At 43.3% G+C, this 72,089-nt stretch overlaps 2 protein-coding genes across 2 annotated transcripts; one reads left to right on the top strand and one right to left on the bottom strand.

Moving 5' to 3' along the window:
* The first annotated feature begins 6,801 nt into the window (after window positions 1-6,801).
* Window positions 6,802-11,613, top strand: MNX1 (motor neuron and pancreas homeobox 1). Its single transcript, XM_074943427.1, has 3 exons — window positions 6,802-7,399; window positions 10,455-10,615; window positions 11,203-11,613. The coding sequence occupies exons 1-3, from the start codon at window positions 6,802-6,804 to the stop codon at window positions 11,521-11,523; spliced, it is 1,080 nt and encodes a 359-aa protein (XP_074799528.1). The 3' UTR covers window positions 11,524-11,613.
* A 20,803-nt stretch (window positions 11,614-32,416) lies between these two features.
* On the bottom strand, window positions 32,417-59,309 carry NOM1 (nucleolar protein with MIF4G domain 1). Its single transcript, XM_074946276.1, has 11 exons — window positions 58,398-59,309; window positions 57,492-57,616; window positions 56,294-56,489; window positions 53,666-53,989; window positions 52,944-53,054; window positions 51,579-51,746; window positions 50,877-50,998; window positions 46,623-46,755; window positions 36,832-36,963; window positions 34,694-34,803; window positions 32,417-33,341 (listed from the first exon to the last, which is right to left on the bottom strand). The coding sequence occupies exons 1-11, from the start codon at window positions 59,307-59,309 to the stop codon at window positions 33,164-33,166; spliced, it is 2,511 nt and encodes an 836-aa protein (XP_074802377.1). The 3' UTR covers window positions 32,417-33,163.
* Window positions 59,310-72,089: the final 12,780 nt, after the last annotated feature.

The following is a 72,089-nucleotide window of genomic DNA, read 5'->3' on the forward strand; positions in this document are numbered from 1 at the left end:
GAACTGTTTTAATTGCTTGGCATTCGGTCACATAAATTAAAGCCATCAAAATGTTCGATGCTTTTCTGTCGCACCTGATTGATGGTGTTTTGCAGAGATCTTGTAATTTACTGCGGTTTCTGTAAAACCTATTCTGTCTGACGGATCTGGGCTAGGCATTGGTGCCATTCGTTTTGAAGCCCTCCAGACAATAACCTGAGTGTGGCTGTAAAATCATATTTTCAATTTTTACGCTAAGTGAACTCGCCCGCAGCTTTCCACCTTTTTCAAATCAGGAAAAAGGCCATAAAGTGTCACCGCAACATGATGTCCATATCTACAAAACAAACCATGTTGTGAATTAATTTTCATTTTACAACACCCAGCTGGAGACGACTACCATGCCTGGTGCAAGCCCTAACTCTGCGCTGAGAAAAGATTTCACTGCAGGTGATTTCACATAGCGAAATCTCCAGATTCCTCATTTCAAATATTAGGTGCCAGAGCAATACTCTGTCCTTCAACAGCCTCCGTAATAATATTAGGGACTGCTTAGCGAGTTAAATTAGAGTCGTGTCAGCCCTGCAGAAATTGGAAACAAGAGAACTTATCCGTTTCACATAGTAAGTAGATCCGATCAAAAAGAAATGCAAAACTGAACAATGAGGTGGAAAAGTGGTGTTAAATATGAATACATCTTACCCCAAAAGGCTAAAATATTTCTGGGGTGCGTTTATACTGTGTTAATTTCCAGTGGAAAATCGGCTGGGTCTACCACTCCTCTCAAAGCGACCCTTTCAATACTCCGTTAGTCGTATCTAGTTATACAGCCCCTTTAGTATTCGGTGGAACAATGTCTGACACTGGAAACAGTCTGTCAATATGTAGGGCAACGGATGTCTTGATATTTTCCCCAATCGACAACGTTTCACGTTAAAAGTGATTGCTAATGACGTGAAGAGAAAGAAACAATGCAGTTTTTATTGCCTCCGTGGAATCTAATACCCCACTCTGAACGTTACCATTCGGGTACCCCTGGTTCACTCCCGTCCTCGTCTTGTTCTCTTCTGAGCTTGATGACAGGTTTCAGAGTAGCAGCCGTGTTAGTCTGTATTCGCAAAAAGAAAAGGAGGACTTGTGGCACCTTAGAGACTAACCAATTTATTTGAGCATAAGCTTTCGTGAGCTACGGCTCACTTCATCGATGAAGTTCACGAAAGCTTATGCTCAAATAAATTGGTTAGTCTCTAAGGTGCCACAAGTCCTCCTTTTCTTTCTTCTGAGCTTGTACCTCTTCCCGAGACAGACTAAACCGTTCACTTGCTATGCCATCCTGCGCCTTGCATGGACACTGGGTAGGGAATATATCAGTGAAAGCGCAACTGCCATTTATTCTGATTTGAACCGTTCCACCAACTAGACCAGGCTGACATTTAACATTTTAGAAACCCCGTGCCTAAGTGAACCGGCAAATGCAGCCATCTCGAGGTTGTGCAGTCCTTAGTGAAGGAAAGCTCTAGTAGAAGTCGAGGGTAGATTGGCCTGAGTCAGGGCTGCAAGAGGCGTTGGAAGAGTCTGTTCTGCCGAGCTCGTGTGCTGCTGATACTTTGCGGATTTCCGTGCCTCGTGCCAGGTTTGTGTCCGAGCTCTGGCAGCTCACATGGCTAGGTGTGCATGGGGCACACCCAGATTCTAGTGTGTGTGTGTGGGGGGGGTCCGGAACATTTGGGGCATGGCTCGGCTCTGGGAATTCTGCCCCTTCTTGGGATGAAGAATTTGCCCCTCAGACGTTGGGGGTCCGGCCCGATCCTGTGGTAGTGATGAAGCTGGCCCGGCAGAACCACCCGGACTACGTGAGACTTGTCGTAAAGGGGGAGCGATAAGGTTCCTTAAAATGACAGTTGACAAGCCTGTCTCTGCAGCCCACTGAGCCACAAGACTCATGCATGCAGAGGCTTGAACGAGGCGTCCCCCGTGCTTCGGGCAAAACCTTACAAAGGCTTTCCCAATTCCCTGTCCTGAATGCCCTAGCTCCTAGCTGTGTGGCAAAAGAGGCTTCATTGGGGGGGGGGGGGAAGGGGCCCTGGGTGCTGTTTTGCAAACGGTGGCTTTTAGCTGTTCGCCCACCCCCATTTGTCTCAGATTTAGGCAACAATCTCTGTTTATGTTTCTAAGCAACCGCTACAAGCCTCCCTATGTCAGGCACAGATGGGCCAAAGTAACAGCCATGGAGGACCCAGCGAGGATAGCCCACCAGGCAGGGGACTGATCCCAGCTCTGTCAGGAGGACGAAGGGCAACTGGGGCGTTCACGCTGCTGCTGGTGCGTTTGCTGCAGGGGAGGCCCGGATCCCAAGCCCTTTGAAGCTCATGGAAAGACCCCCACTGGCTTCAATGGGCTTTGCTTCAAAAATAAAGCACCAGAAAGTAGCAGGTCGGAAGCAGGCAGTAAAGACGCAGAGAAAAACTCTCAAACAAACTGCTCCGTCTTGGGAAAAAGGAAATGGACTCTCAGGGATGCCCGGCCTCTGAGTTTGGGAACGGAGAGGAGATTCTGGTGTTTAGCTTGGAAACATTCCCCTCTCCGCCCCCCAACACGTGTATCCTCCACATTAATGCAAATACAACAACCTGATAAATCTGGGGGGCGAGATGCAGCTTTTATGCAAGAGAGGAGGCCCATTACAGGATCGGGACCTCCTCTCCCCTCCCGGTAATTCCTCCCCTGCCCCACCCCTCCCCTTGGGGGGCTATCTGGCCTGTGGGCTTCCCTTAAATGTATTTACCCTGCCTGGGCATCACAGTGGCCTTTAATACTTGACTGATCCCCATATGGGCAGTAATAGTTGGTGATTTGTACTAGTTTGCATGTGTCTCTGGCTTCATCCAATCCATGTTATTTCCATATTCAAAATGCTCTGAACCGCACATCCACAAGCAACATATCCCCCAAATAAAATATGGCCCGTAAGAAAGGGAGTACATTATACAAATGAACCAGTATGTTTTACAGACCAATAATTTACATGCCTGTGTCAAAGATACCCATAATCCAATCCTTCACATGCAGGCCGGCCTGGGAGGCATGAGAAGAATTCTGATGCCGCTGCACTCCTGAGCATTAAGGTGTTATTCACAAACCTTGCAATCCAGACACCGAACCAACACGCTTCCTGTACCCAGCTAGCCATTTCACACAGGGCATTGCCAGGTAATAGGTACATGGACCACAACAGGCTGGATTTTCTCGTTTAGGAGGTCTTTGGCTCACACAGGGTCACATGAATGCAGGAATGATTTAAAGGGTTTTAATTTTCTGAGCTCCCTGGTACAGTGTGTGCGAGGGGGCGTGCGGGGGGCAAGTGGAAATCACAAGACGGCAGAGTGAAACCTGCCTCAAAATACTACTCCCAGAAGCCACAAAGCTCAGTTGCTAAGTGGTGTGCAGCATAGTCCGCCATAGTTACTAGGGGATGTGAAGGGAAGGGATAGCCCAATAGGGCGCTGCCTTGTACTGTACAGGTGTAACTGTAACTTGAGTTATCGACGTGCCATTTCTTAAATCGACTTGCAGGGTTTCCACCCACAGCTCCGCAGAAATAAACCCAGTGCATGGGGAATCTCCACGGACATCAACAAATCCTTGAACACAGGAGATCTACCCAAACTGGCTCTCAGGGGCTGGTAATTTCCAATAGCTACGTACACTACCACCATTAATGGGATGGATACAATTAATTAGCTTGGCGGGGTGGGGGGACTTTGGGATTGGGGTGGTTATACTGACATTTTCCATCAGTCGCCGGCCAAAACACGCTGTTCCCAGTACTCTGCACACACACATTGATCTGCACGTCTGGTTACTAGATTGTGTTCAGACTGCATCACACCCAGGGAAAAGAGAGAGAGAAGTCAGCTCTATAACAATTGCTTATACAATTTTATTTTACTTTTAAAGTAGCTACTTTATTTGCCCAGTACCCTGCTCCCTGGGAAGTGCATGGGGATGGGAAAAACATCTCTCTCAGGACAAAAATCTGAATTTCCTGGTAAAGGACGTTGCCCTTGTTAGAAGTATTAAACGGAGGAGGAGCTAAAGCTAGAGACACGGGCAGGATCTGTTAGGTCATGTAGACCATCTCCCTGCCAGTGCAAAACTGTTCCCTGTGGACACTTGTTAGTGTTTTGATTTAAATAAGCGATGATGACACTTCCCTGGAGAGGTCATTCTGAAGCAGCCTGTGGGGAGAGTTCGATGTATGATAACGTGAATACAACCTGATGTATTTTTAAAATGCTTCATACCTGCATGGGTTGACATTACGTGGCTTTGGGGCTATCCTGGCCTTCCTACGATCTCTGGTGTTAGGCGCTTTCGGACCTGAAAAAAAAAAACCTAACAGGTGAAGCAAATATTTAATAAATACCTGTCCCTTGGAAACAGAGTAATTTCACAATCCCGAGCTGCAATTATATGGAAATTAAGTCCTGTGCAGGTACAAAGTCAGACACATTATCACCAGCTCTTGCAAAAGCTTTTGAAGGGAGAATGTGTTTACTTTGTGACTCTTTCTTGTAACGGCCTGACCTTCTGTTCACATTCCCATTTGCGTTCTGCCTCTTTTCTCTCCTAACCCCCTTCTAGAGCGTCAGGAAATTCTTACTTTGCAAAAGACTGGAAACCTGCCTCCCTCTTGCTTTTCCTTTTATATTTCGGTGTATTTGTGTAAGATAAGTAGGTCTAATAACACTATTGACAAAACCGAATTTTGGTGGCAGGCTTGACTTCCTGACTTACAGATGTTTATTCTTTCCAACTCGTTAAAAATCTGTTGGCAGCGCATATACTGTAAATATTTGAAGTGTCCAGGAATGATAGAAAACTGGAGTTTAATACACTGCATACCACAGCTTGGACTTTCGATAGAGGCAACCATATGTGTAGGGCGTTAAGGTGGAGAACTGAGTCCCCATTGCTGGGGATAAGCCGAGCTGCAATAATTAACACTGTGTTTTTTTTGGTCTATGTGAAACAATATTTTTCATTCCGATTAAAAAAAACAGTGCTGACGTGTCTCACCCAGGCACAAAGAATTGGAGAGTTCCCCCTTCCCCCCTTTTGTATTTTTATTTTACATGGTCTTTTATTGTAAAAGGCAAGTTGCCAAATGAATAGTGTGGAAGGCAAAAGCTGTGGTCTGTGTAGGCATACGGGGTGTATAAAACATTGTTGCCTTCTCATTGGCACATTGTGTGACCGCTGATTTGTCACTTAATAATAGAAAATCACTATAAAATATTGTGCTTTTATTTAAGCAGCAGCTGATGCCTTCTTCTCTGAAAGTACGTAGCAATTGCTATTAATTTTGCAAATGTGATCGCCAAAGCGATGCCATTTAACAAGGCTTAGAAAAAGCCTTGCCTGTTATATTATCACTGGCTAGTCGTGTTGTAATTATACATATACACAGTGTTGTAAGCATACCGGGAATAGAGTAAGGCTCTTGGCGGAGCTGAATTTTTGTGGCATAACTGTGAAAATAAAAATGCACTGTTCACCGGTGAGCTGATGATACAGGTCAGACATCTGCGTGAAAAGCCTGGGGTCAGGAGCAAACGCAGGTTTATTATGTTTGTTGTTATTTAAAGACTTGAAATAAATTTCATCCAGGTCCTGTTTTGTGGTCACCAAATTGATACATTAGGTTAGAAACTGAGTATAGATGTGGATCACATCTGGAAAGACATATCAGATCAATCCATATCCAGCTAGAGATGGATATTATCCAACCTGTCATTCCAGATGTGTTCTGTAGACTATGGATACACCGTAGTAAGTGTCTGAGAACATATTTCATCTTATTTTTCCGTGCCCGGGCCTTTCATCACAACAAAAAGACTACAGGCCGCTTCGTGGGGGATAGATTCCTTAAACCACCCAAACGAACCGTACGAACATCTCACTTAAATCTTACACATTTTACACTTCAATCTTACACCGATTAAGGTAACATCACGTTCACTGCAGAATGGGCTAAACAGACACAAGTGGAGAGAATCCTTCCAGCTGTACATTGTGCCGCTGTCCAGATGCTCGCTCGCACACACAAACACGCACACATACACACGCACAGACATATTTGCTGTGGCCCAAGACTCTTCATACCAGGGTATGAATGTGGAACGACTAACGCATCATTGCTGATGATGTTCAAGCAGAATATGTTTGCCTTGCGATTATTGCACATTCTTCCTGGCTGAATTTTATCTTCAGTCTATCAAAACCTGGCACAACGGAGACATTTATTTTTGGTTTTGTTTTTTTTGTGGGTCAGGGGGAGGTAAATACAGAAGCTTCTCAAGTCACTTTCCTTCCTCTGTGTTGGTCATCACACACACACACACACACACACACACACACACACCCCCTCTTTCCCTTCAACCTGCTCCAGAGGGCAAAGAAATGAAGTGGGCAGGCCCCATTCCCGACGCGTTGACAGGTGTGCTGCAGGGCCAATCGCGGCTGCCAAACCCTAGTGCCGGCCACCAATAGTATTTCCTCCAGCCTCGGGGCCAATGGGAGCCGGATCTGAGCCTTCAAGTGAGTAGAGTTTGGAGCTGAGGTGCTTACTATCTGCCGAGAGACATTTTGCTGTGCTTGGCCTGGGGGGCTGGTCCTCCGGTCTCGGCAGAGCCCCAGCGCTGGGAGTGGGAGTGGGAGGGGGGCGCAGACGCTCCGCGGGGCGCTGTGGGGTCGGCGGGGGCTGTTTGTTAGGGTTATTTTATAGACGAAGGGAGGTTGTTTTTTTTTAGAAACAATCCGATGGAAAAATCCAAAAATTTCCGGATCGATGCTCTCCTAGCAGTCGACCCTCCCAAAGCCGCCGCCGCCGCCTCCGCGCAGACCTCACCGCTGGCCTTGGTCACCTCCCTCGCCAACACATCTGGCCACAGCAGCAGCAGCAGTAACAGCAGCAGCTGCAGCCCCCCGTCCTCCTCCGAGCGCCACAGCGGCGGCTCCTCGGACTGCCTGCGGACCGAGAGCCCTTCGCCGCCGCGGATCCTCGCCGCGCATTGCGGGCTGGTGCCCAAGCCCGGCTTCCTGACCAGCACCAGCAGCGCCAGCAGCCATCACCACCACCACCACTCCGCCGGGGGCATGGCCCTGGGACTGCACCAGGGGGGAGCAGGCATCCCCACCCAGGCCGCCCTCTACGGGCACCCCATGTACAGCTATTCGGCAGCCGCTCTGGCCGGGCAGCACCCCGCTTTGTCTTACTCCTACTCCCAGGTGCAAGGGGCTCACCCTTCTCACCCTGCCGCAGACCCCATCAAACTCAGTGCCGGGACTTTTCAGCTGGATCAGTGGTTACGAGCATCCACAGCGGGCATGATCCTCCCGAAAATGCCAGACTTTAACTGTGAGTATCTCCTGGCCAAGCCCCGGTCTTGGGGGCGCTGGGTTTGTTACGATCTGACATTTTCCTTTGCGCGTATCCTCGCCGCTTCCCCACCTGCCCCTCGGCATTGCCCGAGCCAGGCTGTAGCGGTCCAGGGGCCTACGGCAAGGATACGCTGATTCTCCCAGGCTTTCCTCGTAGTTAATGTCCCACGCCATTCAGCTAGCGCCTGACAGGATTCGGTCAAGACTTCAGCCGGCGGCTTGTGTAATAATATATACATTTTATTTGGTAATATTAGCACGAGGGCGGAAATCGCGATTAACAATGGGAAGCTGGAATGTGTTGCAGCTCATTGTGGCCAGCACTTTAGCAGTAAGTAATAGACTGATCTTTCTTGGGAAGTGAAATGTAAAGGTGACAAATCATTCATTGCGTTCTAAGTTCTAATTCACACTGTTCCGTGGGGGGAGTTGTGCTAAATAATGAATGAGAACCAAATATCGGTGTATATGAAAATCTATAAAAACTGACGGTAATTTTTTTGTTTGTTTATTTTTCTTCTGGATGGCAGAGCGATCCTGCTCATATTTGTTAATATTACGGTATAAAGAGTATGAGGTACAACTTTACAGGGCTCTGTCAATTTCACGCAGAATGATGCTTAGTCAGATCCTGTCATCCAGGCAAATTTCACAGACCTCTTCCTCAGGAAAGAGGTGATGGTAATCAGAGCACACTCCTCCCTTGGATGGTTCCAGTGAACATTCTTTGCTATAATTAATTGTTTATTTGGTGTCATTGAAATAAGGCAGCTAAATAATTGCAATCACCTATATTTGAGCATTTTAAAAAACCGCTTTAAATAACAGAAACACTGACCTGTCCTAACAGCAGCTGGGCAGCTAGGCCTCAATGGAGATGGGGACATTTCTTGCATCTTTGTATTAGGCAAAGATCATTTTCTTAGGTGTTAGCTCTCTGTGGGAATTACTGGCTTAACAATACGTTAGGTGTAGTTTTACTTAAATCATGCCAGGAAAGAATTACGGGTTTGGGGGTTTTTTTTCATACACTCCACACACATACAGACAAAAAAGTCCATTGTTTTCTCTTAAATAGGTTTGTTTAGACTAGGACATTCAAGAAGAAAAATAATTAGAAAAGCTGTCCGAATTCTTGCCCTTTCAAACAAAACGCACTAGTGAATAAATAGCCAAGAGAAAAGATAATAGAGGCCTGGAAAATCACACAGCAGTGAGAAAATCTCATCTGTGTTACTGTTTGTATGCCGGACACTGTCTTTTTTATTCAGGTCATTTTAGCAGGTTTGCTCCAAATGAGGTAGTAAAGGCAGGCTCCTCCTCCCCTCTCTTTTACAGGCTTTTTAGTTTCTAAAGCAAACAACAAGAACAACAACAAAGATGAGAGAATGTCCAAGAAATCACAAATCATATGTTATAATCACATTCAAAATGATTGTGTTGCCTCTTAGAAGGAGCATATATATCATCTGCAGCTACGGAGACTGAATTGGTTGTTTAAGAAGGATTTCAGCTCGCATGCTTCCAAATTGATGTTCTCATTTATGTGTCCATTAAATATGACGGCAATATTTTAGGAGAACAATCTCCCCATCAGTTCTCTTTACTTGCAACTCTCAACCGAGTAATTTTTGACGCAGTCCTGATCTTTGAATCCAGAAAACGTGCGGAGATTATAACATCGAATTTTATAGTTCGAAAACATTGTTGAAAATGGATATTTCCTATATATAGTTACCTCGCGCGAATACGGAACAGTATTTCACGTCATGTTTCATGTCACATTTGTCTCCTATTGTCTGCAAACATAATAGACTTGCCAGCTGAGATAATGAAATAAAATAAATACAAACAAATGGAACTGATTGGAGAGAAACCTTTTTCTCTAATCTGCCGGGGGGCGGGGGAGGGGGCATTGCTTTGGCCAAGCTTCCCACTGCACATTTCCCCAAAGTCACTTTGGAGTCTGTTTTAATTAAAGTTCTAATGTATGGTCAAGCTGGGAATTCGGGAGACTTGTTTAACTAAAGCAGGGGGCGTTAAAGTGAAATGAAGCAAATTGCTGGTCCCCTGAGAGACTGATATCATTTCACCGTGGTCCCGGGTTCCTTTTATTGTCTAGCACTTGTCAGGCTCTTGGGAAATCAAGAAGTCCCTCTTTGGCCATAAATTTCCCTGCGGTGAATCTATGTGAAATTATGTAAATAGAGACGTCCATCTCCTATTGCCATCAGGCGAGTCTTGAGGTGTCTAATTTAGGGAACGAGAATGTTTACTTTAAAGTGCCTTTAATGCTGCAATAGTAACAATGTGAGGACGGGAGGGTTTCCTTAAACCGGGTGAGCGGTCCGAGGGGCCGATCCAGCAGCTCTTTCCAAACAGCGGCCCAAGGACTGCGCTATTATCCGATCACTCTACTCCACTGCAAAGAAAATTCCCCAGGACGTTACTCCGAGGTGCCAGTACATTTGCCTTCGTTGCGAGGGCGGGCCCGAAGGAGACTTGTCCCCCAGCACGGCCGGCTCAGGGCTGTGTGTGTGATAGATACCGGTCTGAAGCCAGGAGTGCGGAGATGCGGTACTAATTGGAAGTGGTCACCGTTTGGGTAGTTTTTCATTGTGGCATGTAGAAAGGTCACCACTGGGGTTAGCTATCGGAAGAATGCATGCGGCGGGGAGCTTTTAATCACTTGTTCCTCTTCCCTTTTCTCCATTTTTTTAAATAGGAATTTCGCACTGATGTATCTTTTCTAACCCCTCGCCCCCATGCTGCCTCCCCTCTTCTCTCCCTCGCAGGGGACCAGCAGTTCTCTTCCTTTCCCAGTCCTTTCCCACTGGATCTAACTTGCCCCCCATGGGGGCAGGTGGACGCAGCCAGGGACACTAGAACGATCCTCTTTAATGCTGACGGGAGCTGGGCCCCGGCAGTCTCAGCTCCGGCCCGTGAGAGCCGGCTGCCTTGGGAGGGTGGCGGGGCTCAGGCTGCTCCCCTCCGGCTGCCCGCGTTGTGCTGATGCGCCGTTTTGTCTCCAGCCCAGGCGCAGTCCAACCTGCTGGGGAAGTGCCGGCGGCCCCGCACCGCCTTCACCAGCCAGCAGCTGCTGGAGCTGGAGCATCAGTTCAAACTGAACAAATACCTCTCCAGGCCCAAACGCTTCGAGGTGGCCACGTCCCTCATGCTCACGGAGACCCAGGTGGGTGGCGGCTGCAGCGGCCCCTCCGGGCTCCGGGGAAGGGGCCCGGCGCTTAGAACCAGCGGCCCGGGGCTCTGCGGGCTCAGGAAAGCAGGCTCGCTCCGCGCAGCCCCAGCCCGCCCCGGGCCACCAGGGTGGGCTTCCCAGCTCCCTCCCGGCGGCCGCAAAGCCTGCCCCCTCCCGGGCTCTCCCCATAGCCGCAAAGCCTGCCCCTCCGTGGCTGCTGGGCTCTGCCTGCTCCCTCCCGGACTCCCCCCGCTGCCCCCATGGCCCCTTGGCGACCCTCGGCGCGAGGAGGCTGCGGACCGCTCCGCGTGTTTCCAGCCAGGGCCAGCTGCACCGGGGGTTCGCAGCCCCGTGTTACCCCGGAGCGGTGGGATCCCTTCTAACCAGGCCAGTGGGGGGTGGAGGCTGGCTGGGGGCAGCGGGAGCTGCAGGCAGGAGGGGTGGCCTCGGTACGGCAGAGGTGTTGGGCAGCAGGTCCGGGGGCAGAGACTTGTGTGTGTGCAGGGTGAGACTGGGTGTGTGTGTGTATGTGTGTGTTCCGGGGCCTGCGATCCCCCCTCAGCCCCTCTCTCGCTCCGCAGGTGAAAATCTGGTTCCAGAACCGGCGCATGAAGTGGAAGCGGAGTAAAAAGGCCAAGGAGCAGGCGGCGCAGGAGGCCGAGAAGCAGAAGAGCGGGCTGGGCGGGGAGGACAAGGCGGACGAGGAGCTGCTGCTGCCGGCCCCGGAGAAGAGCAGCGGCCGCCGGCTGCGGGAGCTCAGGGACAGCGACCCCGAGGAGGAGGAAGCCGGACACTGCTGCCCCTACAACTCCTCCGACTGCTCCGAGGGTGACGAGGAGGAGACACAGCCCCGCAGCAGGCACGCCTCCCCGCTGCAGCCGCCCCCCGGCCAGCCCCAGTGAGCCAGCAGGCGGGCTCCCCTTATTCCTGCTGCTGCTATCCGGTCCCAAACCTTTTAGCCCTACACCAGCCTGCCCACCCCCACCCCAGCCACCCCAGACAGATCCCTCTGCCCACCCCAGCCACCAGACTCCTCTGCCCACCCCTACCCCAGCCACCTCCAGATAGACCCCTCTGCCCACCCCAACCACCTCCAGACAAAGCCCTCTGATCACCACTATCCCAGCCACATCCAGACAGAGCCCTCTGCCCACCCCTATCCCAGCCACCTCCAGACAAACCCTTCTGTCCACCCCCACCCCAACACCTCCAGACAGACCCCTCTGCCCATCCCTACCCCAGCCACCTTCCAGACAGACCTCTCTGCTCACCCCCACCCCAGCCACCTCCAGACAGACCCCTCTACCTCAGACACCTCCTGACAGCCCCCTCTGCCCACCCCTGCCCCAGCCACCTCCAGACACACACTCCTCTGCCCACCCCCCCAAACACCTCACACACCTCTACCCACCCCATCCTACCCTTCCCCAGACTGCTCACCTTTCCTCTCGACTCCTCCTCCCCACTTTTCTCCACCATCCCCTACTCCCCTCCTAGTGACATACATCTGCCCACTGCCCCATGCCACCATCAACAACACGTACTCCTCTGCCCCGACCCTACACATCTGCTTTTCCTCCATCTCTGCAGCCTTTGGTGTCAGTGAAATGAGTCCCAAATGCAGCCATCTTCCTGCACTGGAGGAGGAACAGCTAATCTTATACCAGTACCTTTTATTTCTACATGGGAAGTATTCGGTCTTCAGCTGCGCACAAGCCCAGATCCATCATTGCTCTTTGGTGTCAGCATTTCAGCTGTCATGTAACAAACAAACAAACAGAGAAACCAAGCAGGTAATATTAGAGGTGAGCAGCTTTTGGTAAGGTTTGGATTTTTTTTTTTTGAGGTACATTGACAAAAGGATTCTTCTTCCTACACATGGTAGAGAAGATTTACAGTTCACCACAGTGTTAAGAGACATTTTAAAAACTTGAACCTTACCCATGGAAACCTTATTCTTTTGCTGAGTATTGGAAATGTTTTGTGCTTATTATATATCTGGAAACCTGTTTGCCATGAACGTTAAAACTGCTGGAAATCTCAAGACTGGACTGTCTTTATTTTTGTATATTGTATTTATAAAAAGGGGCACCACTACTTATGCATGCTAAATTATTATTCAGCTTCTCCATCGGCCATGATGGTATGTAAAATAAACATTTTGTACTTGAGCCTTATGTACAATTTTTTTTTTGTAAAGGAATAGGACTGGCTCCCAAGGTCTGGAGTTTATAACGCGCCCGGAATCATATCATCTGTCACTTTATTATACACGTTAATATGCATATTTCATGGAAAAAACTGGAACGAAAGGATGTCTCTGAATCCATACACTACCTGATAGGGGCTGGAGGAAGGACCCCAGATGTATAGTTAAATAAATCGACTAGACGTTGTACAATTTCCCATGAAAGAGGCTTTTGCCAGGTTGTTTTCCGAACTAAATTTAATTCGATCTAAATACTCTAACATTCTACTAAATCAACAGTTCTCAGAACATCGAGTGGTTTCCTCATACTTACACCTAACAATACACTTAGGAGGACAACTTTTACTGAAAAAAAATCTATTTTCTTCCTCGTTTTTGCCTGTTGGGCCAGATTCAGCTCTCAGTGTAAATCTGGAATAACTCCATTAAAGTCTGGAGCGGGATACTGGATTTACCTGCAATCAGAAACCGCTCCAGTTTGTTTTTTTTATTAAGCAGACAATAAGAGGAGAGGGATTCATGCAAGGCGACTGCTGCTGTGTTTTAAATAGAGTGGCTTTCTGATCTCTCCCTAGCTGCATTGTGAATCCAACTCTGTTTCTGATTGCTTGTTGCTAAATACTCTTCCCTTTTGACTTTGATTCCTCCCTGCCATGCAATTCAGCCGACTTGGCCCGGCCCTACGGCCAGCTGGTAATGGCTCTCTCGGATCTGTGCAAATGTACAGCCGAGCAAACATTAGAAGAGAGTCAAACTGCGGAAACATTTCACAGGAGAGCTGCAGTGGCTGTGGATTAATAAACCTCTGCAATGTGGCTCATCAATCAGCAAGCTGCAGAAGCTGCGAGCATGTGCCCTACACATGGAGGAAGGAATCCTAAGGGCTGGGGACAGAGAGGACCGAGCAACCATCTGCATATGCGGGGTAGCTTTTCACCCAAGCGTGCTTAGCAGGAGACATGCACCCTCCGGAGCAAATCTGCCGCGCAGGATCCTTGCTAGCCTAAACTGGGGGATTTATGCACCTACTGCTCAACGCAGCTATTGCATATTTTAAAAACGGGCACACAGGCAGGGCTGACAAACGTGCTGAACGAAACCTGCTGTTTTCATGGTCGCGTTTAAAACTTATTCTCTCTGCGACATGCATCATTTATGTGAATGGACGAAAGAGGCGAAATCTTCATTCCTTCAATGGAAACACTATTTATACTGGATAGTTAACTTTATTATATACCCTGCATTATAAGCACCGTTTATATTGAGGAAATAAGGATGTTTACATAGACTTTAAAATGATAAATATTGACTATCGGGTGAGATGGAGAACAACAGTCCTTCTATCAACAGCTGACTATAATTTTGCTATGAAGCCATTTTGCTTTATCTTACCCTTCCCTCCCTTCACTATTTTAAATGCACACATCTAACCCAAATCCGGGCTCATATCTTATTTGCTCCATCCCATACCCAGCACATATAAATCAGCGCCGAATGACTCTCCTTCCCGGTATATTGCCACGTACAGTACAACACCAAGGCGTGGGAACGATAGCGAAAAGACGGAGATGCGGCCCTGCAGCGAGCCGGATTGAAGTACCAATTCCATTGTGAACTGCCCCCAGTTAAAAGGAAGCAATTGGGTTATTAGTGTTCAAGTGGGAAAAATTAAAACCCAACCGGCTGAAAGCCCCGGCGCAGGAAATTAGAAAGCGGTGCTAATTTACAGGCATTGTCTTAATTCAAGGGCTAACAATGTGGAAAGTTGTTGTTAGCCCCGGCAAGCAAAGTGGAAAGGAATAAAATGACCGACCGAAACGGCCCTTTCAAGAGATTTCATTATGAAACTCATTCCCACTAAATTGTCTTTAACTATTGAATAATGAAAAAGGTAGAACGTTATTTGCTATTTAAGCTTCCCACTTAGAGCCCGCCTGTTAGAATAGTGCTGCGTTTGGGAGCCTCCCGGCAGATTTCTGGTGGAGTCAGCATAACTGTCCTCATTCACACTCCTTAATAGCGGCGGAATTTATCTCTCTCATAAATTTAATGATCAATTCGTTCTTGTCACCGCAGCTCTTCCCCAAATCAATTATAGCAAATTTAAATATAATCACTGGCTCATCCTAACTAACTCGGGGCCACATCTAACAATTCATTCCCACTAATGAATTACTGTGAGTCTCTTCCCTCTTTTTAGTCTGATACCATCCTCCACGGGCAGTTTAGAGACGCAAAAAGAATATTAGCACCTGAGCACGAGGGGTAGCGACCAGCGGATTACAGGAAGGTAACTAACTACCCTAGACTAGATTCTACATTTCCCATTAGGCCGAATCCTGCTCTCCGTCACCCTGCTTTACATCTGGAGTAACTCTGCCGAATTCAGTAGAGTAACTCCGAATTTTTACATTAGGGTACCGAAGAAGAGAATATGTCTAGGGGAGTTTGTTTACCCAGGATCAGAGTAGAGTAAAAGTAGTTTTATGGATCCTGCTTGCTTTTCTCCCCATAGGACCCCGATTGTGGTCTCGTTTACACTGGTGTAACTCCACTGATTTTAATGTAGTTACTCCCGGTTTACACAGCTCAGAGTCAAGCCCCGTAATTTCAGTAAGGCAAGGAGGATTGGCTCACCAGGTCTTTGTTCTTTCTGTTCAACACTCCCCCTACCCCCCTACACCTTTCCCCAGGAATGGGAAAGACAAAACAGGTCGTCTGAGCAGCATTCATCCTATCATCTGGTGCCAGCAAACCCTGCTCAGGTGCACAGCCCCTCCATCCTGAGGTTGCAGACAGAACTGCTCAGCAAACATGACATCTTGGCGATCTTGCTATTTTTTGCTTCTTACCCAGAGACTCGCACCATCGTAGAGTTTTTAACTGTATCTGAATATGTAAATTCGGTCACAAAATTATTACTCTCAAGTATATCCCAGGTTGCACGGAAGAATAATAGCCTATAAAATACGGAGTGTCCCCACTCCCGTACACCTTTTTAAAAGTGATTTTTTTACAAACCTGTGTTAACCTTTCAAATGAAAACAATATGGCCCATATAAATTACTTCTATAAAGATTTGGCCATACAAGGCGTGTGAAATACAGTCTGATGCATGGATGAGGTTGTTACTAATGATAATAAGAAAAACAGTTTTAGGTCACCGAGCTCTTCAGGTGTTGCTAAGTCGAAATATAATCTATAAAGCATATCGTTTATGTATTAGCTGGGCACTCCAGCACCTCGCTGCATTGGAGGGATATTAAATAAGTATTACACTCTGCCATATACATAGCTCAATAAAATAGAAATCTGTTCAATGCACAACCTCCTTACATACAAATATGGAAGTATTTTAATGGGTTCCAGAATATAGAATATGACTCCAGTTTGCACACGTATTTTATAGCATTCTCTATGCTCCAGGCAGTGGGATTTACAGAATTTATAGACACACTGGATTTAGGAATATATTTCTTAATTTTATATACTCACCATATCAATATTTGTGTGTGCATATGTATATGTGTGTGTGTTTGTGTGTGTGTCTGATTTTTACACTCCAGGAAGTCTATGCGGGTAGTCAAGACATAAATTAGCAGTAGAATTTGTCTTTTTGTTTATAGATAAAAACCCAAACAAATACAAACTTTTCCAAAACACACATAACAGAATAATTCCAAAGAACGAACAACCGATGAGATGCGAGTTTAGCATATGAAAGTTTCCATCCCCATGACATTAATTTATAGTTAAATACGTGATAATTAAACAGGAAAATAAAACTGATTGAGGCAGAAATTTACTGTTTGCCTAAGAGGTGTGTGTCCAAATGTGTTTCAAGAGTATAAAAAATAGCCTAGCACGCTACAGGCAGCTATTCATGGACTATGTATCAAAGTCCTACTGGTGTATTGTGTCTTTCTCAATAAAACTAATCTCTTTAGTCTCTAAGGTGCCACAAGTACTCCTTTTCTTTGTAAAGCTCCAGCCTCTCACAAGAATACCTTCAGTGTTCCAGACTACAAGGGCAAATATGTTTTTCAGATTCTGTTTTTATGGACGGATTAAAGTTTATTTTCCATAATAGGGCACCTAATAAAACCCATAAAGCTCTGTCAGACTTACAGCTGGTGGCCTCATTTAACACTTTCACTTCGTAAATCATTTTACAGCTTTCCAGGTGTTTCCAAAACTGGACGGGGGGTGGAGGGGGGGAGCAGTTAAACCTACGTAAAATACGTATCGAAGGGTTTCGGTGGGTGTGTGAATTTGCACTGTCATTGGGAAGGGGTTCAGTGAACGTGTTGCTCCCAACAGGAGAGAAATGGCTTTTATTAAAAATTTCCCCGGCCTGGCTTCAGAGTAACAATCCTTATCCCCATGTGCGGTGTGATGAAAGCCTCCGAGCGATTAACAGTGAATCCATTAACAAATGCGCCACGCTCCGTATCCTGGCCTTAAACGGTCCCGCTGGACCGAGCAGCCGCACGACAGGAGCCACCGGTGCCTAGGAAAGCAGCGGCGGCCCCAAATCGGGAAAGCGATCGGCAGCCTGGCCCGATGCTCATCCCCGCGAGCCCGGGGCGCCCGCCCGGCGTGGCGCGGGGCGCGGCCCGCTGCGCTGCACGCGTTCCGCGCTGCGGATTTGCGCGAGGCCCGGACAGCGCCGGAGGCCTTGGCCGCGAACGCCCGTCTCCCGGCGGGGGCACACGGGGAGCGCCGGCTCCGAACGGCTCTCGCGGGCGGGGACCGTGCAGCGCTTGTTGCACCGGTAGGGGGGGGACCCGGCGCTTGCCCCGAGGCGCGGGGCGAGTTAGGGATCGGGCGGCTGCAGCAGGCCGCGGCTGGTTTACCCAGCTGGGCCGCCGCAACGGCGCTGCCTGCGGCGTCTTATCGCCGCAGCTCCGCCCTTGGCGGGTCAGCGCGGGCCCAGAGAAGGGTTCCCGACTCCGCGAGGCGAGAGGGCTGGGCCCTGGCGGCAGCCGGCCTGCGTGACCTCCAGGGGCAGGGCCTGGGACGGGCCCCGTGGGAGGAAGCCAGGCCGTAGCGCTAACGGGGACACCCGCCGCTGCGCTTCCTTTGCCTCCCGGCCTGGCCCTCCCCTGGGTGTTATTTTGACATTGCAACTTAGCTGGAGTCTAGCCCCAGGCCCGGGCGGGCTCCAGCCCTGAGTCGCTACAGAGTGCGGGCAAGTTTGGCTCCAGGGTCTCGGTTTGGCGGTGCAGGGCCAGCTGGGAACTTCGCACTTCCCCAAAGCCTGCGGGTTTCCACCGGGCTTGTGATTCACGCCCAGCTCTGGCTAGAGTTACAATCCCGCCGTGCACGCAGGGCCGGTGAGGTACAGACACAGGCGGCCTCTAGTCCTACCCCTCTCTGGTTTTAATTTCATTTTTCGATCAGTCACCATCTAAGACAGGATAGGCAACACGACTCTTAAAATTTTCATTGCTGTACTTGAATATGAACAAAGACCTTTCATGGACATTTTATTTTAAACAACACCGTTTAGGCATGGATGTCATTAACCAACAATTTCATACAAATTAAGTGCTATAACAAAACAGTGAAAATAGAATCCATATGTTCTAGGTAACCTTGCTAAAAGTCTTCCAAGTGGGAAATCATATATATAATCTATACCATCCTGCCATGAAACCTACATGAACAAAGTACTTTATCAGTTAAAGGAATATGGATTATTTCTGAAGTTTCAATTTTTATACTCCGCCAAGACTGTAACAGTTTATTATCTATTTCTTGTTTTCACCTAGTTCTCAAGAAGACACTTGAAATATATTTAATCTTTTTCTCTTATAACCCTTTCCCTTTAAGCTTAAGGGATCACAACATAGGTTGCATTGCTGCGTTTGGATTTGTGCAGGCCCTTGCACCAGAGTGGATTCCATTGAAGGACCACTTCCGTTAATTCAGTTGCTGGACTGGGGCCTTACTATGTGGAGGGGTTATGGATTAGATCATAGGTTCTCAATTTAGGGGTTGGTGTGACACTCAGTGGGTCACAGTCACCCTGCCCTTTCCATATTGCTAAATGGGGAGGGGAAGTAGATCCCTTGTAGATGGGAATGGACTACCAGCGAGTCCTGGTATGTTAAAGGTTAAGAGACACTTGAACTGGGTGACCTAATAGGTCTTTCCCAACTCTGATTTCTATGGTTGCATGATGAGCCAACTCTGTGAAGATAATGCTTGCAGTGTCATCACCCAGCATTCACAGTAGCTATTATGAAATCCAAGATGTTAAATGTTTTATTAAAACTCAAAGGAAAACCAAAGTAAAAATGGAAACAAATCCATTTTTAATTCCCCAGTTGTGCATAGCTGTTGCTGCACGTATGGTATCTCTTTGGACCACTTTTTGAATTCCAACTGTATTGTGTCACAGGCACAAGAACTAGTGCAAAGGATAAAGTTTCAGCCTTCAGTCACAATATTGTCTCTCTTAGGGTGGCTGGATTGTTCAGATGCATGGCAAGGGGATATGGAACCCTTCACCTCTAGGTCATTGCCTTAGTTCCAGCCACAGTTGACAGTGCAGGAATGTAGCTATTTGTTAGTTATTCAAAGGCTTATGTGAAATGAGTATGGTGGTTTTAGTCGTTTGTTTATTTTTAAAGCAAGTAGCGATATAGCAGGTAAGTGCTATTTTATAACTGTTAATGAGTAATTACATAAGGTTGTCCACAGTCACTAACCTTTTGCCAGGAATAGTCAAAACAGGAATCAAATAGGTTAAACCATATGAGAGCATCTCAGAGTAAGTCTTTCTCTGAAGTTCATATGAATCTGGATGGATTGGATCTGGAAGACTATCAAGAGGAGCGAGTTCCAGATGCAGGACCCTCTGATGAGAATGCTCAAGTGCTGCTTGTGGTGTGATTCAAAATAGGAGTTGCGGGTAAGACCCTCCAATCCAGTGGTTCTCAAACTTTTTTTTTCGTGGACCACTTGAAAATTGCTGAGGGTCTCGGTGGACCACTTAATGCTCTTTCCAAATGTTGTTTGTACCATTAGCTAACTATTGTAAAGTGCTTTGGATAAAAGCGCTATATAAAAAACAAAATAATAATTAACTTTTTTTGTTCTACAAATAAAAGCACACAACTCACATTTTAATATCCGTAATCTTACCTCTCTAATGCGATGGATGTGCCCTCTTCCCCCCCGCCGCAGCAGCCCCCGAGCTGGAGCTGGGAAGGAGGACCGTCTCTCCTCGGTAGCTGCAGCTCTGGAGCTGGGGAAAGTCTCCTCTTTCTCTGACCGCCGCAGCCCTGCGCATCCCAAATTCCCCCACCCCCTCTTCTCACCCCATTGCCCCCTCCCACCTACCCCCTATTCCCACTAATTAGGTGGGTGGCCCTTCATTCTCTTGTGTGCGGCCACCCAGGCACACACCTTAGAGGAAACTATCCGCGGGCCACCTCAGTGGAGCTCGTGGACCACAGTTTGAGATCCTCTTCTCTAATCTAATCTTTCTACCCAGGTATGAAAACTGTAATGGGGCACAGGTGTCACTCTCAGACAGGGCCTGATCCAAAGTCCCTTGACTTCAGTGAGAATTGTGTCCGTGATGGGCCTGATATCACTACTCTCCCTCCTCTTCTGAAAGCGGAGAAAGCTCCCTTCTCTTCGTGGCTTGGCTGAGCAGCCTTTCCCCCATCATCCTCCTGTTCCTTGGCTGGTGTAGGGAGAGCTTCCCCTCCTGTTTCCATCTCCTTTAACCTCTGAAGCTCAGTGTTCCAAACCAATCAGGAATTTATAGATGATCACATAGATAAATATACCAATGGTGGAGCCCAGCATTCCAGTTGTGTCATTTAAAAGGGTGGGGGAAGGTATTGTAAGTTGTCCGGGGGTATCGTCCTGCACAACACTATTTTGAAAACAGCTGCCATTTGGTGCAATCTGGCCCATTTCAAAAGCAAAAAATATTGCTCTTCATAAGTGTGTATATGAGTCCCAGGGATAACTCATCTCTGGCAGGGATGCCATAGCCCTTTTATGCCAGGAGTGCCTATCAGCGCAGTCCAACCTTCTCTTCAGTTTGGCGGCAGAATTTCAACCTGACATTCCAGGGACAAGAATCCCCTGTAGCACATGATTGCTTTTGATCCTGGTTCTTCTACATGGTTACTATGAGAGTTTGAGCAAGTTATTTAACCTCTCTCTGTCTTGGTTTCCACTTCTTCACAGTGGAGATAATACTTGTTCACCTATGTCTAGTGCTTTGAGAGCCTCAGATGAAGGCAATATAAGTACAAAGTGTTGTTGTTAATACTATTTAGTAGATAGAGTTGAAATAGAACTGATAAATGTGTAGTGTAACAATGTAGATGCATATTTTGGCAATTGAAAAATGCGTATTTTCACCTGTATCTATCTTTGAAGTCCATATTCAGACACTGCTTAATGTGGTGGAGGTTTGAAATGAAGGTCCATAACAGATCATTCACACACTGATGATTAGAGAGGAAGGAGGATTTTTGTGCTTAAGGTGCTGGACTAGGACGCAGGACCTGTGTTGAATTCCTGGCTTTCCCACGTATTTCCTGTGTGATCTTGGGAAAGTTACTTAAACTCTCCGTTCCCCCATCTATAAAATAGTGATAATAATACTCCCTTTGTCTGTTTTATCTGTTTAGCCTGTAAGTTCTTTAGGACAAGGACTGTCTCTTACTATTATTATCATTATTGCAGTAGTGCCGAAGGCCCAGCCAAGAACCCCATTGTGCCAGGTACTGTACAAACAGCATCGCAGACTGTCCCTGCTCCAAAGAGCTTACAATCTAAATAGTCAAGACAGACACACACAGTGGGAGAATGGGTAGAACACACAAGCAGAGTAAACCATGTGATGGCAGCAAATGGCATGTTAGTTCCATGATATTTTGGGAGGTGGGGAGATGAGGGGTTTACTTAGAAGAGGATCAGCTAAAGAAAGCTGGAAGTGGGGAGCACAGATTGTGACAAGGCCATTTCTATATTATAGACCAGCAGTTTATATCATCAGCTTTAGAAAACAAAGCTGGTTAGCAATTGAATAACTGAAAAACCACCTAAAAGTTATTTTCCCAATCTCCTAACTTTAGAATTGCTGAACTGACTTAAAATGCTGCAATTAACTTGTGGGCTAAGAATGTATAAATCAGGTTTTGGATTGGAGTGAATTTTTGCAGCAGAGTGATGGGAAATTGTCTTGGAAAAGCTGATGGACTCTTCTCTAGCACAGGAATAATAGACCCCCATAGTATGAAAGGAGTGAAAAGGGTTCTGTCTAATTATTATAGGTGAGCTGCAAAGCTAAATGTAAACCCAAGGAACCTGTGCTGCAACCGAGAACCGATGCAAAGAACATCCTTTACTAACAGGGCTGTGGGGGGAATGCAGCAAAGACATAACAAATCTTTTCAATATTAAAATCCTTTTCTTTCTCCATGAATTTCTTTGTTTTGGTAAAGGTGTCCGAATCAGGGGTTCAAGTGCAGGGGAGTAGAGAGGAGTGCAACGGCTCCCCCTTCTCTGCTAAAAGCAGAGGGAAATCTCCGCTTTCCCTGCTTGGCTTGGGGTAAGCAGCCTTCCTTCAGAGCTCCCCATCCTCTTTGGCTAATGGAGGGAGACCTACCCTTCCTGTTTCAATTTAATTTCTTTAACCACTGCCCAGAATGCATCTTTCTGTGGCATCACCGATACTAGAAGTCACTTGCAATCCTCCAGCCCCTTTGGCATAAACCGAGAAATGCCAGAGCATTCTGTGGAAGGAAGTGTTGATTTTGTTGTTTGGTTGTGAAAACATCAAATTCCCCACCCCCAAAACCAAGCTAACGAGGCATCCAGCAATGAAACCTTGGACTTAGGTCCATTTTCAAAACTTACCTTTATTGTAACTACTGACTTGTCTGTTTTCTATCAAGTCTGAGTAAGGTTACCGTAAACAGGCCACCACGTGGAGCTGGCCCCAGCCACTTGCCCGAGTCCCCTGCGGGGCTGGACCCAGCTGCTTGCCTGAGGCGCCCCGCCCCCCAGACTGTCACTGGTCACTCAAATCCTACTGGGCCTCCGCTCGAGGCTGTCACTGGTCACTCGAACCCTGCCATGGGCCCCCCACTCGAGGCTGTCACTACTCATTGGTCGTTGAAACCCTGCCGGTCCCTCACTTGAGGTTGTCGCTGGTCGCTTGAACCATGCCAGACCCCCATGCACTGGAACCCTTCCTCCCACCCCCCACCCCTTCAGCCCAGTCTCCCCTCTGCACGGGGCTGGCATCTCCGCTTGCCCCCTGCACGTTGCTCCGCACTGCACCCCACTTTTTTGACAAAAGTGGGCATTTGTCCCATTTGCTCTTGCCAACTTGATCCATTGTGATCAGCTCCATCTTTGGTGGGGGAAATAAAGTGAATTTAGAAAGACTTAATATGAATGGATATAGATTTATAATGTGAAATGAGTAAATATAGGGAAAGAAAAATTCCTGTAAACCCTTTGGGGGAGTAATTTTCTCTTGTGTGTGTTTATTCATCACCTAGCATAGTAGGAACCCAGTCGTAATATAAATATTTAATTATAATAATAACAAAGTGTAAGTAGGAAAAGGCTAAATTTCTTCCAGGACTAACTTATGTACATGATATTGTGTATGAATAATGACAGAACCTCAGTTACGAACATCTCGGGAATGGAGGTTGTTTGTAACTCTGAACAAAACATTATGGTTGTTCTTTCAAAAGTTTACAACTGAACACTGACTTAATACAGCTTTGAAACTTTACTTTGCAGAAGAAAAATGCTGCTTTTAACCATCTTAATTTAAATGAAACAAGCACAGAAACAGTTTCCTTCCCTTGTCAAATCTTTTTTTTAAATTTTCCCCTTATATTTTTAATAATTTACACTTAACACAGTACTGTCCTGTGTTTGCCTCAGCATGGCAAGTCTCCCCTCCAGTCTCCAGCCTCAGGAGCGAGCAGAAGGAGTTTATCTTCTCTGGTGGCTGCAGTCCAGCTGAGCTCCAGGACCCCCGCCTTTATACTTCCTGTCCTGCCTCTTAATTTCTAATGGGAGGGGTGAGCATGGCCTGGCTCCACCCACCTGGGTTCAGGGAATGATTCTTCCCCCTCTGGCTAATGGGAGGCCACTCCACCACTGCAGTGCCCTAACCCCTGGACTGTAGAATCATTTTCTTCCTTGCTTTCTTTCTCTGGACCAATGACTCAAGTATTATCCAAAGTGGAACAGCTTCAACAGGAGACACTGAGGGAGACTCATGTTACGATATCCCATAGCTCAATGGTTAGAGCAGTCTCCTGAATGGTGGGAGACCCTTGTTTAAATCCTTTCTCACCCCCTCAGACAGAGGGGAATTGAACCTGGGTCTCCCACATCTCTGGGGAGTGCTAACGACTAGGCTAAAAGTTATAAGGTGGGCTGTGGCACCACCATCTTCCTCTCACCCTGCCAGATTTTGACTTGGATCCCATCTGCTGGTCTCTGAGCACCCTACCCAGTTGGGTCCCATGGGTGAGATAGGCAGAGGAAAACCTACCTTCCCCCAATTTGTGGATTGCTCTGGGGCTCAGGGGGAGATAGGCACCTGGATGCCTAGAGTGAGGCAGTAGTGCACATGATCTGAGGCAGAAACATGGAAGCCTGGAGAACTTTTATTACAAAAGCTGAGACACTAAAGGCTTGTCTACACTGTACCGCAGTTTGGACTCCAGGGGTGTAAATTACAGCATGCCCCAAAGTGTTGCGCTGTAACTCCCCCCTGTGGACACTGCAGGCACAAACTAAAAGGTTCCTAGTTCACATTAATGTAGGTCTCTTCAACAGGACAACACTAATGTGAACTAGGAACCTTTTTAGTTTGCGTATGCAGTATCCACATGGGGGTGGGTTATAGTGCAGCACTTTGGGGTAGACTGGTCTTAACACCCCTACAGAATAAGCTGTGGAGTATTGCAGACATAGCCTAAGTGAGGTGAGACACCCCAGAGTTGGAGGGCTGCCAAGTGGGGTTTTCGGAGTGGCTAACTCTAGGGTTTAAGTGCCTAAGTATCTTTGTGGATCTGGGCCCAAGGTATCACTCGGTGTAAATATGGGTTTGCAGATCAGGCCTTTGTGCTCTTAAAAAGAGTGCTTTAATTTGCAGACCTGGGGATAATTTTTGAAGGAAATATATAAGCAGGTAAATACACCATTTTTGTTGATGGCTCACAGGAGGTGAAATCCTGGCCCCACTGAAGGCAGTGGCACGACTCCAGTGTTGCTGTAGCTCCTTCTTTCTTGCTGGTTTCAAACCTCAGATAAAACAATTGAACCAAATACATAAATAGCAGCAGCTTTCAAGCCTGCTTGTCACGTTCCGCTTACTGAGTGGCAATGAGTTTGCAAGCTTTTCTGGGCAGGCCACCAGTCTGAATCTTTGGTGAACAGCTCCCAGGAGCTCCACTCAAAAGCTTTTATCATTGTAGGCAATGCTTGGAACTCATGATTGAGTAAAAAGCGATCTCCTGCTTCCTAACCTTTGCTGCCTGGCCCCTGCACTCAAACTACCCCAGACCGCATTTAAAACCAAAACCAAATGACCCATCACACCTGCCTACTCCACTTCATAAAAACAAACCATTCAGCTTGGGAAAGAGAGAAACAAAACTAAAATAAAATATGTGAACTGAACTACACACACAAAAATTAATCCAAAAATGCTGTAAAATTCTGAAGCAGGAGGAAATATGATCTTGTGATTAAAGCACAGGTCTAGGATGTGGGAGATCTGTGCGCTCTTCCTTGCGCTGTGACTTTGGGTAAATGTCTTATATTCTCTGGCTCCATCTACATTAGCCAAATGCACTGTTCCATCCAGCTAAGCCTTCCTACCACCATTGTCTCTGCAATGGTTCAATATGTTCATATCACAGCTCTGTATTTTTTTGTAGAATGGCTGTGATGTATTTTCACACACAGCACTTGTTCCAATTCTTGATGCAGCAGAACAACAAAGTACCTAGGCCACAGTTCCCCGTACACCCCTGCCCTCCAGAACAGGTGCATTAAAATATGGCATAGCAATAGGTGAAGATAATCCAGCAGAAAAATGTTGGTTTTATTATGAGTTTATAACATCTATTTTTTTAAATCTATAAAAATATTAGTGATGGAGTATCCAGAGGTGGGTGAGGGATGCAGACAGTCATTTTCAGAACCTTTTGGTAATGACAGTTGTACATAACTTTTTGGGGAAAAATCAATCATTAAAATTTTCTCTCATTTCATATTTTGAAAATGTTTTTGGGTGCAAAATGGGATGAAATTTTCATTAAAATTGTCATGGACAATGTTGCGCTCCCCTCCCCCTTTTTGCAGGAAATTCAAATTAGCAATATCTACATTTGCCTTGTCCCAGTGGGCTGGGCCAGTGATTGGTTCCAGCTTGGCTAATGATCCACACGTGCATCCTGAAAAGCTCCACTCTCACTTCAGAACTTCAGGATGGCACAATGGTGAAGGAGGCAGGGAAACAGGAGGCTCCCTCCAGCCTGCTGTCCCTGAGTAGAGTGCCCAGACTCTCATTATGATGGGCGCTGCCACAGCTGTAGGGGAAGGAGGCTGCTCAAGGCTGTTCTTAACTTTTTGTGCGTGTGTGTGTAATTTGATTAAATGTTTGACCTTTTTAATATTACTCATTTTCCTAAATGGACTGACAGCTTCCTTCTCTGTGTATTTCACACATGGATGGATAGAATTCTCTTTGTAGATAAGGCCAGGTGGAACCTTGCCGTTGACAACAGGATCCAGGCCCTGGCTAAACTTCAGGGATCTCAATCTTTGTAGAAAGAAAAGGAGTACTTGTGGCACCTTAGAGACTAACCACTTTATTTGAGCATAAGCTTTCGTGAGCTACAGCTCACTTCAAGAAGCAGCAAAGCCTGAACTCAGGTTCTGGCATTTAGGTAAAAGAGGAAATAATTTTAAAATACCTGTTCATCAAAGGCATTTATTTGTGATTTTTAACACCTACCTTTTTGTTTCAGTCATGATTTAGGATCTCATACAAGTTTTTAGTATTTACTATTTATTTACTTACTTAAGTTATACTGGTCGAAGCCCTTGAAACAGATTTAAATAAAGTTAGGAGTTTGACAATCCAAGGACAAAGGTCCTAATAAATATATTTAAAGTGCATAATAGGATTTGCTGTCAGCTACCCATTCTTAAACTCCTTGCCCTTGGGTGGTTGTTACATTTCTTTCTATAACTTAAATGAGCTTAAGGAAGCCAAGTAATACCAGACCCTGACTTGTGCATGAATCCATCAGTGGAAGGCTTCTGTAATTCACGTATTTTTAAAGTAAGAATGCAGACTGCAACAGGTTTTAGGTACAGAACAGCTGTTTTATAGGGGCAGCTGTGATTTGTATGCCTCTAGGCCTTGAGGTAAACTAAGCTTTATTGGAGGGAAAGAGAAAGTTCCTTCAGGAGATGAATCACAAAAAGTGACACATGGTAGAAGTCAGATACCTCCATCTACAATTTCCTGATAGGTCAATGCAAAAAAAACCAAAAAACCCCCAGAAAAATAGACCTAGATTAAACTAGACCCAGCCTTTGGAAAACCTACCATAAAGGTCAGATTATCTCATTAAAACAGAGGACTAGACTCCAGTCATCCCCAATATCAAAAGATCCCATATTGGTTTATATACACAAGGGATGTAGTCAGCTATTAAGCTATACTGGATTGCGTGCAATAAAATGTTAGAACAACAGTTGTCAGTTGTATATTTATTTAGCTTGAAAGCCCTGTCACAAAAGAAATGTATTTGGCCTACTTTTCCTCCCAGGCAGTAACCTTTAACATATGAAGTTCACTTGAAGAACAATACAAATCAAACCATGCCAGATGTGTTTTAAGTGGAGTATTGAGTTGCATACCTTTGCCAAAGGCAGATACGACAGCCAGGCTTGTGATTTCAGAACAGAATTGATATCAGCTATCATCCCCCTTGCACATGACAATGGAAAAACAGAAAGTTGAAAAGCCTGCAGAAACTTGGGCCATTCAGGTATAGTGTTAAAACCTGCCAAAGGGATTTGCGGATGATTTATCAGTGCAACACTCCAGCCAAAGCGGGAAAACAGACTTTATTGCCCTGTTAATTTTGATACAAAAACCAGGAAAGGGTTTAAAACCTCATTGTCCACTAAAAAAAAAGGGGGGGGGGGATAGGCCCTGAAATCGTGATAATAGATCTGTGTGGACTGTACTACATAGGTTGAAGGACTGAAATATTCTGCAATATATCTACCAATGAAACATCATGCTTATGGTTCGACTCAATCTAAAGCAAATCTCACAGTATTTTCCATTAGTTTTTCAGATGTAAGAGCCCGAATTACAATAGCTGTATGGTTTTCCAATATATTGTATTTTCCATTACTCTGAAAATCATATTATATTCATGGAATAATAAAAACCCTAGCCCCTCAGAAAGGATTTTTGCCATTTTATAAAAAAGCAATTTTGTTTCATTCAAATGAGCAGGAAACATGTTTCAGTTTTTACTCTGACTAGAGATGAAAAAAAGCCAGCAGGTGTTAAATATTGTAATATTTAAAAATGAGTGAAGCTGTATTCTGTGATGCACAAAGTGGAAGGAAAGTCCTGAAGGACGTGTAACTTCCATAGCAAACTCCTGCTGGTGTCCAGCCACTTTCTTTCTGCAGTAATACCACAGACAACCCTGTTAGGAAGAAGAGGTGCCTTGGCACAGTAAGCTTTACTGGGAAGAAAAAGGTGTTCAATTTATTGTTGTCCAATGTTTTCAAAATTTCATTCTATACTTGGGACAGTACCACAACACAGAATTGGCAGCATGCAGCAGGTAAATTAATGTGTACACTCCTCGAAATGCAAATAAGACATCCCCAAAGTTACTCACCCCAGCAAGTCATAGCAGTCTTGCCTTGGGGACCATGCAAAACCATCGTTTAAACTGCACGCAACACACTGAATGCATCCGATGAAGTGAGCTGTAGCTCACGAAAGCTTATGCTCAAATAAATTTTTTAGTCTCGAAGGTGCCACAAGTCCTCCTTTTCTTTTTGTGGACACAGACTAACACGGCTGCTACTCTGAAACAGAATTTAAGATATCAGATCTATATCCTAGAACTTTCAATCTCAGTTAATCTCTTTCACCAGTTCAGTGTGTTTGGTCAAATTCTCTGAAGGCAACTTTTGTTGCTCTCTGAGCATTGCAATGTGGAACAGCATCATATTTCAGCAACTTCCCCTGCAAATTCATATTCTCAAAAGATTCTTAGAATATGCCACATCAATATGTTTTTTGACAAAAGTCGTAGGCAAAACTGATTCTTGCTGGAAACAGAAGCAGTAGCTATGTTGTATGTCAGAGGCAAACACAGCAGGAAAGGCAAGTCTCAGTTATAAAAAGAATAAAAACTGATTGTAACTTTAAACTGTAAGGTTAAAGCCAGCACCCTTAATTGCAGTAGTAACTGTGCCTCTGCCAACTGCAGCAAATTAATGTATTCAGAACCATAAAACGCTAGGCAGAATTTCCATTGGTAATAGAGGATATTCCCTTTTGACTACAAATGGAAGCAATTGGACAAGGAAGTAACAGCCTGTCACATTTTGATTATTTTGAAGGGGGACATTTTAATTTTCTTCAAGAACAAGGTTGTCCCTGCCTTTCTGGCAAACTCCAGCTGGAATAATGTGTGTTTACATGTCTTGATTCATTACATATTAAACCACAAATATGTTAAAATAGCGTCCCGAAGTCTCACTTTCCTCTCAGCCCACCCCAAAAGCAAAGAAAGTAATAGGCAATTGCTGTGGCCTAAATTGAGTGCTTTTGTACTTAGCTCGGTTCCATGCATTTCACAGCAGCCTGAATCTCTATACAGTTACAGCAGGTTTATGTCAGTGTAACTCCAGCTGCAGGAATGCGGATTTGAGGCTTGGCACAGTTACTCCCCAGGGAACTATCTGCATCCCAGCATTTGACAGTGTGGCTGTGTTAAAAGGGTGCCCTCAGCTTGAAATCAAGTAAACAAGTAGGTTAAGGTACTTCAGTGGCTCAAAGTTTCCCTGACAATTTTGTGGCTTCAGTCACATCTTCCTGGTTTAACATTTTTTTCCTCTCTCATCTGTTATTGGGTGAAAGACCCACACTAACAAAAGAGGAAATGGACTGATTATACAGGAAATCTCTATACAAAGTACTGCCAATAGCCTAAAGTAAACTGAAGAAAGCAAAAACATTTCTCTCTTTCTCCGATGGTAGGTGTTACCTGTCACAATACTAACTACAATATTTTCAGTTAGAGCTGAGAATTTTAAGTTGATTGTGTCTTATTTTCTTTGTCCACTGCTCCATGCATCTTGCCCTTCCCAAACGAAGGCAATAACAACCTCACTTATGGCCCCAATGGCCATTCTGGGTGGCATCACTTTTGCTGGGCCTGAATGCTACTGTTCAGTTGAGCTGGGGAGAATTTCTTCCAAAATTTTATTTTTTTAATTTTATTTTTCAACAAGACTGACAAACAATGAAAAAAAGAAATTCACCATTTTCTTGTTTTCAACCATTTCTACTGTCCAATGAATTGAGACTTTATTGGGAACTGACTGCAAAGAAACACATCTATTGCTGGGTTCTTAGCTAGAAACAAATTCTTTGGACAGAGGCAAATTTGAGGGAGCCTCACACACTGATATCAAAACACAGACATCAAAGTGACTAAATAGTAACTAAAATATTGTGTCATGGATCCCAAAGCACTTTATCAAGCACCAAAGAAACAACTAAGTTTGTATTTCCAGGAGAGCTGGAAAAAAGTGCATTTTTTATGAGTAGGCCCAGTCCTTCCAAAAAAAGGGCTGTGGGATCTTTTAACATCCATAGAGTAGAGAGAGTGCACCTTCAAACACCATCACCCTCTATGTACCTGAAATGGTTTGTTGGTGTATTTAGACAGTAGGCTCCTTGGGGGCAGGGACTGTCTCTTTATAGCACCAGGCACTATTGGTATTCAGAATAATTAATCAACAATATAAATGTCATAACGCATTCTTTGTTTACACCTGTAGGAAGATGAGTTAGATTACCCCGCTGGGATTTATTGTGTATGCATTGCTATGGCATCTGGGGGCATGAACCTATGGTTTCAAGGAGAGTATTTCAAACGTATGTTTAGATCACTAAGCCATCGATGCGGCCTAATGATATCAGAATAATCTTTGTTTTCTGGCAAAAACAATGAAGAAATTTACTAGAGGTGGCAAAAACAATCATGAAACTATGGTTTTATCCAATATAAGCGAGACAAGGTGGGTCAGGTAATATCTTTATTGGACCAGCTTCTGCTGGTGAAAGAGACAAGCTTTCGAGCTACACAGAGCTCTTTTCAGTGTCACAGCTAACCACAAGATGGAACAGATTGTTTATCATAAATAATTAATACATATTGTGAGAGATCATTCCAGGTGAAGTGGCCAGTTAACACCTTTGCAGTGATAGGACAAAAAAGGGAGTTGGGGGTTACAGATTGTTGTAACAAACCATAAATCCAGTGTCTTAATATTAAGACCAGGATTTTTTGTGTCTAGCAAATTTATGAATTTAAGCTCCTACGCTCATCTTTTCAAAGTGTTGTGCAGGTTTCCTTTGACAAGAAGGACTGAGAGGACAGATAAAGAGTGATCGTTTTGTGAAAAGTGTTCACCAAGTGGTAGGATGTTTTTGTCTTATTTTTCTGAGAATTCATTTGAGAGCATAGTAATTGTCTGGTTTCACCCACATATTTGTCATTGGAGCATTTGCTGCACTGGATAAGGTAAACTACACGTTGTGATAGGCATGTGTAGGACCCATGGATATTGAAAGGTGTATTGGGGGGGTGGTATTGATCGTTGTAGCAGTTGAGATATGTCTGTTGGTTTTGCATCTGTTATGGCAGGGTCTGATGACACTGAGTTGGTGGGTCCTGGTCTGTTCTACTTTGTATTTAGCTCTGAGTACCTTTCTCAGACCTGAAGAAGGACTCTGTGTAGCTTGAAAGCTTTACTGGAACAACATAAGTTGGTCCATTAAAATATATTAGCTCACCATCTTGTCTCTCTAGTATCCTGGGACCAACATGGGTATAACAATATTGCAAACGAACAACATATAATATAAATAACAGACTTCACCCAGTCCACAAGAGATGAGCTGTTATGCAAAGAAAATTATAGGGACCTTCAAACAGCTGGATGGATAGTAGAGTAGGTATTAACTGAAGTATTCTCTTTTGGAAGATAGTTTGAAAGCCATCAGTTCAGTATCAGGCTACCACTTGCTCTCTATTAATAGTAAAATCTGAATTTAAAAGTTTCATTACATCTCAAACAGTAAACAGCTGGCAAAATTTTAAAACTAGAAGACAGCAAAACAAGCACAATAAAATTGCACTAGGCAATTAGGTTAAAGTTTTAGCATAAATTATGCTGTGATATTTAAACCCAATATAACTGAGGAAGTTAGGCCTTCAGTCAGTCCACCAAGGTTTATAATGGAAACATCGAAAGATCTTTTTCTGATAGAGATGCAGGTGAACAAGGCATAGAGTTAATCAATACATCTCTTCCAACCCATATCTTCTATGATTCAATTTTATTTAAAATTGGGGAGTAGTTACAAGACTTACTCCCCAATGACTGCACCATCTAGTGGCCTGTTTTACAACAGATAATACGATTATGTTATTAAAAAGTTTTCACATTAAACTCATAGACCATAATATAGCACAGAAACAAAATTCGATTTTATTTATTCTGTAAAAAAGTGAACAGGTCTGAATATCAAACCCAATCTTACTCCATGATCTTACAGGAATTAGGAAGGCTAGAACCCTGGGGTTGCTGAACACTATCACCTGCTGACTGATTAAATGGTATTAACTAAACTTTAAAGGAAACTCAGTTATCTTGCCTGATGATAACTGGCAACATGAGGTATACAAAGTGGAGGTGGATGGGGGAACGACAATACTTTTTAAAGCAATGAACAACGTATAAAGATATATACTTTTTTCCTTCTTCAGTATTCTATGTTTCTATTTTCCCCCAAAGTTGAAACCATTTTTTAGGAGTGTACAATCCTACATCACCTCAAAACATAGGGTCCTTTGCAGCATTACAATCCTGCTCAGCATCTCAAGTCTTTGGTCTGTGAAAAACATTGTCAAGATCAGCTTTGTGCTTTCATGAAGTCCTTATTTTCCATGCAAGCTTATTTGAAAATAAAACTACAGTTTTAATCTGGATTCTCTGGCTTGCAAAGTCCTGCTTACTAGTTCAACTCTTTCTTTTAGTAAGCTGGCTTCTTCAGCACTTTTGTGTGCTTGTACATTCTTCAGGAAAAAGTGGGAAAGGAAAAGCTTCAAACCTTCACGCAACATTCCTAATTTTGGGTTGTCAGTTAACCTGAAAAAGACACACACACAAATCAGAAATAATTCCAGTTTCCTACTTTCCTACAATGTTATAAAGTCTCTTTTGCTATGCTGTCAGGTTTTGAGAAAAACCAAACTGAAAATTTATCAGGAAAATCCCAACTTTTTTTAAATTTAATATTAACAAGAACAGGCCTACACTGGTTTGACAAACAGTTGAACATACTTCACATGCAATCTGTTTCTCAAAAGGTAGTTTGGAATTTTAAAGTATTTTTTAAGAGACTTGACTTAAAATATTAGTTAGGGCATAGTAAAAAATGTAAGCAACATGTGGCAAACCTCCCCCACATTTTAATGGATAGAATAGAATTTGAAAGACAGTACATGGCAATACAGACTTTCCACTTTATGTGTAGTTCTACAAATGTAAACATTGTCTTTTATTACTTTAGTATTTTTGGCAGATCTAATTCCACAGAATAAACACTATTATCTCTTCCATTATTAAATATTTATATAGCACCATTTCCATGGCTCTTTAAAAACAAACTAAAAAAGCAAAGTTGCTTCATGGAATAGCTTACAAACTAAGGTCCTGACTGCAATACAAATATACAACATGTCAAGAGACCAGATTACCTGTGACCCTTATTGAGCATTGTTCCAATATGTAGAGTGGATGAGATCTTAAAAGCATTCCGACTGTAACAAAATTAATGTCATAGACACTTATACGCAGCCGTCCATTGTGGGTATACAAGTGGAAGAATCAGGTCTAAATTTTAGCCGCTTCAGCGTGATTAAGACATTTCCTCTGATTACCTCTAAAAGGTGTTCACTTAATAACCCTTGCACCTTTAATATGAAGAATGGAGATTTCTAGATAAGATCTGCAATGCTAGAGAGTTAACTTTCCCCCGATAAATTCCATTATTTCCTTTCTACAACAGGGAAATGTTGTAGCAAGAACAACTCTGCTGTGTGACTGAATTCTAGTTCCACACAGAGTAAAGATTTTTGGGGTGGCTGGTAGGTCAGCTATGTGCATCAACAGCTTTATTGTTCTTGCTTGATAGTGATAGTTGATGTACTGATTATTTCAAAATTTGTATTAACGTTGTGTGTAAAATTCCATAATATATTTATAATGCAGTAGCACCTACAGACCACAATTAAAACCAGGGCAGCATTGTGCCAGGTGCTGTATGAACATATAAGAAGAGATGGACCTTTCACAAAAAAGCTTGCATTGTAAGAAGTGAGGTGTCAAGGGCTTCGTGTAAGCAATGGATAATTAAAAAAAATAAAATAAGCAAATCCCTTTTGTGTGTCCAATCACTACTCACCAAATGTTCTCTGGGAAGATCAATGATCACTTACCTTCCAAAAATGCTGGTAAGTTCTTCCAAGTCTGCTTTTATTAATAGTATATATAACACTTGCCGCAAGAAGTGGACTTTGGGTTTATCTAGTTCACTGAATTCAACTACCTAGTTAACAGGACCAGGGATGATAAAAAATAAATTATAAATCATAAATCAAAAAAATATGCCTTGCATAATTTGACAGTTGAGAGAGGAAAAGCTAAGACTAATCATGACCTCAGATATTGAACAAGAGTGGCAACACAACAGAATCTTGTGGAATCTGGCATGAGAGTGCACTCTGATTGCATGGCAATCGTCCAACACTGCCTTCTAAAACCTCGCAGGAAGGAATGAAGCCACTGAAAAACAACCTGGTCACCTCTACCTGATATACTAAGGCAACCAGATACCAAGGAGATAGGTATCTTCAAAGTATTTAAGGCAGAGTGGCCCCAAAGGTGAATCCAAGACACACAATGCACAGCAGTATTTTTAAATATATTTATTTATAGACATTATAACACTATCACTGCCATATCTGAGTGCCCCCAAAGGCTGCGGACAGATGCACTAAAAATCAGCATAGGCACCACACTTCTGTCCACATTAAGAATATTAATGCAGTGGCTATACCATACCCAGACTGAATGAATTAGGAGCTTAGGGCTCGTCTACACAAAAGTTGGACTTCTTTAACTATACTGGTACAGTTAAAGTGGTACAACTCCCTTAATGTGGATGCTGTTATACCAGTATAAAAGCTTCTTTTTTCAGTAGAGCTTGTTCCTGTAAGGGAAGTGGAATAAGGGCTTGTCTACACTGGCACTTTACAGTGCTGCAACTTTCTTGCTCAGGGGTGTGAAAAAACATCCCCTGAGCGCTGCAAGTTCCAGTGCTGTAACGTGCCAGTATAGACAGTGCACCAGCTCTGGGAGTTGTGCTCCCAGCGCTGGTAGCTATTTCCCTCGTGGAGGTGGTGTTTTTAATAGCACTGGGAGAGCTCTTTCCCAGCGCGATGCCACGACTACACACATTGCTAGTGAAGATGTGCCCTAAGTTACACCAGTTTAAGGCATCTTTATACCAGTAAAACTGCAACCATGCTAGGGGTTGTACTGGTATAGCTTTCAGAAAAACCATCACTCCCCTGCCCCCAGCTGACAGTCACACCACTACAAAAGCTGCGTGTAGGCCAGGCTGATGAAATCAGTGGAACCTAGGTTCCACCCACAGCCCTCCTCAAAACAGGAAGGTTCAAGATAAGGAAGTAATTATCAAGGTCATGAGTATCAAGAGATGGTTTTTGGAGCAAGGTCTTAACCACTGTTTAAATGGTTTGGCATCTTGCCCTCCCCAAAGGAAAGCAACAACAATCCTTATCAGTAATAGCCCCAAACTTCACTGCTGGCTTTCAGAAGCAATAAGGAGCATGTGTCTGTCTGGTAGCAACTCCATCAGCACATCCAATACATGAAAGAGGCTGAAATGCCACCAGTAAAGATAGGAATGGGGGTGGGGGAAGAAAATCTGAGTATTTCTTTAAACTCAGATTCTCTTTTAAAAAACGAACAATAAATAATTTACTGTTGTCTGCAATAGCCCAAATTCTGTTTATCTTCTGGATAGCCATCTTAAGTACTTCTGTGACTCCCATTACCAGGGTATCTGAGCGCCTCACAATCTGTTTTAATTAACTTAACCTCACAACACCTCTGTGAGGCAGGGAAGTGCTACTATCCACAGTGTACAGATGGAAACTGTAGGATAGAGAGATTAAGTGACTTGTTCAGGGTTGCACAGGAAATCCGTGGCAGGGCAGGGAATTTAACCTGGGTGTTGCAAGTCCCAGACTAGCACCCTAACCACTGGGCCACAGTTCTTTTAAAAATAAATAAATAAAAAGTAAATTAATCTAATCTGTTTGGCCATTAAAACCACTTGTATGAAACTAAATCAGATCCCTACGTTTGGGGCAGTTTTAGAAAACAGGCAAGTAAAGTTCACCTTAGCTAGGAAGTTCGGAATAATTTGTTTCAAAACTGAATAAGCAGCTGTAATACAGATTAGATAACAAGGAACACACACACATTTACCACAAAACTAACAAATGAGGTGGAAGCGCACAAGTACTTTAATAGAGACTATGCTGACCTTGAAGACTGATAGGGACAGTGATTTTGTCTTTAGCAAGTGGGCCAACAGAGAAACCAGGTTGGAGAAAGTGGTGGTTGACAGGTTTCCCAAGTCTCGGATTTTGTCCCATATACTGAACTGGAATGTCATCTAGGTGTCAAAACAAAAACAAACACAAAATAAAAATTGAAGTCCAAGTCAAATAATTAATATGTTATATCACAACAGGCTCTCAAAGCTACCTTGGCACCCTTTCCATTCAGCTATTAAGTACAAAACACATTATTAAGCTTATTTAATAAGGTTGTTTGATCATTTGCAATGCATTGGAAACCAAAATGAAGGAGACATTACTTACCTTGTACAGTAACTGGAGTACTTTGAGATGTGTATCCTTCTGGGTCCTCTGCTGGGGGTGCGTACTTGCCTTCCATTGGAGATTTTTAGCAGCAGTGCCCTTTCAGTTTGCACATGCACCCTATGTATTCTCATGCTTCATACCAAGGATATATAGGGCTGCATGGGCGAACTGCCCTCAATTCTTTCTGCTCCTCAAAGCCCCAGGAAGATCAGATGGAGGGTAGGTTGTGGAGCACTGACAGGGGCAAACATCTTTAAGAATTCCAGTTATTGTACAAGGAAGTAACCTCTCATTCTTCGACTAGTGTCCCTATGGGTGCTCTATGAGAGGTGACTCATTAGCAGTATCCCTAAAGAAGGTGGGGGCTTCAGAACTCAGTCTAAGGTTGTGTGTAGAACTGAAAAGCCAAAGGGAGCACCTGCCCAGGAAGGCTTCGTGCCTGGAGAAAGTGTGAATCAAAGCCCATGTATTAGCCTTGCTTTTTTCCATTAACAGACATCCTTAAGCAGGGCTACAGACACAGTACGATCTCACGGAATGAGCAACAACCTTAGAGGGGTAGGGTACATTAGCCACGTAACAGGAGAGTATGCAACCAGAAACCCACTTAGAAAGCCTTTGGATAGTCCCTGGAACCCTTTAGTTCTGTCCACCATAAAAACAACCAATCTCAGGCCTAGTCCTGTCCTGATAATAAGCCAACACTCTCCTGATATCCAAGTTATGAAGGACAGCTTCCTGTTTTGACTGATTAGGCTTGGGGTAGAATACCAGAAGATAAATGATAGATTGATATGAAAATCTGAAGTAAGCTTGGGTAAAAAAGGTGGATGTGGTTGAAGAGAAAAACTTTATCTTTGAAAAAGACCGTATAAGGACAGTCAGTCATTAAAGCTTCCAGTTCTGCAACCCTTCAGGCAGAGGTAATAGCCACTAGGAATGCGGTTTTCATGGAGAGGCTCATAAGTGAGCAAGTTAACAGTTAAAAGGGTTGCTTCTTCAAAGTTCTGAGAACTAAATTAAAAGTTCCAAATGGGAATAGGGTGTCTAACATTAGGGAAGAGGTTTTACAGACCCTTTATATATCTCAGTGTTACAAGGGGAGCAAATACCTACAAACCTTTTACTGGAGAATGGAATGCTGTGATGGCAGCTTGGTGAACTTTAACGGAACTGTGCTTTCTTCAAAGTAAGTAAGTATTCTAACACCTCGGAGATGAGAGAGGCACTAGGAGACAAAACTATGGTGAGTATGCTAGTGGTAAAACCTTTTCCATTTCTAAAGATAAGTCTTTCTGGTAGAATCTTTTCTACCATTCAGCAGAACCTTCTGAACTGCTGTGGAGCAAGATTGTTCTAGCACTGAGAACCATCGGGTGCTAGGCCTTGAGCCGCAATGTAGTCAGATTGGGCTAAGGACATTCCCTGAGTCCTGTGTGAGAAGACTGGGTGTCAGTGAAAGATCGATGGCCAGTCAAAAGGAAAGATTTGTCAGGTTGGTGCAATCAAAATGACCGTGGCTTTGTCCTGCTTGACTTTGTTTAGGATCTTAAGGATCAGTGAGTGCAAGGGAAATGTGTATAGGAGATTCTTCGCCCAGGAGATGAGAAAAGCATTCCACCAGAGAAGTGGCAACCCAAGCCTCCCCTTGAACAGAAATGTGTGCGTTTCCAATCATCTGTGGTGACGAAAAGATCTGTTTTTGGATATCCCCAATTTAAGAATTGTTTGAGTACAGATTTGTCTAGTTCTCACTCATGATTTTGAGCGAAGCGTCTGCTGAAGCTGTTAGCTATGGTGTTTTGGAGACTGGGTAGGTAGATTGCCAAGATCAGGATATTGTGGGCTATGCACCAGTTCATGGCCTCTGCAGAGAGGGAAAGGGCTCTTGCTACCCCTTGCCAATTTATATAATACATACTGGCCCTATTTTCTGTCGTTAAGTGAAATGCTTGTCCTTGAATCCTGGATAGGAAGTGCAGACAGGCATGTCTGACAGCTCTGCGTTCCAGAACATTGATGTGTAAGGTGGACTCTTGGGCAGACCATCTGCCCTGGAAATTATGGTCCTGAAGATGAGTTCCCCATCTGAGGAGGGACATGTCGGAAACTAAAATGTAAATGGGTTGGGGGTGGTTGAAGGGGACCTCTGGGAATATGCTTTGTCTGGATTCTTTCACCATTCGAGGGAAACTAGAATATGATAGGGGATAAAGAGCAGTTTGTTTAGACTGTCCCTGTTGGGTGTATAAACTGACCTGAAGCAGGCCTGGAAGCAATGCAGGTGCAGCTGAGCATGAAGCATGAGAAGGGTACCCTTTGTCATGTGCCCGAGAAGTTGCAGGCATGATCTGGCAGTGATATGAGGACTGATCTGAACTTGCCCAATCAGATGTGACAGTGCAAGGAACCTCTGGCTGATAACCTCTCTGGCTGTGGTAGCATCTAGAATGGCCCCTATAAACTTTATCCTTTTTGAAGGTAGGACAACAGGAGGGAGGACAACACGAATCTGAGCTGGAGACTGAGACTGACCACTGCTAATTAGACATTGGTGTAAGAATGTCCCTTGAGGAGCCAGTCATTGAGATAAAGGAAAACAATTAACTTCCCTTGATGAAGTTATGCAATTTCCACGACTGTTGTGAACACCCTGGGAACAGTGGCTAGCTCAAAGGGAAGGACCCACCAAAAAGAACAGAAATTTCTTGTGAGAAGGGTGTATTGTGATATGAAAATACACATCCTGAAGGTTAAGGGTTGTAAAGTAGTAGATCTAGAGAAAGAACAGTGTCACTATCTTGAATTTCTGTACCTTGACAAAGGTATTCAGCATCCACAGATCTAGAACTGGTTTCCATCCACCCTTCTTTATGGAGAACCAAAACGTATTTGGAATAAAACCCTCTTGTGTTGAGTGGGAACTGGATCCACTGCTCCAAAACGGAAAAGGCACTGAACCTCTTACTTCAAAACAGATTCATCAGAGGGGTCCATTAAATGGAATGGGGGGATGGAGTAGAACTGAATGGAGTACATCAAAATTATAACCTCCAAAGCCCATCTGTTGGAGATAATCTGTATCCATGAGGTGTGAAAATGGGAGCGACAATCACCAAAAAGTAGAAAATTGAGTGAGGTAAGATGGTGCAGCAGCAGGTCTGGATCAGAGAAATGTTCATGGCTCTCAACTGAGGAGTCAAAAGGAACGTTTGGCCATCATAGGCTGCTGATCAAAGTTGCTGTAGCGGTTTAAAATTTTCCCTTTTGAAATGTGGGTTTTTTTCTAGGTGGCTCTGGTGGTCTGTGGAAAATGGAGAATTGGGAAGGGCATAATCTCTGCACCATCTGAGATTGACTAAACCTCTTTTTATTTGCAGGCGTATATATGCCCAGCGAATGAAGGATCACTCTGGAGTCCTTTAAGCATGCAGCAAATCATCCGTAGTGTCACCGAATAACTTTAGACCATCGAAAGTGAGGTCCTCTCTACTGTGTTCTGGACTTCACAGGGAAATCCTGAGGACTGAAGCCATGATGCCCTGTGTCACAGATCCACAGGATCTGTGCTATGTCCCAGCTTTTAAACAGAGGAACTCCTTCACTGTGCCAGATGTCCAAGAGGTTCCATTCTTTCTTACAGGTAGCCCACCCAGCCTCAGTGAATCCAACAGTTAGCCTCTGGGATCCAGCACTCCCGCTTCACACTGTGAGCTCTGCCCAGCAAGTCCACCTGAGATAAATTCCTAGGTCTGAGACTTTTACACTCTTCAGGGACCTCTGCACCTTAGCAAGTATTTGCAGTGACACCAGGGAGCCTTTTCAAAACAGAGTGGGATTTATTAGTCAGTTGAACACAGACGATAAAGAAGAGCTTACATTAGCACAGATCAGTGGTTCTCAACCTGCGGGCTGCATGCAGGCTGCAGCTCAGTTGTATGCTTAAAAAATAAAATTCAAAATGCGCAGCTCTGGTCTGGCAGGGGGCGGGGCTGGCTGAGGGAGAGACACCGTGTGACAGCCCTGCTGGAGTGCTTCTGCCAGCAAGGGGCTGGTGAGTACTGCAGGGGGGCAGGATTAGGGGTTTGTGCGGGTGCTACAGCACCCCCATTGTTTGTGGGGCTCTGCTCCTGACCCCATGCCTGGGGTCCTAGCTGCCTGACCCGGCGGGGTCCGGCTGCTCGTGCCTGGCTCCACTCCTGGCCCTGCTCTGCAGAGGGGTCTCTGGGTGGGGTGCTGTGGTTCTCAACCTGCAGCCCACATAACACATTGTGGGCCTCATAAATAGGTTGAGAACCACTGGCATAGAGAAACAAAGATTAATACATACTTCATTCTGGCCAAGCCAGTGTTCCACCCAGCCAAGCTGCCATGGAATCATTTTCTGCCTCTAGTTCTCCATTTCTCTCCGTCAGTCCCAGGTGAGAGCTGCTGACTCACTACCATAAGCCAACTTTTATTTTAGTATCCTGACACCTTTCGGTCCATTGATCTTGAGCTGGGGCCTTTGCTCTGCTTCCCTGCTGAGAGGTGGGGGAAAATCTCCTTCCTCTTGATTATTGGTTGCTAGGTGTCAATGTCCTGGCCCCCTGGGGTTCCCACTGTCTTTCAGAATTCTCCATTGATATGGGTCAGTTTTAGCCAGTCCTTTTAACAACCCATGGATTCCACCCCAGACAGTTATAGAACACAGCACCTCATGTCTCTTGCTCTGCCCCAAGAGTAGATTTAACTGTTCTGCAACCACTGGGTAACAATGCAAAGTACAGAGGGAAACTGAGGCACACATAATCATAAAAATATTACAAAAATGTCTCACTTTGTCACACCCTGTACATGACTACGGTTGTAGCAATGGAATGAGCTGCCCTATCAGCTGAACCCGGAGAAGTTTGCAGGGTTGTTCTAGCCAAGAGCTGCCTTTCTGCAATGATGGCTTGAAACGGTTCTTTGTGCTTTTGTGGTAGATGTTCAATAAAAGAGCCAAACTTCATATTAATGTGATTGTATTTTTTCAGAATCTCCTGACAGTTAGCAGTTGGGAACTGTAGGGTCACAGAGGAACAACTCTTGATCCCCAAAAGATCCAAGCGCTTGTGGTCCTTGTCAAGGGGGCATAGGCTTTGAATGATGTTGACTATGATACTCATTTACTCTAGTCATGGACGCAGAATTTGGTGTGGGGTGGGAAAATAAAAAGCTCTGAGCCCCTAGTTGGGACATCATAATTTTTATCTGGTCTTTTTGCTGGGAGGGAGGACAGTAGTAGGAGTCTGCCAAATGGACTTGGCAGACTCTAATAGTCTTTCATTTATAGGAAGGGCAACTCGTGCTGATGACGGTGTGTGCACAATGTCAAGCAATTGGTGCTGTGTCTCCTGCACTTCTTTTAATTGGATCTGAAGGGTGTCTGTCACCCTCTTCATCAGATCTTGAAACTTTGAAATCATCAATGTGAGATGGGGGGGATGATAGCTTCATCTGGAGAGGAAGAAGAAATATTAGACTGTGGCTTAGCCGCCTCATCAGCTCTCCGTTCCTGGTCCTTGAATGTATCCTCCTGCCTTAAAGATTGCTGTGGAGGAAAAGAAGGAGCTGGAGAATGTCATCAAGGGATGATTTACATGAGTACTAGCATTTCAGAAAACTCGTGTTGGTAAGCAGCCAAGGATCCCAGTATGTCCACTGGAAGGATCACACAGGAATAGAGGGGGCATGCAGGGTTGATTATAATGGGTGGGATGTTTGGCAGACTTTGATGGTAGAAGCCTGGAAATGTCCCTCAACAGTGCAGGTTCCAGTTAGTCAACATAGGCAGATGGTCAGCAGAGCACTGCACATAAACCTGGGAATCTGAAGAACTCTCCTCTTCATAGCCTGGTGGAGGGGCAGATGGTGATTGAATTTCAGGAGCTCAAGCTTAACAAAGAGAAGGTTAAGGGATGACTTGATCACAGTCTATAAGTGTCAACATGGGGAACAAATAAAATGGGCTCTTCAATCAAACAGAGAAAGGTATAACATGATCCAACTGCTGGAAGCTGAAACTAGACAAATTCAGACTGGACATAAAGGTGTAACTTTTTAACAGTGAGAGTAATTAATTTTTGGAACAACTTACCAAAGGTTGTGATGGAGAATCCATCACTGACAATTTTTAAACCAAGATAGGATGTTTTTTTCTAAAAGAAATGCTCTAGGAATTATTTTGGGGATATTCTCTGGCCTGTGTTATACAAGAGGTCAGACTAGATGATCAGAATGGTCCCTTCTGTCCTTGGAATCTATGAAGGAGTAACTGGCCATCTTTCAGAACATGTTGGTACTGGCAAAAGGTGGGATACCACAGATAATACTGGTTGTGGTACTGGGAGTCCCAAACTCAACAAAGGAGACTCAGGCTCCTTGGAAACAAGCAGATTCTTTGAGAACCTGAACTCTTGCAGTACCGAGTGAGGTTGTGTGGAGACCTGGTGAGACCCAGTCGTAGAAGTACTGAGGGTTGTACTTACTGTTCTGGTACTTGCTCTACTGATGATCTAGGTACCAGTGAGGCAGTGAAAGATGAAGAGTGCACTGTCTTCTTTGTAGAGTGCATAGTTTTGGTAGTCTCTTGCCCAAGTTTCAATGGTACCAAGGCTTCGGTATCATGGACAGTGGAAGCAAAGACTTAGGCATAGAGAATTCCTCAGTACGGAGACCTCTGCAGACACTTTCGCAGAGTGGAGGGTCTCCGGCACGGTAAACCTTTTTGAGTGATCTTTCTGAGGAGACCTGGCACTCATCTTGGAGGCAGGTTTTTCAGATTCACTTGCAGATCTGTCCCTAGAGGACCTGGGAGTGAGCAAGCCACAGAAGCTGATGGGGCACTGTGGTCATTCAGAGGCATATGTGTGTGTGTGTGGTTCCGAGCCCTGATCTGATGTAGGATGAACAGAGCACTACATCATAAGGAGCTGGAGCTTTTTCTGTGTACTTCTTTGAGCAGCTCTTGAAGCTAGTGCAAATTTTTCACTTAGATGATACATGCGTATCCCTGAGGCAGCGGATACAGTACAAATGGCTGTCACTCACTGGGGCGGGTTCCTGGCAAGTCAGGCAATGTTTTGAAGCCTGGGGATCTAGATATAGCCCACAAAAAAAAAAAAAAAAAAAGAGGATTCCTAAGGAAGGACCTTGCTGAGGACGAGGGGGAAGCAAGCCCAAACCCAGCAAAAACAAAAAAGGAATATCCCCACTCAAAAAACCAGGAACAAAATAATGTAAAATAACTAAAGAATAATAAAATAAAGTAAGCAAAGGTCTAAAATTGACAAGAAAAGTAGAAGCTGCACTTAAGTAGGCACAACAAATTGCTCCATCTCAGGCTGAGGCAGCTGAAAAGGAATGGAGGGCGGTTCATCAGCACAGCCCTATATATCTTCAAGTATGGGGCATGAAAATCCATAGGGTGCATGTGTAAGTTGAATGGGCACTGCTACTGAAAAATCTTGGCTGGAAGGCACATGCACACCTCAAGTGCAAGTAGGGACACTACTCAAAGCAGCAGCAAACTTATGTTAGAAGTTGCTCTGTAGCTTGAAGATGATACAGGTAGTGTTTAGCAATCACAGAATTAAAATATACATCTATATGTAAATCCAAAAGAAAAACATGCAAGTGGTTGAACCAGTTTACATAAAAGCCTACTGAAAATGAAGCACACTTAACATATGCATTTTATTATTTTTTTCATTGTTGTAAAAACACTACCAAATCTCTTTTATATAACTCCTCCACACCACAAGCAACATGTTTTGGAAGACACCAAGATAGACATGCTAGCTGCAATAGATAATTTATCCTATTTACACAAATTCCATGGACAAATACCTGCTTAAGCCCTTACTTAAACGGGGCTCTGTGTGGATACAGGGGTCTACTCCCAGTCCCTCAGGATAGGGGTCTTCACTTGATTTATATATATTAGGGATTAGGCCCATTTTAGGTTTTAAGATTTTAAGGCTCATTTTTTCTGACTACCATGTCCACAAAGGCAATACAAACTGCAGCAGTTACATATTTTGTTAATCTAGTCACATTTGATGCATTAAAGTACATCTCTAACACTAAACTCTTGCAAACCTAGTACATTTTATTGGTTAAACAAACATTCTGGAACTTTATACATATAAAACAGGATATTTTTGTTGAAAAAGCAAACATGCACAAGAATATTCACCAGTGTTATTTTCTTCCTATGTTCTTTGTCAAAATACCAAAAGGCCCTACTCTGTGTAACAGATATTTATAGTGACAGTTTTGATTCATGGTTTTTTTTCCATTAAGAATAATAGCAGTCTTGTAACTGCAATAGAAAGAGAGAAGCACTTTTGAATGGTTCAGTTTTTACAATCCTACCACTGAAATGCAGCAGGGGTTTATTCTGGGTGCAAGGGATTTTTTTTTCAGGATATTTACACCTTTCTTTTCCATCACACAGTTTCCTTACTTTAGATCCTTCCCAAAGGCCCATTGTAACATACTGACCTATCCTCCTGTCAGGGGCGTAGACACAGGTGGGCCACAGCTCCCCTGATTAACACCCAGTCCCACCCAAATCTGATTTAAAAAAAAAAAAAAAAAGATGGAACCAGATTGCTAAGAGGTGCAGTGTTTTAGTAAAGCTGCTGCTGTCTCATATTGCTCCGTTCGGTTCTGCTTCCTCATCAACACAGGCTCAGATTTCACGCGCCCCCCCCCGTTACTGGTCCCCATTGGCTCTCAGTTCCAAAACTAACAGCCAATCAGGTTCTGGCCAGCCACTCACCCCCAGCGTGGAAGGCATACCTCTGGCAATGGGAAGGAAGTAACCAGAGCTGAGTGGTGTGGGATGGAGACAGAGCTTGCGTTGATGGGGAATGGAGCAAAGCCCAGGACTGGGAGCAGAAGGCCGTATGTCAGGTCACAATGCCACTTCTTGGCCCTACCACCTCTTGGTCACTCACTCAGGGGATGGGCTCTGGTTACAGGGGAGGGGCTCCCAAGTGCCTCTGGTTACTGCCTCTGCATTGGCAGAGATGCAACATGCCTTTCCCCCAGACATGGAGGGATGGGTGGCCATAGTCAAATACGCAATATAATAATATACAATATAAATGAATTGCTGTGATGTCAGACCTTTGTTCACTGCCCACCACCACAAGCTGGGGCCCACCCAAATTTCCACTCCTAGCTAAACCACTACCTTCTGGCCAGAAGTGGCTCAATAAGCTTCCTTAAGTGATGAGCTAGTCACCAGATTTTAATTTATTTATTTATAATGGTTGTGTAGGCAGAGAGACTTTTTCTGTGGTATTATGTGATGGAATAAATCTGTGCAACCAGAGTGACAAACCTCTAATAGAAATCCCAAAAGAGTCTCAACTTAAACAGTACCACAATGAGGTAGGAACAGATCTTAGTTTACCTGAAATCTTCTATCGTATTCACAAAACTTGTTAGCCAAATATGCATAGAAGGGGTTATATGTCTTCTCCTGTAGGCAACAGTCAACGAGAACATGAACAATCTCTCTCTCTTGCTGATCTTTAAGTCCAAGCCTGCAATATCAATAACAGTAAAAAATAATTAACTGAGTTTAAATGAAATCTAACTGCCTTAAAGTAAGAGCCACTGGCAATTTCTCTAAACTAAGACGACCATTCTATTGCAACTGAAATGGAATCCTTAAAGGTTTAAATTGAAATAAGTTATCAGCAGTATAGGACAGCAGTTTTGTCATGGAGAGTAACATTATGTATGCAGCATGACCGAGTGACCCAAACAATCCTGGGCAAGAGGAGAATGACAGACATTCTATCAGCTTCTGTGGAGCAAAATGAAGGTGACTTTCCATATTTGCACTTCCTGTCAGAAAGTGATAAGCAGTGGCACTGCAATCATGGATAGCTAATCTGTCCTCCCTCTTCGGGAGGAGTCGTATTACTGTGGCAAGAGCTGAGGCCTGGAGAACTGAGATGAACTGTATAAGGAAGAAGATAAGGAGTGAGCTAAAAGCCTTGGGATCCCCACTCAGATTGGCTAATATTCTTTACTATGATTTTGGGAGGAAATGGCTGCTTTTATATACATCCTTGCCAGGGTTAATGGGAACAGACAGGACCCGGAGCCCTTAAGTTCTAGGAAAAAGCTATGAATGAGAAAGAATACATCTTTAAAACCTTTTTTGGTTGATGATATGAACTTTTTTATCTCTTGGTCACCAAATCAAATCTACTCCAGATAGTGAATTGAAAACAGTGATTAGATGGTGGCTGGGTTATCTAAGTGAAATGAGTTTGGTGGGTTCAGTCCAGTTCCTAATAGAAAATGTCTACTTTAAGAACACCAACAATAATTACAAAAACACAATCTGCACTTATTGGCACACTCATTGGCTGCCTCAGTAGAAAGACCAATGACTGAATTGCCTTCTCACTCGTACAGCTGGCCCAACTAAAAGAGGATTCAGACCCACTGGCAAATAACAGTACCTTGTGCTGCACCTGTTCTGCAAATAAATATGATTTAGTCCTGAGTGCTGTCAAACATTTGGCAGCACTAAAACCAATTTAAAAGAAAAATGCTTAGTGTTATAATATAAAGAGTGTCAGTCACAAAAATTATTTGTATCACTTTGAAATTGGACTTTCATCTGGCATTCATGTGACTGAACTGTCCTGTCTGCCTAGAATATAAGCTCCCCTGGGTCTTCCACACAGTGCACAATACAGTGCAACCAAATTTTAGTTAGTAAGGATTTAAGTAATCTTAGATGGTTGTGTACTTCTCAAGAGATCTGCCACTGTGGAGGACAGGATGAGAAATCAAAATGAACTTGACAAATTGGAGAACTGGTCTGAAATTAACAAGATGAAATTCAATAAAGACAAGTGCAAAGTACTTCACTAAGGAAGAAAATCAATTGCACAACTACAAAATGGGGAATAACTGGCTGGGCAGTAGTACTGCTGAAATAATAATAGCAATCGCAAAATGAATGAGAGTGAACAATATGATGCAGCTGCAAAAAAGGCTAATATCATTCTGGGGTGCATTAACACAACTGCAGTATGTAAGACATGAGAGGTAATTGTCCCACTTTTCTCAGTACTGAAGAGGCCTCAGCTGGAGAACCATATCCAGTTTTGGGGCCACACTTTTAGAAACAGTGGACAAATTGGAGAGCAACCAAAATGATAAGAACGTGACCTATAAGGAAAGATTTAAAAAACTGGGCATTTTACGTCTTAAGAAAAGAAGACTGAGAGGGGACCTGACAACACAGTCTTCAAGTGTGTTAAAGGCTGTTATAAAGAAGACACTGACCAATAGGTCTCCATGTACACTTAGGACAATAAGTAGTGGGCTTAACCTGCAGCAAGGAAGATTTAGGTTAGATAGTAGGAAAAACTTTCTAATGATAAGGTAGTTAAGCATTGGAATGGGCTTCCAAGAAAGGCTGTGGAATCCCCATCACTGGAAGTTTTTAAGAAGAGGTCAAACAAACGCCAGTCAGGGATGGTCTAGGTATGCTTGGATCTGCCTCAGCACAGGGGGCTGAACTAGATGACCTCTCAAAGTCCCTTTCACCCCTATATTTCTATGATTCCACCATAGAAACCTAGAGTCCCGGGAAGATACTGCTGAAGTAGCTCACAATTAGCAGCAGCAAAAGCTTGAGATTAACTCCCAAAAGGCATTAGCAAATAGTAAACAAAATTTGAAAAAATTTGAAAATATATTTCAAAATAAATTCAAACTTTTAAAAGACAAGGTATTGATATTCAGAACTACGAGACTAAAGTTGTGATTAATGCAGTGCACAACAACATGATACTTTATCTAAGTGGTGTGCAGGCCAAGTTTAAAACAGCCTATATTCACTGCTGCTTCACCTAAATTCTGGCCAGAAAGTTTCTGAGTCATATTACAGTAAAAGCCGTGTTATCTGGCATGTTGGGGAAATCAGGGTTGCTGGTTAGGCAAAAAGTCTGGATAACTAAGAGGGCTCAAGACTGGGGGTCTGGGTATGGGAGGGGGTGTGGGGCACAGGCTCTGGGAGGAAGTTTGGGTGAGGTAGGGGGCTCGGGGCAGGGGCACGGGAGAAGTTTCGGGGTGGTGGATCTGGGCAGTGCTCACCTCGTGCGGCTTCCCGCAAGCGGCGACATGTCCCTGCTGCTCCTAGGTGGAGGCGCGGCCAGGTGGGTCCACGCGTTGACCCCACACTGCCCCAAGCGCTGGCTCTGCAGCTCCCATTGGCCGGGGACCGTGGCCAATTCGAGCTGTGGGGGCGGTGCCTGCAGGTGGAGGCAGCGCGCAGAGACGCCGGGCCACGCCTCCACCTAGGAGCGTTAGGGACAGGTCGCTGGTTGTGGGGAGCTGCCAAGGTGAGCGCTGCCTGGATCCAGCACCCCAAAATGCCAATTTCTAGAGTTTTTTGGTTTATAAAGTGCTAGAAAACACAGCTTTTACTGTACCTTGAGTGTCACAATTCCTAAAAATGTTTTAATTTTCTATGTGACAGCATCAGAAAGTCTACTATGTCAAAGAGAGCTAGAACTTTTCCATCCTGCACAAATCTATTGTACACCCATTGTAGTCTAGCTGATGGATCTGTCAGTGGCTCTATCAGCAAGCATAATAATAAGCACAGCTTTCTGTATGGATTTCTCAGACATTTCCCTAAAAGACTGACAAGGAAATTTAGATTTCTATAATTCTGGAAAACATGTTTATGTTTATCATAATCCTTATTTTAGCATATTGTTCTATGCCACATTCTTTCTGATTATAAGGGCCTTTAGTTGGTATTAACACATACCTCTGCAAAAAAAAAAAAACAAAAAAAAAACAAAAAAAAAACCACCAAACAGGCTAGTGTAATGTATTCTAGGTATTTTTCAAATAGTTTTTACATCATCCAAGTCTGTGTGTACATCACTTTGTACACACGTGTTTAAATAGCCAGTACTAAGTCAAGGACTGATTTCCAAATAAAACTGCCAGACCTCTGCTTTGGTAACAGCTAAGTTTTTGCAACAGAAAAGGCTGTACCGAAGTACCAAAAAGACTCCATCTCAGTCTAAAAATAAAGTTGTATTTTATAGAAACAGCGTAATGGAATTATAGTTGACTTTACCAAAAAGCCTATTTTGATTTGATTTGCAAATTAAACTGTTGCTTGCCATTCTGGCAAAGGTTACTCCCTTTGATTTATATAACAGTCGCAACAAAGCCCAGACCCAATCTCTCCCTTACCAGTCACCACAGACCTCTGATCAGAGCTGTAATACACGACACATTCAAAATGAGGTTCAGTTTTAACTTCTCCCTGATTGCACTGCTTTCTTCCCTGGCATCATTCCTATGGCTGACAACATCTTGGCCCATTCTCCCCCATCTGATTGGCAGCTCAGTTCTGCTGCACTGCTTGGCCCCTTCTCCACTCCTTACTCCTGAGCCAGATCAGTTTTCTTTGCTCCATTCTCACTTAGTCCCTCTGGGCACCCTCCCATCTGGCGAGACTAGCAGTTCTATGCTGCTCTGCCTGACGTCACTTACCCTGCGCACAACTTCCCCTGCTCTCCCTGACTGGCAAGGAGGCAACCTGAAAAGTTTCCAGCCCAGATAGCACTTCTATTTGTCCCTGGGTTTCAACAGGATCCTGGTGTGTACTTACTTCAAAAGTTTTTCAAATGCATCCAAAAAGTCTTCACTACTCATCAAGACACAAAATATATTTCTCCTGATGTCTGTGTTCATTCGCTGCTTACGAGCAAGCTCCAGTATCTTTGAACTCATCTGAAAAGAAACACGTTTAAAGAACATTTACTAACGATAACATTTACTTGCTATAGGAAACCTATTTCAGTGAAACTTTTCTGATATGATTATATATACACATACCTGGAATGAGTTGTGAAGCAACAGTCCAAAGACCTAGTGACCTTACCACTGGAGATGAACATAAGGAGTATCAGGACTTGGCCTCCATGCAGTGAGATCAGATAACTGACCAGCAAAACTGGACTGGAAGTGATGAAATGAGCAGTCCTTCTCTAAGTGGCCATGCCCTTCTCACCATGTTTCTATGCACTTTTAAAAATAGTTCACCCATATGATTTCTAGGGGTACAGCTGGCCCTACCTATAAGGCTACAGACTGTAGAATCCATTTCCAATTTGAGTCTGCCTTTTCCATTTCACATGACAGTGCACCACAAAGTCGTTTACAAATCCACAAGGTGGAAGAGAGAATTTCAGGGCTAGGGCAAACGTAAGTCCAAATACTAACCGCAGTATCACAAGGATATTTGTTCATGTTTCTCAAAGACAAAATTGTCTTGGCACTTTCAACGATTAATAGCAATCTTCATATTTACCTTTCCAACAGGCAATTTGTGCTGAGTCTTGCTGCTAGTACCATCAATCATTGGTGCTCCGCTCCAAGATGACCCTACTATCCACCAACGGCCAACCTGGTCAGCATTGAGGAGAGATTCCAATGACACACGAAGTTGAGTCTCTCTTCCAGAGCCACTGTTGTGAACCTTTTATAACAATAAAATGTTCTCAGTTCCAAAGAGACTTATTTTCCCTAACAAAGGGTTTAGATCACGGCATAATTTAACACGTTTCCCGACTATGCTCTCAGATTTTCTCCCCACAATCTCTCTCTCCAAACAAGATCTGCCAAAATCAACATACTTCTCATTTATTTTGATTTACAACACAAGAGCGTGCCTAAATCCAGGAGCTCGTGGCATTTAAAAAAGAAAAATGAATTCCAACCAAAAAGACAGAGCCAGTGGGTTATCTCCATCCACCAACTCAACACCTTTGTTCAAATTCTAATCTAGAGTTGTAAATTAAAAATAAACTGTAATGTCCGATTTTCTAATGGACATTTTTGTTCACATAAAATCACCAAAAGTTCTGGTACAGTTAATACTTGATCAAGAAACGAGTACAAGGGAAGAGATGTTACAAGTGCACTAGCAGAGCTGTGTAAAAGGTTCTACAGCACCTGCCTGCAACATGTCTGGCTCTAGCTTACTGTATTAAATTCCTGACATCTGTGTTCTGTATTTACACAAATTTCAGAAAAAAAAGCCCAACAGTGAACCAGAAGAGTGACTTAATGGTGTAAGCCTCATGTCTAAGATACATGGACTCTCTAGAACCAAAGTAAAATCCTGAGGAGAATAGCAGCTTCTCAATCTGCAGAGGTACATATTTTACTGTGTGGGGTTTTTCAAATAAGATCTTAAAAATGAATGGCCTGATTCTCAAAGGCTGAGCATTCACAAATCCTGCTGAAGTCAATGGGAGTTGCAGGAACTCAACACCAGGGATGAGATCTTGGTCTGCTCTACACAAACATCAAAAGATCCCACAAGACTGTCTGTGGGCACAGGGATTTGTCTCAGTGTCCTTGGATAAAAAAATGTCTTTCTCTAAATGTTTTGCAGTGTGTTGGGTGCTGACTAACATTCAGAGATGGCTGCATTTCAGTGGTGTTCTCTGTATACAGTCCGTAAAGTCATTTGAAATTCTTGCGGACAAAAGGCACTTTTCACAATGTATTGTTCAACCTGCGCTGTTACACAAATTCCAAAGTAATATTAGCAAATCATCTGGTCTACACTATTTTACTAGTAGCTTAAAAAAGGATCTTGCAATTACTTCCAAAAGTATGATTTAGGAGAAGTAACAGCGCCCACTAACATACTAAAAAACGTTTTTACCAGTGTTCTCTGCAGCTTGAGCAACTTCTGAGCTGGCTCAGGGTCATAACCTGGGATTTTCCGCATGTCATTGTTTTTTAGTGCCAGCATCGTCTCTAGCATAAAGCGAATCTATGGGTAAAAGAAACAACAGTATGGCAGACGTGCTGGAAAAAAATGTTATTTAACAAGTGGAAAATGTATCTTGAACGTATTACTGCGCATACATAAGCATCTCACCTAGCAATACATTCTGGAATCTAGATTATGACCTCACATATAAAGAATACTAGCTAAAAACCAATATTCATTTTAATTCCCACTACATGTATTTGTGCTAAGTTTAGATTCAAATCTAATTTTGCTAAACAATACTACAGCTGTTGAATTATTTTGGACTTTTAAGTGTACAAACTGTATTATTCATGAAGTAGATGCATCATCATTTGCATAACACACAAAGCAGACAACTATTTCAGGGCATGCTGGTGTCTATGCTCTGAGAACAAACTTTTAAGTGCTCATTATTTTCTATATGTTAAGTAAGCTAATGCAACAATAATCTAATTGGATGCTAACACTATCTTAAGGTCTAATCAGACTATCGCGTGAAACAATTTTAATAGATAAACTTAATACAAAAATTAAACAATTTGGCAAATTAACAGATTTAACCAAGTCCCTGATGAATTCTGTTCACGCTGGGAAGTTTGTGCCCGAACGTATTCAAAATGCATACATACCCTCGACTGGTCCTGAAATTTCTTCCCCACAGCATTTGCTTTGTTCTGGGACTCACTAATCAGATCCTTCAGGGCCAAAGCATCATCTTTTCTCAAGGAAAAGCCCACATTTTTCAGAAGGAGCAGAATCAGTTCAATGTCCTTTTCTGTAAAAGTGCTAACAAGCGTCTTGAGAATATCAAAGATCAGCAGCGAATGCACTACGTGAAAGTTATACAGATGGCCAATCAAGGCAAACAGGTTATCGCATTCTTTCCCTTCAGTGTCACTTTTATAAAATTCATCAAATTTCCTCACCACAGCCTCCAAAAAGTGAGCACCAACCTGGCAACAGTTGTATGAAAAGAAAAAGAATATTAGAAACCAATTAAGCATTTTGCATATGTAGACCCCCCACCCCCTCAGTTTTACCTGCAAAAAGCATAAGCAATGGGAAACAAACAAAAATTAGCTTATAGGAAAACTGTTGTTCCCATCAGCCAACATTGATTTTCTATATGAACTCTAAGCTATCAGTTCCATACATATTTTTTAAGAAACATATTATTTGCCTGGTATCCATTTCACTTTACTTGAAATTATGTATTTACATATATAATTCAGTTATCTTTTTATACCTTTATTTGGTAGTAAAAGCAGGCTTGATGAAATCAAGCTAACGACTTACTAGAAAAGATTTGTTTAGACAACGAAAACTGGAAACATTTCTCAATGCAACATAGATTGCCATGCTTCCAGCTGCCAGACTAATGCTACTCATTATCACTCATAATTCAGGATACGTTTTAGTCATGGGTATTTTTAGTAAAAGTCACGGACAGGTCACAGGCAGTAAACAAAAATTCACGGCCTCTGATCTGTCCATGACTTTTACCATATACCCCTGACTAAAACTTGGGGGGTGGGGAGGAAGATAATTTGCCCAGGGGCACTGTGGGTGCTGGGGGAGGGTGGCGGCATGTGGCCCCGGAAACCCGCTGGTGCTAGGGGGACGCAGGCAGCAGTGCGTGGCGGAGGATCTCTGCTGGTGCTAGGGGGGTTGGTGGGGCCAGCAGGCTCCCTACCTGGCTCTGCGCCTCCTCCCCCCCAGCAGCAGCAGAGTTTGGGTGTGGGAAAGGGGTTGGGGCCTGGGATGAGGTGAGGAGGGCTCTGGGTGGCGCTTACCTGGGGGGCTCCCTGGAAGCGGCGACATCCCCCTTGCTCAGCTGCTAGGCGGAGGCATGGACAGGCAGCTCTGCGTGGTGCCTCCTCCTGGAGGCACCGCCCCTAAAGCTCCCATTGGCTGTGTCCCAGCCAACCCCCTGCCCCCTCCCACACCCAAACTCTGCTGCTGCGGGGGTGGGGACGGGGAGGAGGAAGAGGGGGCGCATCCTGTATCTTTTTCAGAGAACAAACTTGAGTGCTTAATAATGCATTCAAGTAGTCCCAATTAGCTTCTGAAGTCTACATCACAACTATGTCAATGGTCTATGTGAGAATCTAGAAACTGGTTGACTACATTTAATAGTTTTAAACTTATAAAAAGATGGAGGTTACTATTAAAACAGTGCCAAAATTTTCAAGTCAAATGTGGGGTAAGAACAACCCTTTAAAGGAACAAAAGGAGTAAAAATAAATTTACTATAATGCAAAGGTTGCACATAGAAAAGTTAACATGGTTGTGCCCCTCTGATATTTAGTTTGTTTTTTAAAACAGCTAATACAGAAATATTTCCACCTCATCAAGGTCAACACATTACAGACGCAAGAACTACTTGAATATATCTTTTATATGAGTTCTTTCAGTTATGTTTCTGCATTACAGAATCACAATAAAGCTTTATGGGAACAGCATCCTGAAACAGCTCATTGTCTCTTGGCAAAAGTTTCAGTGAAATTATCTAAACTCCTGCAATAACTTCCCTTTGACATTACCTGTTCCAACATGTCCTTCATATTAGTAGACAAAGCTTAAGTTTATTTTGACCTGATATTGTCAAGCCTGAAAATACAACTAACCCTCAAAAAGTTGCTTGATGTGTGTCAAATGCCCTGATCCTGCAAACACTTATAGCTGCAAGCCAACCCACTGACTTCAGTGGGACTACTCACATGCATGCGTAAGTGTATGCAGGATCAGGCTTTAGTGGGGTTCCTCAGATGCAGGTGGATTTTTTTACTCTATAATGGTTTTAATGAATTCTGTAGTTGGATATATAGGACTCAAGAATGATGTTCTAAAGTAGCCATAGAACAGGATTGGATAATTGTAGTTAAAGATGGAAAAAATAGTAGCTTTAAGAAATTTTTCAACATACAGATAGATGCAGGTAGGAATATAAGGCACTAATGGTCTCATTGAAATATGTTACACTTTATAAAGGTGACCAATAATTTATAGAAGAAATTACTCATTCAGATGCAGTAACAAGCATAAGTGCTTGTCACTTGCGAGAGCCTACTAAACCATAACTGCAACCACAAGTCAGCCCATATTGCTATATAGTGAGGTGTAATTTCAGGGATACCATATACTTACGTTCTAACAATTTCAGAAACCACACATTCAAAAAAGAACCTGGATAAAGCACCATAGAAAGTACTGTGCAACATGATTAGAAAATAAAACAAGCCCAGGCAAAAAGTTACCTCAATTCCCACAGTATGATGAAGAATGCTGACCAAAAGGACATGCTCCATCATCAATCTAACTGGCATTATGGCTGCAGTAACACAAGCATTCATAAGAACATCTGTTAGAGTTTCATTCATGTCCTTTCTACTGTTAGTCATGTATAGCTCTTCCAACTGTCCACTTATGGAGGCCAAATTTGGTTCACTCAACCTATTGGGAAATAAAATTCAGTGTTTGCTTTAGCTTTCCATTTCTTCTTTCTGAGTATATATACCCCCCCTTTTTTCCAATTTAATATTGCTTTTAATCCAAAACAACAAATATTTTATTTTTAATCTTTTATTCAACTAGTAGCTCAAAAAGAAAAAAAGGACAAATATTTGAAACAGATTTTGGATCTTTCCTGTTCATCAGAATAATTCAGATGCCCAAATATTTAGTTCACATCTTCTCAGGAGATACTGTATATAAAAATGAAGTAGTAGTATTCGCAAAAAGTTGACGATGCTAAGCGGTGATGCGCAAAAGACCGTAACATACCATATCTAAAATCCAAAAGTACTCATTCTCATGTTTGCAATTTAGTCAGTGTAGTTATAAGGAATTCTTATTCTGCATACCAATGGATCATAGCCTGCGTACCAGCCTGAGAACCACAGGCACAGACTAAAATTAATGTCAACTGAATGTTTTTAGATAAAAGCCACAAATAAATATACGGTAATGCACAATTATTGCTGTAAACCTATTCTTCAGTAGTATAAGATACACACTTCTCCTGAGATTCAAGGCTCAGCAGTTTTAATAGTATTTTTTTAATGCTCTTACTTCTTTCATGTGCAGATTATACAAATTAAGGGCCAGATTCTACAATTTTTTTTTAAACCACACATAGTCCCACTGATGTCCATGGAATTATGTTTGGCCTACAACACCTAATAGTGTTTGTGGAATTCAACTCAAAGTTTTAAATTCATTTATCAATCAATACATATCTTCTTTAATAGATTTTTCAACTTCTATAAATGTACTTTCTCCAAAATAATTGAGAATAAAAAAAGATACTATCAAAGACGGCATGCACAAAATTTGACTTTTATTTTAAAAAATCAGTTTGCAAGAAAGAACTCATACCCACTCCCCTCTCTGGCTTGAGCAGTGGCTGCTGTAAACATAGCCTAATAATTAAACAACTTTCACATGTTATATTACCTGTTAATTAATCCTTTCACGGTTTTCTTCAGTCTTCCCAGTTCTTCCCTCTTTTTGTCATCCATTGTCTCATCAACTCTTCTCGCTGGAGGGGGAACATACATCGTAGCTCTATGGCAAAGACTCTTATCAAAAGAGAAAGACAAGAAAATAGGGCCGTGTGTTACAAAAAAAAAATCTTATTTAAAAATAAATTCATATTCATTTGAAAGTATCTTTTAATTAAATATAAGAAATGGGGTTATTAAGTATACCATAGGTTTATTTCTAATCACTATGAAGCTTTTTTAATTGTAATGCAACACCCGTAGTACAAAATTATGCTAAAGGAGCTAACTTGAACAGCATCCAAAAAAGAAACATGCACCAGCTTATCACTTAGGATCAACTCAAATCAAGGTCCCAATTCTCCAAGTTATTCAAGTGCACAACACCCATAGAACTCAACGGGAATTATGCAAGCCTTCCAAAAAGCGTGCTTGGGCCCCAAATGTATCATCTGTGTTCACAAATGCACAATTCAATACTGTATCTGATACATCCTCCGTCAGCGATGGGATAAATGGTCTGATAGGTCTTTTCCATCACTAGCTTCTGTAGGCCTACTGGTATGCTGAAACTATGACAGCAAAATCATAACAAGAACCTCCATATACATTTCAAGGTTTATCAATGCTCATGCTTCAGGGCATTGCCCTATCCACATAGCGTCAGGAAACGTCACCCTGTAATACATAGCATAAAATTGTCCTCAGTTCATCAGTCTACTGAACATAGCATGTCTTGGTCGGGGCAATTTCCAATCCCTTACAAAACTCAGATCCGAAGTGAAACTTCATGAGAAGGGTGCAAAATTGTATTTGAAAAGCCTGAAGCTATTTGATGCAAAACCTGCCCGCAACGTACCTGCTCTTCTCTGGAGGTCTTGGCTTTGCAGGGTTTATGGTCGCCACAATCCTCTGGAGACATGGGCAACTTTCTGCTTCCTTTCCGCTCATCCTCCCAGTTTCCTTCCATATCGGCCTCCCCTGAGGTTTCTAAAGTGTCCTCCATCCTCCCCTCCTCTTCTTCCTCCTCCTCCCCATCTAGCTCCCCCTCCTGATCATCATCTAGGGACTCCAGGTCTAGATCCTCCTTATCAACTTCATCCTTCCCCTCATCCAGATCTAGGGGCCGCTCACCAGCCGCCTCCTCCTCGCTGCTCTCCTCATACAGGCCGCAGAGGGTGGCCTCGGGCTCCAGGGCCCCCAGCACGTAGCCCAGCCCATCCCGGGCGAAGCTCTGCGGCAGGGAGGAGGCTCCCGCCTTCCTGCGCTTGCTGAGCCCCAGGCGCCGCTCCAGCCGCCGGATCTCCTTCTCCTCCTCCTCGTTGGCCGCCAGCAAGGCCCGTTTCCGCGCAGAGGCCGCGGCGGCGGCGCTGGGTCCCTTCTGGGGGAGCCGCTTCGCTGCCTCGCGGGGGCGCGGCCGGGGCTGGTGTCCCCGGAGCGGCGAGGCCGGGGCCGCGCCGTGGAGGGGGCATTGCCCCACGCCCTGCGTCTGCCCGCCCCGGCCAGCCCCTGACTCGCTCGGCCCCTCGCCGGCGTCCGGCTCCTGGTGGTGCAGGCGGCGGCGGCGGCTGCGCTTGAGCCTGCGCTTCTCCTTCCTCAGCTCGCGGCGGCTCCTCCTGCCCCGGCCCCCCGCGGGCTGGACCCCGGGCTGAGGAGGGGAGAGGCCCCCGGCCGCCTGTACGAACTCCTGCACTGCCAGCCGCAGCTTCTGCAGCCTGCCCGGCTGCCGGCTCCCGCCGCGGCCACCCCGGGCCCCTGCCGCCCGCGCCATGCTCCCCGCGGCCGGGCCCACCCTCAGGCTCCGCGCCGCCTGGGCGCCGCCATCTCGGCCAGGCAGCCGCCGCCCGCTTCCGGCGCGCTGGGCCGCGGCCTGGGGCAGCAGCGCCACCTGCTGGGGCGGCCCGGGAGGGGGCAGCGGGGCGGGAGTGTCGCGTGGGGCTCGTGGCCCTTGTCGCGGCTGGGGCAGGCCGCAACAGCCTTGTAACATTCTGTACCCCCCTTTTTAAACGGGTTGAATAGTAGTGAAAGGCACAGCTTGGACAGACCAGAAAAGTGAAGGTCTCTAATAACAGAAGAGGTAGTGCAAACTTGAGGTTGGAGCCTAGAGGATTATGTGGGGGAGATGGAGGGGTAGGGTATCCTGAATGAGGACTCACTCCCACAGACCTTGCCTTCTGTTTTACCCAGCCTGAGCCTCTGTCCCCGAGCCTTCTGGCTGCTTTCTCCAGGCTTACGGGGCTCCAGCAAAGGGGACGGGAGAACTGACACTGGGGGAAGAGAGACAATTATCTTTGCATTTGGTTCTAACGCACAGCAGCCCCAGTAGTTGAGTGGAATCGCTGCAGGGAAAACCCTGCTGCTTTTTGTTAGTTACCTTATTAAGTTAGAACTGATTCAGGCATGCAAGAAATCTTTTACAGAAATCTTGCATTTTCTGTTTTCAAGGTTATAAATAAAAAAAGTGGGAGAGGAATTTCAGGTTCCATCTAGACATTATCTAACACCACATGTGGGGCCTGTTCCTCTAATTTGAGAGAGCCTGAGAATAAAAGGGGAGTTCACTATCCATGCCCTTGGTGCCACTGCTGAGACTGCCAACAAGACGACCAATTGCCAGCTTTGTATTATTTTTATCCCTTGCAAGTATCCTGCAAGTGGACTCTTTGTACCCGGGCTCCTGGCCCATCTCTATAAGGTCTTGTCCAGGCGAGTGCTGAATGAATATTTGTATCCAGTTCTGGCTGAAACTTTAATGTCTCATTAATTTCCAGAAGATGATTTTTGTCCCTTCTGTGCATTTTCCCGTTTTTAGTCATTACATCATACGTCCTATGTGACACTTGCTTCAGAACGCAGCGCTCTTGTTCCAAGATTGAAAGGCCTTTATGCATAATACATTTCTCCTTCAGTGGCACAAGATGTTCTGTTGATTTGTCAAGCATTTCCTTTGTTATATTTTAAACTATATTTTTATGCGCAAATTCATTCTTATTCTGCTCATGCATGCAAAACTCCTATGCGATTTGCATCCTATTAGTAGCTTTGCTGGCAATAATCTGTATTCCAGAAGCCTGGGATGCTAGACTAATATAGCTGATTAAGGAATGAGTAAACATTTGATGCCTTTTCCAGCCATCTCTTTAAAATTTGTACCCTCCTTCTGTCTTGTTGTGCTTTGGCATTCAGGGGACTAGTAATGACTCAAAATTGTGATGATACAGTCTGTCCTTCTGTATAACAGAGACCATAGAACTTTCCCAGAATAATTCCTCGGGCATATCTTTTAGAAACAAATCTAACCTTGATTTAAAAATTGTTAGTGATGGAGAATTCTCCACGACCCTCGGTAAAGTGTTCCAATGAATAGTTACTCTCACAGATTACGCCATCTCTCAAAAGAGTCTCAGAGAAAGCAAAACTACTCAATATTTGAGTTCTTTCCTTACTTCATATTTCAATACAAAGTCTGGAAGGCATATTTTGACTGAATGATATGTTACATTCAGAAATTTGAATGAAAATGGGCATTTAGCTTTGGCAATGTATATATATAAAAATAAAAAATGGAATTATGTTTGTAAAACTAAAATAGCCACCTTGTCAGAATTTAAAAAAAAGCAAAATTTCAAACAAATTCAAACATCAACAACAATTAAATTTAACATTGCATAAAACAAAGTAGTATTTTTTCATGAACTAATTCCCTAGTTTTGCACAACTCTGACAGCGTGCTTGAACTAATAAATTGATGCACATATTTCAAATACTTTGCTAAATGCTGTGGATCATTGTTTTATGACTATTGTTGATGAACTTCTATTGCTAGTGAATATAGATTTCACAGTGCATTAGGGTATGGACAATATGGCAGTCCCTTGCAAATTGAACTACTAGTGATTAAAAATTCCCTTGTGCTTAGTAGTTTCACTACCCTTTCTAACTTTCTTGCCATGCATAAGCACCCATCATATTTTCTAACCATCATGCTCAGATTAGCAACCAGAGCAGCATTATAAATTGTGGGAGCATTTTTGGGGGTGGACTTCATATGGATAGTGACACAAGCAACAGACAGCAAGTAGCAGAGACATGATGACGTGATTCATTGGAAAGGACTTCAAACAGATGTGTTGTTCTTGTGTATTTGTGCTTGCTATTGAGGTCTTCTTCATCAGTAAACTTTCTCTGAAACTTTTTCTGGATTTTGTTTTTTTAGATTGATCTCTAGAAAAGGAGAGTTTTCCTTTTACCTTGGCTTCTGCTACTCTCTCCTGACTACCATACCAGATGGCATGGTGATGGTGCCATGTAATTACCTAAGATAGGTAGATGTTGGCTCTTTTTTTAGTTTGTCATTGTGAACCTCTTAATATTTCTAACCATAGGAAAAGGTTCAAGCAGCGTTAGTGGAGGAAAAGGGCTGCTTCTTTCTAAATATGCATGAGTACCACTTTGTGTCAGAGTAACTACAGTATTTAAAAAAAGAAAAGGAGGACTTGTGGCACCTTAGAGACTAACCAATTTATTTGAGCATGAGTTTTCGTGAGCTACAGCTCACTTCGTCGGATGCATACTGTGGAAATTGCAGAAGACGTTATATACACAGACACCATGACACAATACCTCCTCCCACCCCACTCTCCTGCTGGTAATAGCTTATCTAAAGTGATCGTCAAGTTGGGCCATTAGTATTTAAGTTGAAGGATTTGTGCCAGAATGAAATTATCTAAATAGCCAGAGCTTCTCATAGCAGCATATATTATCAATGGGATCCACAATAGCTGCCTAGCTTGCTACCTGCATTCTCAAGAGGTTGCCTCTGTCCCTGTGTCATGCTCTCAGAGCATTCTGTATAAGAACCCCTTTCTTTTGGAATGCTCTCCCCAAATAAAGTGTCAAAACAGGCTCAATTTGTTGACTTATACGTGCTATGAACGCTGTCTGTTTCAGTGGGCAGTGATGGGAAAGCGTGATGGGGGTTTTAAACTGGGTCACATGACTGGAGATTAAATGATGTATGGTAGGGTAGAAGGAAAGAGAAGTGTGGCTGCTTTGAATGGTTCTGTTTTGTAACTTTTATTCCTGACAACAGTTAGGCTGTCGGTGTGTTGAGACCACTGCCTATCAGGCTGACTCCTTGCACTGCCCCATCTGTGTGCATCCATCTGTAGTCTCTTGTCTTATACTTAGATTGTAAGATCCTTGGGGTGGGAACCGTCTTTTTATTCTGTTTGTACAGTGCCTAGCACAATGGGACTCTGGCCCACGACTGGGGCACCTAGGTGCTACAGTAATATAACATATTTTAAATGTATGTCAAGGTTGCCCGGAACTTTGGATTTCAGAGGCTGGATGCTCAGCACTTCCTGAAAAACAGGTCTCTCTAGTCAGATAAGTGAAAACTGAGGTACACAAAACTGATTGTCACTCTGGAAAATCTCAGCCCTGGCCTTATTCCCAGCCCTGCCACATGCTGCCTATGCAGCCTTGGAGAAGTGATCTAACTTTTCTGTGCTGCAGTTTCCTCATGTGTAAAAAAGGGATAATGCACTTTATCTACCACATGAGGTAGATTATGAATCTAAATTAATTAATCTTTATAAAACTGTTTTATTTCATTGGAAGGAAGGAGCTATAGAAATGCACAGTATTATTATGAATAGTTAGAAGACAGACAAAAATCGTAGATATGTTGGAGGAAGGTAGGAACCCACTTCCCCAATCCACTACAATTTCTATTTTATTATGCCTCAAACTATAAATAGATCATCTAATATGTGACATGGGGCAACTGGAAAAGTGTAATCAGAATGACTTTCCTTTATTAAGAGAAATTATATAGGAATAGTAAGGTTGTACCTCAAAACTAGCTTTTAAGTTAGCTGATTTTTAAATATCACAGTTCAAAAACACACAACAGTAAATCAGGATAGCCTCATTAATCAGAATCTCACATTATGGGACTTTGCATTTCCTTTATGAAATTTATATAATTAATGTGTACGTGCCAAGAACTATAATTCCTCCCTCTCTGGGAGACTTAACTCTAAGCTGAAAGTTGACCTACCCCTGGGAACACTTATCATATTATTTTGTCACTTATAGTGTGGTTTTCATAAGAGCTCAAGTGGTAAATATTTAACAAGGGACATTTCCTTTTCCCTCTGTCCTCTCTCCATATTTGTAAAACGTATTTATTTTAACATAGGATATGTCATTCTCTGCCCCAATTTCACCCTCAGTGTCCGTCCTTATTTTCATTAAACTATAACTATGGCTGTAATTTTGACATGGCAGTTTTTAGTGGGGGAGGAAGCAAAACTCAAGAATAAACAAATGAACACATTAATTAAATAAATGAAAACCAGTCACAGTCACTGTTAGCTAATGAATATAACCCTTCTAATTGTTTTTAAAATGAAAATAAGAAAAACACATATAAGGGTAAGTATCATGCTACCAGCATAGGAGTGACTATGCAAATAAGAATGGAGCTGGCTGTTAATGCTTATGTTTAAGCCTATGTTTCTTATGCCCAGTGTGAACTACGTATTCCCAGAAAGCCTGAGCAGACTCAGACTGAGTGGAGTGTTCATGCCATTAATAAAAATGCTGTGCCCTTTCTCCAATCAACTTGACTCCAGAATCTTGATTAAACAGTACAGTACGTGGGTCTGATCCAAAGCCCACTGAAGTCAACAGAAAAGGAGTACTTGTGGCACCTTAGAGACTAACCAATTTATTTGAGCATGAGCTCACGAAAGCTCATTAACAAATAAATTGGTTAGTCTCTAAGGTGCCACAAGTACACCTTTTCTTTTTGCGAATACAGACTAACACGGCTGTTACTCTGAAACCTGAAGTCAACAGGGATCTTTCCCTTGAGAAAAGAAATGGAAGAAAAAGACAAAGAATATAAATAATTTAAAATGTTAAAATGGGGTCTAAGAAGTGAATAAATAATAAATAAAATAAGGAGTGCTCCTCTACATGTCAGCTGTACAAAGATCAAAGAGGTATTTTAACATTCCCATGCCCAGAATTAATGCTGAGTTCTGCATGTTAGTTATTCCAGCTTTCAGGTGGAATAACTTTCATCAGTCAGGTGTAATATTCCTGCATACTTGAGAGGTCTGCATATGTATGGACATTTATGTCTGTATGCTTTACACACATTTGTTTGTATAGCAGAAGGTGGCCACAAGTGATAAAGGTCATCTGTCCAGGGGTGAACTATATAGATACAGAACTCATTTCCTTTCTTAGGCATCCACACAAATAGAACAAAACCCAGAATTTGGTTCAGTGTTAGTTAAAGCTCCTGTGTTAATTCATCATGGTTTCCTCCTGTTTCCACTGCAATATTGATAGAAGTTTGGTCTAGTAGCCTGAGCACAGGACCAGGAACACTTGAATCCTAATCCTGACTCTATTACTGGCTTGCTGTGTGCAAGTCACTTAACCTTCTTAGTTCAATTTCCTCCTGTGTAAAATAGTTATAATAGCATTTACCTACCTCATAGCAATATTGCAAGGATTGATTAGACAATCTTTGCAAAGCACCGTGAAGATGAAAAGTGCTGTGCAAGAATTATTATTATTAGAGAGAGGTCTGAGATGAAAGGTTCAGATACTGAACTTGATCGTAACTTCTTCAGAGTTGGTAGTGGTGAAGTGGTGTTAGACTCTAAGAGTTTAGTACAAGCTCATCTCTATTATTGTCAATTCAGAGAAGGAGAAAGTACAACTGCTTCAGTCAGGATGCAAAATTTTCCTACTCCAACCCTAATGTTGCATACCTGAGCTCAATTTCTCCCATCCTTCAGCAAGAAATTCAGGGAGAAAGTCACTCTCTTGAAGAGACAAATAACAGTCGTCAGGTTTGATTTGCATATTTAAATATGTAAATAAACTTGCTTCTAATTTTTCTTTAGAAGTGTTGGCCTGAGTGCAAATGGAAATTATCCTAGTTCATGCTAAAAAGTGAATTTTGATACAACATATCTGATTGGATGTCATGAGTATCTGACACCCTATATTTGTGTGGGATTCTGATGCCAGACAAAAAGACTGTGGCTAAATTTCAAAAGAATGTAAAACTAGGACTCAGCCTACTAGCTTCCAGACTTCAGGAAGAAATAGAAGTGATTAAGCAGAATGATTAGATTTCTTCAAAGCCAACATGAAACATTATTCTATGGACCAGTGTTTAAGATTGATGTGACCAGCACCCTTCGGATGCAGACTGGGAATGTAGCCATGGAACGATCCCAACCAACAGTAATGAGGAAACTGAGAAATTCAAGGTCACTTCTAAACCTAAATGCCTCATACAGCACATTGCAATGCCTGCTTAGATGCTAGACTGACCATAGGTTAATATATTAATGAGGGCCATGATTGTTCTTCTTATATTAAGTAATGTCTGTGAACAATTATGGTATGAGAATAATCTTGCCCTTATTTCCGATGTTGGATCCTGAGATTGATAATATATTATTATTCTGAAAATAGAACTCAAACACATTACAAGATTTTATTCTTCGGCAACCTGGGTGAATCAGTATTCATTTCAAAATTACTACATAGCACCTTGAAAAATAATTGGGGGATAAAAAATTGTAATACATCATCATCTTAATTACAGTGAAAATGTACACTGGTGTTTTGTCACTAACCTGCTTAAATCCTGGCATCTTTGTGCCATCTATTACTTCATTTTAATAAAAGCTATGAGCCCCAAATCCTGAAGTTCTTACTACATTTTTATGTAGTCAAAACTCCAGTTTTGCCAGAGTAAGGACTCAGTAATGATGGAGTAAAAACTTCAGCATTTGGCTCTATACTTGTATGAGTATGGTAGACTAGGTATAACTCTCCAATACATATGTGTAGTTTCCATCAAGTATCTTGATATGGAGACAAAAATATAAAGATGATACCTCAGTTAGTCTATATCCCAGATGTACATATAAACATAATTTTTCAGTTGTAATGACTTACTTTAGATAACCAATTCTCATAATTCATGCAACCACCAGTCTTAAATGTCTCACCTAGGCTGAGAGAAGTGGTTTCTTTTTGGAGGAGATGCCTAAATCTGTCCAAAAACTCTTTCTTATATATATATAGATAGACAGATTTTTTTTGTTTTGGGTCCATCTTTTTATGTGTTTATATAATGCCTGGCAATATGGGACACAAATCCATGACTGGGATTCTTAGGCATCATCACAATGCTAAGAACTGAATAAATAATAAATAATAAATAAAATAAGGACTGCTTCTTTACATATTAGCCATACAAAGCTCAAAGAGTCCCCATAGCATACTGTGTTATGTCTTGTATATATTGTGACAAAGCTCTGTCCTTGCTGCCGTGGGTCCCGCGTTTCCTGGCAGATTTCTCTAGCCTCAGAGGCTCACCGTGACCTTGCACATAACCCTTCTCTCTCTAGAGACAAGGGTCACTGTCTACTGAGCCATTTTCATCATAAGCCAGTGAGGGAGGTGAGGTGAAGTTATCCTTCCTTGCACAATCTCTGTTGTCTCCGAGTCTCAGTGATTAATCAGGGGGCAAAGATGTGGGGAGGGAGCCCGGGCCCACCCTCTACTCCGGGCTCCAGCTCAGGGACCTTAATAGTATCAGCTATGGTAGCTGACCTTTTAGAAACATGACATGTACAATTCCTTGGGCTACTTCCCCCACAGCAGTCCTCACTTCCTCAAGCTCCACTTCACCCTTACCTCAGGGCCTCCTTCCTTGTGCCTGATATGGTGTGTACTACTCAGCCACTCCAACAGCACAACTTCCTCCCACAGCTCCTGACATGCATCCCCACCTGACTAACTGGGAGGCTTTTAACTAGTTTCAGCCAGCCCCTGATTGGCTTCAGGTGTCCCAATCAACCTAGCCTTCTCCCTGCCTTCTGGAAAGTTCTTAATTGGCCCCAGGTGTCTGAATTGACCTGGAGCAGCTGCCATTTCACTTATCCTGGTCCTATTGGGATCCAGGAAGTGGGCGGGCAAAGCTCGCCCACTGCTAAAGGATCCCCCCCCAGCCTAAGGGGGGGATCCACAGGACCTGGAAGCCAAATGATTACGTGGGACAGCTAATGAAGAACAGGAACGGGAGTGCGGTCAAAGGGTCAAAAAAAGGGAACCGGACGGGGACACCGAGCAGAGGACCCCGGACAGCGCCCACCGCTCCTCAAAGGTGTCAAGGGAGTCGGTGGACGCCGCCCAGAGGAACTCTGCCCGGAGGCGTGAACAGACGGAGGATCGGAAATAGGCCCCGCAGTCGCAGGAGACTCCATCGGCCAACCTCCTCACCCTGGTTTTATAGATGGCCACTTTAGCCAGGGCCAGGAGGAGGTTGACCAGGAGGTCCCGCGACTTGGTGGGGCCATGGACAGGGAGTGCGTAAATAAGAAGGTGAGGAGAAAAGTGCAACCAAAACTTTAATAAAATATTGGTGAGGAGCCGGAATAGGGGCTGCAACCTGGCGCACTCCAGGTAGACGTGCGCCAGGGTTTCCCTCACGCCGCAAAAGGGGCAGGTGTCCGGGATTGGGGTAAACCGCGCCAAGTTCACTTATCCTGGTACCAGGGATTTGTTTAGCCTGGAGCTAATATATCTCCCACTACTTTTCTATAGCCATCTGGCCTTGCCCCGTCACAATATATATCAAGCTATAACACAGTAGGCAGTGGGGACAGCCTAATAATAATTAAACTTCAGCTCTCTCTTCTTTATAAAGCCCCAATCTTGATCCCACTGAAGTAAATTGAAGTTTTGCCACAGAGTTCAATGGTAGCAGAACTGAGCCTAAATATGAAGAAAAAGAGCAATAATACATTTTTATATTTTAAAAACATAATTTTTTTCATATTAATGTGTGCCAAATATGCACAATATCTGTCCCACTGAACTGTAAGTATATTTTAGTCCATAAAATAGGGACGGAGAAATTGCTTTGAAATTGTGGATTATATTTGCTCCTCATGCATGAACACAACTTTCATCAGGATTGTGTGCACACAGATCGAAAGGAGAGTGCATCTTCTAGAGTGTTACACTATTCTATTTTAAATTGCATACACCAGACAGTGGGGAAAATATATGTTTTGCTGCTTTTGAGTTTACACAGCTTAAATCCTTCTAGGCAAGTGGTACCAAATCAGTGCTTCTGTTACAAAAATAGTAGAATGAATTAGCACTCAAGTTTTCTGAAACTATCTTGAAAGAGATTGTTATACTGCCGTTATTCAAAAATAACTTGGATGTTGAGGGTTTAATTGCATGGTGTTTTCCATAGAATTACTTTACAACATCCAAATTACATTGTAATAAAAATAATCTCAATTTTTCCAGATACTTTTCAAAATATTTCTTGATTAATTATTCAGTAAACGAGGCGGGTATCTTGAAGGAGAATTCTGATGCCTCCTTCATAGTTGTGGGATAGGTGAATGTTTAAGGAGCTCCAAAGGGCGAGAGAAGGGATATAGAGCTCTGTAGGCAGGGAAGCCTGACAGAGATACTCTGAACAAACAGAAGGCAGAGATTACAAAAGTCTCCAGATAGGGAGGCCTGTGAGGATGAGTCTACACGGCAAGCAGAAAACTGCAGCAGCCAGTCTCAGAGGCCAGGTTATAGACTCAGGCTTCCTGGGTCTCCCAAGAGCTCTAAAAATAGCCATGTAGACATTCAGGCTTGGACTCTGAAGCCCAGGGAGGGGGTGGGCTTCAGAGCCTGAGCTCCTGCCCAAGCCCCAGCATCTGCACAACTGGTTTTAGTGCTGTATGGCGAGCACCATGAGCCTGAGTCTGTAGACCTGGGCTCGGAGACTCGCTGTGGCTGGTTTCTGCTTGCTCTGTAAATGTATCCAAGAGACCCTGACTAAGCCTGAGTCCTTACACAAGAAGGAGCTGTTGCTGGAACTCAGAGAGGTTTTTGTTTAGAGGCTTCTAAATGTAGCCTGGGCTCTGAGGTAAGAGCCTGCAAACTGTTGTTTAAGTACTTTTCCAGAAGGCACCATTAAAGAGACGCTGATGCAGAGTGTTTGGGTTCTCTTTGTAGGCTGTTAAAGTGAACATATTGCTACCTCACTGAGAGGGTAACAAAGGCAGGGTGCTGCAGAGCCACCCCTGGCCTTGATGGGGCACTCAGGAGGCAGCTGCTCTGCTACAGTGACCTGCTTAAAAGAGTTAATTTGTTACTAGTTGCTCCCACAAGCAGTTAAATAGAGTATCATGATTCAAAATGTGATCAGCCAATAGGAGTTTGTTCAGCTGAGGAATGTGAGGGTTCTCTCTTCCAGCTTGTTCCTGCCACTTCAGTTAAACTTAGCATAATTAATCTTTCTCTTAATAATTATTACCTTTTTTAATTCACTTTTGGACTCTTCATTAATTATTACTACAAATACACAACAATAGAAATATATGTTGGTTTAGTCCTGACTCCAATGTCAAATACAAATACTGTATACACAAAATATTAGCACACGATATTTGTTAGATTGATGTCAGCAGCATTCCTGCTTTTGCAAGCACTAATTTTTGTTCTGTAATTTGAATAAGGAACTGTCTGTATTGCTAATCAGTTGGATTAAAGAAGTTCTGCCAGCTGTGCTAATGGAGAAGATATACTATATACTAGATTTTGTTTGAATTTATTTAATTTATTTGATTTTATTGAGTGTATTTTATACAGATCTTTTTGTGCTCAAGGTATTCCAAAATGTTTTACAATGAGTTAGAATCTATCTTGGATCTGGTTTTAGATTTTGATAAGAAGCTAAGAAGTACATCCTTGCCTTTGGCAAATTTACCAGGAATGTTGACAAAGGCTGACCTTTTATAATGGGCCATAATACAAAATTGGTTGCGTTAATACACAAGTAGGAGGATATGACTGTCAACAAACCTTGTCAGCTTTAAAAAACATTTTGTATCAAGCCTTTCAGTTTAAATGGGTGATTACTCACAGAATGGAATGATCTAGAAACAAGAGACCATCTGTCTGTCACTATGTCCTTCAAGGTACCAATAGTGAAAAAGGAAGCCACTGTACGTTTATTAGTAAACATATTGTGGGGAGGAGGCCTAATGGGAACACGAACAAAGGATTACTGTATTATTTTTTCATGTAGGAGCAGAGACAATCACTGTGGCCGATATGAATGGAGTTCTTTAATATCAATATGGCTTAAATGTATATATATTAAGAATAATTCCTAATATGACCTAATATGGTTTTAAGGGCCTAAAATTAAGTAGAATAAGTATTAGAACAATAACATACCTATGGGAAGATGGAAGCATTTTAAAGAAGTGGGTGAAGCCACAACCTTATCATCCATCAAAAGAATATGCCCTCTAATCATAATGGTGGTGTCCAGTTTTAGGTTTTCCAAATAGTCTCAGGAGCCAGAAATTCCTTTTTCCATCTTTCTTTGCAGTGTTGTTGTAGCTGTGTTGGTCACAGGATATGAGAGACAAGGTGGGTGAGGTGATATCTTTTAAAGGACCAACTTCTGTTGGTGAAAGAGAGAAGCTTCTGAGCTCCAGAGAGCTCTTCTTCAGGTCAGGTCTTTACTGTCTTTGGTAGGTTTGCAGGCTGTCCCTCTTCCTAGCACAATACACTGTACCTCGGTAAGGAAGTTAAGGCCTCAAGGAAGGGTCAATCTTCAGTGAGCAGTGGCATGGCTTCTTGGGAAGACAGAACAACCATCAAGTGTGCAAAATTGCACCTGCAAAAATTGAGGCCAGTGTTTAAAAATCTGACTATAATCATTGTCCCCTGTTACAATAGAAATGCTCTCTTTTTATAATGTTTTCATTTTCCAGATAAACTACTTGGCATAACTGAAGGTGTTCTGTGGAGTTTCCCATTCAAATACTGATCCAATCAGGCATTGTTTATCTTATGACATTTGGTGGGATCACAAAATAAGGTTATCATGGACTACATGGTCACAATAGTCCCTTCTGGCCTTATAATCAATGAATAAGCGTATATATTAGACATGAGGGGTAAAGAGAAACCTATCGTGGTAATTAACAAATATATTAAAAGTGTAGTTTATATATGAATATTCCAAGGAGAACAGGAGTAACCAAAAATCCATAGAATTTATTTGGAGTGACCTTGAGCAACATTGAATACTCAAGATTAGGTACTGTCCATGAGCAAACCTATTCATTTCTGTTAATGAGACAGAAAAGAAAGATAAAGATTTAAAAAATGCTGGGCATCATGTTTTATTAGTCACCCAATATAATTATTGACAGGGATCAAGGATATTAAGGTCCAAAAAAGGACTACTTATTATCTTAACACTCTTGAGAGGTATTAAACACATTTGAATTTAATTAGAAAGGAACATCCATGATTTAAGAATAAATCTTGCCTCTATTAATTGTAATAATTAAGATGATTTATTTCCTTAAATATTTCTAGCATTTTGGATAAAAGTCCTTCATAAAAAGTGCACTACTTATTGTCAAAGGCAAAATTACACAATGTGATTATGTAAACCCAGCTG

This window comes from Natator depressus, chromosome 2 (genome assembly GCF_965152275.1).
Source record: "Natator depressus isolate rNatDep1 chromosome 2, rNatDep2.hap1, whole genome shotgun sequence".
NCBI lineage: Eukaryota > Metazoa > Chordata > Testudines > Cheloniidae > Natator > Natator depressus.

What these genes read in the sequence shown, in the direction of transcription:
- MNX1 (XM_074943427.1), top strand. Translation starts at nt 6,802, where the DNA reads ATGGAAAAATCCAAAAATTTCCGGATCGATGCTCTCCTAGCAGTCGAC. An exon ending in GAAAATGCCAGACTTTAACT is followed by an intron (nt 7,400 to 10,454) that starts GTGAGTATCTCC and finishes TTTTGTCTCCAG; the next exon opens with CCCAGGCGCAGTCCAACCTG. An exon ending in TCATGCTCACGGAGACCCAG is followed by an intron (nt 10,616 to 11,202) that starts GTGGGTGGCGGC and finishes CTCGCTCCGCAG; the next exon opens with GTGAAAATCTGGTTCCAGAA.
- NOM1 (XM_074946276.1), bottom strand. Translation starts at nt 59,309, where the DNA reads ATGGCGCGGGCGGCAGGGGCCCGGGGTGGCCGCGGCGGGAGCCGGCAG. An exon ending in ATCATACTGTGGGAATTGAG is followed by an intron (nt 53,990 to 56,293) that starts GTAACTTTTTGC and finishes AACTGTTGCCAG; the next exon opens with GTTGGTGCTCACTTTTTGGA. An exon ending in AATACGATAGAAGATTTCAG is followed by an intron (nt 36,964 to 46,622) that starts GTAAACTAAGAT and finishes TTTGACACCTAG; the next exon opens with ATGACATTCCAGTTCAGTAT.